Source organism: Gouania willdenowi, chromosome 22 (assembly GCF_900634775.1).
Source record: "Gouania willdenowi chromosome 22, fGouWil2.1, whole genome shotgun sequence".
NCBI lineage: Eukaryota > Metazoa > Chordata > Actinopteri > Blenniiformes > Gobiesocidae > Gouania > Gouania willdenowi.
Genome location: NC_041065.1, coordinates 27770625 through 27828166, shown reverse-complemented (window position 1 = coordinate 27828166; position 57542 = coordinate 27770625). Strand labels below are relative to the sequence as shown.

At 38.5% G+C, this 57542-nt stretch overlaps 4 protein-coding genes across 6 annotated transcripts; 2 read left to right on the top strand and 2 right to left on the bottom strand.

Moving 5' to 3' along the window:
* Positions 1–4839: 4839 nt before the first annotated feature.
* On the bottom strand, positions 4840–31863 carry prima1 (proline rich membrane anchor 1). Its single transcript, XM_028437166.1, has 4 exons — positions 31037–31863; positions 28898–29039; positions 24696–24828; positions 4840–5619 (listed from the first exon to the last, which is right to left on the bottom strand). The coding sequence occupies exons 1-4, from the start codon at positions 31301–31303 to the stop codon at positions 5520–5522; spliced, it is 642 nt and encodes a 213-aa protein (XP_028292967.1). The 5' UTR covers positions 31304–31863; the 3' UTR covers positions 4840–5519.
* Positions 31864–39025: 7162 nt separating this feature from the next.
* LOC114456210 (protein FAM181A-like) lies at positions 39026–40149 on the top strand. The gene is made up of 2 exons (XM_028437839.1): positions 39026–39122; positions 39206–40149. The coding sequence occupies exon 2, from the start codon at positions 39265–39267 to the stop codon at positions 40024–40026; it is 762 nt and encodes a 253-aa protein (XP_028293640.1). The 5' UTR covers positions 39026–39122; positions 39206–39264; the 3' UTR covers positions 40027–40149.
* LOC114456209 (ankyrin repeat and SOCS box protein 2-like) lies at positions 40122–49719 on the bottom strand. Of its 3 annotated transcripts, none has more exons than XM_028437838.1 (8): positions 49589–49719; positions 45853–46028; positions 43893–44048; positions 42924–43169; positions 42684–42855; positions 41086–41677; positions 40846–40999; positions 40122–40737 (listed from the first exon to the last, which is right to left on the bottom strand). In XM_028437838.1, exons 1-8 carry the CDS (start codon positions 49708–49710, stop codon positions 40607–40609), a joined length of 1749 nt encoding a protein of 582 aa, XP_028293639.1. In that variant the 5' UTR covers positions 49711–49719; the 3' UTR covers positions 40122–40606. The 3 variants fall into 3 exon arrangements, with proteins under 3 accessions (XP_028293639.1, XP_028293637.1, XP_028293638.1); XM_028437836.1 differs by lacking the exon at positions 49589–49719 and adding an exon at positions 47308–47561; XM_028437837.1 differs by lacking the exon at positions 49589–49719 and adding an exon at positions 47308–47561 and having other exon boundaries at positions 42684–42849.
* A 1753-nt stretch (positions 49720–51472) lies between these two features.
* ccdc197 (coiled-coil domain containing 197) lies at positions 51473–55666 on the top strand. Its single transcript, XM_028437182.1, has 9 exons — positions 51473–51576; positions 51672–51717; positions 52832–53008; positions 53111–53268; positions 53701–53783; positions 53872–54044; positions 55086–55196; positions 55280–55396; positions 55478–55666. The coding sequence occupies exons 1-9, from the start codon at positions 51473–51475 to the stop codon at positions 55664–55666; spliced, it is 1158 nt and encodes a 385-aa protein (XP_028292983.1).
* The last annotated feature ends 1876 nt before the right edge of the window (positions 55667–57542 follow it).

The window sequence follows — 57542 nt, the reverse complement described above, 5'->3', positions numbered from 1 at the left end:
GTGGCCTTCTCCCTCTTTGAAGGAAGCCTCCGAGAGTCTGTGATATTTTGTTGCGACAGTTACAATCCCTGGTACCCCCGCCTCGTGCTGTCACATTGACTTTATTACAGTGAAATCCACAGCGCTCTGGCAGGACAATGCATGAATGTTTAAATTGCTCCGAGTGTCCATTGGCGTTAGCGTCAAGTGGCACATTTTTTTAGCAGTGAAAGCACAGTTCTCGATGGTCGCTCATTCACATGATAATTCATTGATATTCCTCTTCAGTGGCTTTTTACAGCATAGCCTGCATTGTATATACACTGGGTTTACCGCCCACAGCCCGTGTGTCAGTGCATCATTTTTTTAGCTGTGAGATGATGTAGAAAAATTCAAAACAAAAATGGTAACATGTGTGCTTTAATATAAGCAGAATGCCTCCTACAGAGGTGTTTAGAATCCATTATGCTGCTTTGTGTTCCTTAAAAGGCTAAAATCTGTGACTTCGCTTCCTGCTGCTTCTGCAGAAATTCTTCACACACACACACACACACAGAGAGAGTTTTGGCTGCATTGTCATTGATCAATCCTTGAGCAAACACAATATGCAACCTCTTGTTTGCCTCATTAAGCCCCATAATGTGGAAAATGCAATATAATCGCAGTTTATTAAAGATGCATTGTGTGAGACGGAGCCAGCAGATTTCTGCAGCAGCCGGGTTAATACCATCTTCAAATAACCTTCATTAAAGCCAGGCCCGCTCTAGATGCTTAGATCGTATAATATATAATACGCTATAAGTCAGTTGTTATGTACAGTTTTATTTACAACTGAAAAACTCAGCAATGGAATCAACTTATGCACATCATTTCATCTGTTTTGGTCTAATGCATAAATTGTCTATTTACTATTGATTGCCATATATACATTAATGGCTTGCTCCATCAACATGACAACATTGACATTATTCTAAATGGTAGCACATTGCTTAGATTCAATTATGTATAAACATATGTTCTGTTACACTGTACATGAATTAACAGTCCAGAAGGCATATTTTTTAAATACCAATATTTACATTCATGCATTCATCATTTTCTCTCATATAGGTACATGGTAGGGTATACTGTAAGCCAGGGTGTCAAACTCTTTTTAGTTCAATGGCCAAATACGGACCAGTGTGATCACAAGTGGGCCACAGGTTTTAGGCGGGAAAACGGACAATTTCAACATACTGTAAATGTGGTCAAGTTTGCACTTCCAATCATAAATCCGACATAAAGTATGGAAGGCATCAACAATAGTCAAGCAATAAGTGACAGATACTTAAATGTCCTTTGATGTATTTATTTTTTGACCATTTATTTAATTTGGGGATATTTTGTGGAATAATTTGAGAAGAACAGTCCTTTCCTCAACAATTCAAAATTGAATCATTTGTTAATTTACACAACAGTCATTTTCACTTTATCCTGAGGGCCGAATTGTATGCCTTGAAAGAGCCGGATTTGGCTCCTGGGTCTAGAGTTTGACACATGAGCTGTAAGCCTACACCTATGCATTACTAACCCCTCCCCCCCCATACGCCCCAAACCCGCCCCAGCGTCCACATTTAAATTTTAGCCAGCACCACATTTTAAATGACAGTTAACTGACAGTCACAGAGTCCAGCCCAGTCCCCACAAAGTACAGGCAACCGCATGCAGACAGACAGACAGACAGACAGACAGACAGACAGACAGACAGACAGGTGGATCCATAACACAGGGAGATGAAGATACAGAAAGACAGACAGATGCACTGAAACACAAATCATAGCGTGGCATAACAGACCAATAAAAAAAATGACTCGACAGCCTAAGAGACAAAGCAAAAGTGGGACGGACGGACAGAAAGTGTTATTTCTGTTGACTAAAACTTTTCGTCATAGTTTTTGCCGACTACGTACTTTTAAGTGAGGATAGCGACACTTCGGCCAATTAAAATAACACATATGAATGAAAACTAAATGAAAATCTATCAACACTTTCATTCATCAACTAAAAATTCACTATATTGTGGAATGAATTCAGATCTAAGTTTCTTTTTTGGAAGGTATCCAATCAAAACTACGTTATTTGTTTTGAAGGCGGGACAAGCCAAAATGTTATCCAATAGGAAGTAAACTGATTGTGATCATTGATCCCATCCTGTCTGTGTGTATTTACAAACATGAATACCATCCCAAATCAGGTTGATCAATGGTAACTGAATACTTTGTTATGGTTTCATTTATTCAAACAACTGTTTTGCAGGGCATTTACTTTGATCTCCCGATCTCCTTTGATCTCTTTGCTTTCATTTTGCCTTGACTTCTGAGTAATAATTCCAGCAAGTTCCCTTTGTCTTTTTTTTTTCATTATTATTTTTTTTTAAATATGTTAAGATTTAATTTATTCAGACAACAGTTTTTCAGGATTTGTTTTTTTTAATGCTAACTGAATGTTTAAAAAAAAATGCATAAACTCTTATGCTTTATATTTTAGTCGACTACAATCTTAACGTCATTTAGTTGACTACAACTAGACTATCACTTAAATAGTGCTGATGACTACATTTTGGCTAAAACTAAGTAGAAGAGACTAAAACAAAATTAAAATTTGCTGTAAAAATGAACACTGCAGACGGACAGACAGAAAAGCAGACATAAATAAAGAGTCAGATCTGTGCCCAAAAGAAGACACGGACAGACAGACAGACAGACAGACTGTTGGCCAGCTCAGCGGACAGACAGACAGAAGGACAGACAGACGGACAACGAGACAGACAGGATGACTGACCTACTGACAGATGGAAAGGCCGAAGAAAGCCAGGGACTGACAGGTCGGATTAGAATGTAAGAGATTGGTCACAGTCAGTGGTGGGGTCAAATAATTGATCATTCATTTCAATTATTGTGTATTTATAATTCAAATTGTAAATGAAAAAGCATGTTGCTGTTGTAATCATAATTGAAATGAATTGAATTTCGATAATTGACTTTTTATTTTAATTCTATGGAAATTTTGATGGAATTTCATCGAAATTCGACAAAAATTATTCATTACAAATTAGTTTAACACAAACCTGAGGGACCATTTTACAGTTCTATGGCTTACACGTACGTAGTTAACAATTATTAAAATGTGTATCATAAAGTTTTCCCACTACCTGTCAGTTCTCTTCAGGATCATTTTACCTAAAAAAATAATAATAATAATAATTTGCAGGGTTGGTGTCAGTTACATTTTTCAATTATAATTATGTTTTCCATGTTCAATTACAATTAAATTCTGATTATGGTAACCGGCATTTTTTCCAATTATAAATAAATTGCAATTATTGTTTATCCCCAGAAGGTCAATTACAATTATGTTCTCAATTACTAAAGTTCATTTCAAATTTGACTAACTTTTATTCATATTGTGCTGTGATGATTGTAAGTGCTTTTGTATGGATGTATGGTGTTGTTTTAGCATCTTTTCATTTACATTTTAATGCATTGATTACAATATCTTATGTAAAAGTCCAACTCGGGACAAGAGTTGGAATTTAGCCATAGCTATAAACTGTTTGTACAAAACATCAGTGACATTCACAGTATTGTTACTTTTTGTATCGTCCCTATTAAAAAACTCTATTATTATATTATATCCTTACTGTAACTCACTATCCCTGAACTCTTCTAACCCTCGCCACCTGTATGGTTGTGAAGATTCACTAACAGGACGTGGGAAAACTTGATATGAAACATATATTAATCATTGTTAACAGACGTGTAAGCCATGGAACCGTTTAAATTGCAATTGACAATGGTACTAGAATTTCCATGGTAATTACAATTACTAAGTCAATTATCTGAACTCTATTACAGTTCAATCATAATTACAACGGCAACAGATTTTAAAAAATTACACTAATGATTATAATTACGCCACGATTGTGGTTAATTATCAATTACGCGATTGCAATTATATTGACCCCAACTCTGGCTGACACCTTGCACACACACACACACACACACACACACACACACACTGGATATAAAGAAAAGCAGAGCAGCATTGTGTGATGCTCAGCTCGGTTGTGTTTTCTTTGACGTGGTGAGTCGTGACAACACTGAGTCTCACACATTCCTCTGTGTAACCGTATCGCTGCCTATTGGTTACGTCTCCCATCCCTCACCAGCCACAAGGTCAGCACTGGGCTCATGCCCCCCCTGTTTCTACAGCGATGGGCTAAAGCCCCGTTGACACATAGAAATCTAAAGATTGTCACATTCAGACAATAAATGGCTGAAGGCATCAAGACTCTGGAACAAGATGAATTGACCAGATGATCACTTTTCAGGGGGTGCCCCAGCTTGCGCGTGAAAACAGAGAACGGCCGATGACATGGCACATTCACAAACCACATGATGACGGTGATGGTCCCTGACTTTACAGCTGAAGTCTTAGGGGGAAACAGAGCGAGTTTGAACAGAGAGAGAAAGAAAAAAATAAACAACGGATGTCAAAAGTTTTTGCTGCAGAAGCACATTTTCTGCATCAGCATCTCAACAAACCGACAGCAGGCTTCAAGCATCGCAGCATCGCAAATGATTCGTTTTTTTTTCTTTAATTAAATTATTTACTTAGAAAAGAAAGCTATAAAGAAATAAAGTGTATTCGTCAAGATGTTTGAGATTTGTGAGTCCCTTTCAAGACAGTTTGTCTTCAGTAGAAAAATAAATTAATAAGTAAATAATTAAATAAAACAAATAGATAAATTAATGAATATGTATAAATGTATGTATGTATGTACATTACATTGAGTCTTTAGTGGCTTTTTGGCATGGTAAAAATAACCAGAACGTCCAATGTTGATGCGTTTTTTTTTTTTTTTTTTTTTAAATAAAGGTTTCTTTAAATTGCATAGTCAGATGAATCCACATCCCAGTCTGCCAGTAACTGCACAACAGCACACATCTCCCGACGCATCTCAGATTAAATGGAGAACAAAAGTTGGACAGTGTGAGGGCTCGAATATAAAAATGCTGCATTCTCTGTAAAATCGGCATGCATGTTTGTGTGTGTGTGTTTGTATCTGTATGTGTGTGTGTGTGTTTGTATCTGTGTATGTGTGATGGGGCCAGAGACTGCTGGGCTGCCATATTGTCTGTAGCTCCATTGCAGATGTCAACAGTGTTTGAGGTCTGGATCTGCTGAAGACTGGCAGTTTGTCCCTTTCCAGCCATCAGCCAACCAGCCTGTCAGCAACACTCGCTGTTACTACAGAGCACAATGTTCAGCCTGCTGTGACGCTTTCAACACCACGGGGGAGGAGTTTGAGGATCTGTTCTGGGTTCCTTTTCCAACTTTGTTACTCCCTCTGGAGTCGAGTGCAGGCGTCTCCAGTCTGGGGCGAGATGTGAAGCAGAGAGGGAAGGTTTTTACCTTAACCTCTGGGATTCTTCTATTCAGGGTTATTTAGTGTGAGATGATGGCGTTGTTGGGGCCTGCGTGCTCCACCAGGTCACAGTCTATACCACAGTGTTGTTGGTTCCCATGGCCTTCTTGTTACGGATGCTCATGGCGTACTCCCCTCGGCTCGTCCCGTTCTCCTCCTTACGTAGAGGTTTCCTGTAGATGGATATTTACAGAAAGTGAGGAGGAAGTCTTAGATGAGAGTATATACGGTGTGTACATTTTAGGATATACTCAGGTCTCAGAGTGAGGTATCGGGTATCAGAAAAACTTCCGTCATTTATCAGACCTAATGGACTCAATGGTCTGTAACACTTTACTTGAAGTTTTATACATAAGGCTGACTTTACGCTGTCATTATCTGTCATTAACATGAATAAGGTGTCATGAAGGCTGTCATTAAGTGTCGTTGGCTGAATTATGACACCTTTCACAAAATTATGACACCTTTGAAGCTATGTTGGCATTTTTTGGGTTAGGTGAAGGGATCTAGTGGAGTTAGGTAGGGTTAGGGTAACGAAGGGTTAGGGTTCGGTGTTAAGGCAGGGGTCACCAACCTTTCTGAAACTGTGAGCTACTTCATAGGTACTGTATAGTCCAAAAGGCTACAAATTAGAAAAGCACTTCTTAATGAATACATTCTCATAGTTTCACTTTAACTAGATGGTAAGATGATAAGAAAGGCTAGTAGTAACATAAAATGGTAGGAAATGTTGAGGTTTCAACATAAAACACTTTATTTCTCCCAATTCCTAAAATTATTTCATTTTGATTACATTTTATTGAAAATTAACCTGCATTTATATCATATATATCACATTATATATAACATACTACTGACCATAGACTAGATTTGCAACACTTAAAAACATTTGTCACAATGTTTCTGTGCAATTAAATGTTTGAAGATTGTTAACTTTACTAATTACTGTTTACATCTCTCATATGCATACATCTTTGTTAGTTTGAATCCTGGAAAGTTAATCAAATGGGACATATTGATGACTAGAGCTCCTGAGGGCACCTCACATGGTGCCTGCACGCTACCTGGTGCCCACAGGCACCGGGTTAGTGACTTTTGTGTTAGGGTAACGAACGACACTTAATGACAGCCTTCATTACACTTATTCATGTTAATGACAGGTGCCATGTCACAATAATGACAGCATAATGTCAGCCTTATGTATAAAACTTCAAGTAAAGTTTTACCCAATTGTCAAACCAAAAGCCGTCAGATGAAACGGCCTCAGGCTTCAAAATAAAAGTAGTCAGACTCAACGACCTCATTTTGTTTTACGTTGTATTTTGAAGAAACCAGAAAGACACATGATGTCATCAGTATGTGCTGCTTCAAATACGAGAGTAAGTTTAAAGCTGTTATTTTCTATTCATTTTTAAAGGTTAAGATAAATCAATGTTTAATTGACCTATGTATTTATTATTAATCAAACAATAGGTTGATACATCTTAACTTTTAAAAAATAAAAGGAAAGAATAGCTATTCAACTTACTTCTTCATGTGTGCTTTCAGTTCCTTCAAAATAAAATACCCGTGATTTATGGACTGAGGCCGTTGAGTCCGATGACTTTTATTTTGAAGCCTGAGGCCGTTTCATTTGAGGTTTTGCTGAGACATGAGTCTGTTTAGCCAGATAAAAGCAATAATACCCAACTGCAGCCACGGGTACAATACAAGCAACGCCCCCTACAAACCACGCCCACGCAAGCAATTTTTCAATGCGCTGAGTCGTTAAAAAACGCCCACATGAGCGACGATGGAAACCACACCCCCTACAAACCACACCCATGCAAGCAATTTTTCAATGCGCTGAGTCGTTAAAAAACACCCACATGAGCGACGATGGAAACCACACCCCCTACAAACCACGCCCACGCAAGCAATTTTTTAATTTAAACAATGTGCTGCGCTGCTAAAAAAATGCCCACATGTTCGACGGTGTCCAGTGAAGCAACTTTTCAATGAAACCTTGAATTTACCCAGGGAGTGGAGACGGTAGCAGTTGAGGTTAGTGGAACGGTTCATGTCCAGGTATTGGATCAGGGGGATCGATAGATTTCCTCTATTACCTCACTCAGAGACCTGAGGATGTCCTAAAACGTAAACCGAGAGAGATTTTAACGTTTCATTCACCCTATGCCAAAGGGCCACGCCTTTAAACCGTGGGTTTCTGTTAACCTTCAAGCTGATTTAATTTCTCCTGCTGATCTGGCTGCATTTGCTGCTCTCAGCTATCCTTTATAATAAGCTCAATGTTCAAAGGTCAATTTTACAAGGAGACAGGAGGAAAAGATACATCGCAACGCAGGGGATAAGGCAATTACCTGCTTGGACTGGAAGATACCATCTCCCCCCCCCCTCCCCTAAGTAATGAGCATGTGTGGCTGTCAAAACAACTTGAGAATAACATCAATTCATGCGAAATATTCTGTCCAGCACTGCTTTAGAAAGCACCATCCTTTTCTTATTAGTAATTCCTAATGCAGAATAAAGCTGCAACCCTTGATCCCCTGGCTGCTGCCGGCCTATGAAGAGCAGTATCATTCAATGCAGCCCTTTTCATGCACTCCTTGATGCCTTTGTGAGTATTATGTTTGTCCAGTGTACTGTGGCTTTCTTCAGCGACCCCCCCCACCCCCCACCATCAGCTCAGCTGCTCTTCCCTGCTCGAGCTTATGTAAGTCAGAGACAGATCTGAATACAGTTAGTACAGTCATTGTCCCACTCAACACTGTACAGTGCCTTCACTGGCAAACGGAGGAAGGACCCTTGAGCGACATCTTAGTTCAGCATCTCCACTCCTCTAAAAGCCAGAGCTGGTCAGTCCGACTTTGATGGATGGCACAAATATTATTTCTCTTTCCAGGCACCAGGCAGCGTGCAGACACAAAGTCCTTACAGGGCCAAATGAGCATGTGTGGCATGATGTATTCCATCATAACAGCCAATAATATCAATCAATCAAATTTCATTCATAGAGCACTTTTCAAATATACAATATAATTCAAGGTGCTATAAAATAAACCAGTGTGAATTGTGATTATTACTCTGTTGAGAGCTGAGCATACACATTTACATTACTCTCATAGTGACCTAGTGGTGGAACATAAAGAATTGGGCTTTGAATTAAACAATATAGAAGTTTGTTCCCCTTATCATTGTTTGTTTATTTATTTCATTCAAGACAACATTACAACTAATTTCATTCTGCTCCATCCATATTGAAAAAAAAGAAGAAAAGATGAATGAAAAGGAGCAGAAAGTAGCACAACTTTTAACATCTGCCCCCTCCACAAAAAACAATTACATTAAACAAAGGCAAACTGCAACGCTCATTTGAAACCACAATACAGTTACACCGCTGTTTCACACATTTTACATTCTTTATGAACATATTAAGTAATCTTAATAATTTAATGTCATCATTTAGATTGTTCCATAGTGTGATAATTACTTTCTCTCTTAATGATTTATTTGTTGCAGATTTTCTGTTTGTTTGAATAAATAAATAAATGTTAGTGAACATGAAGATGCATTGTTCTAAAGTTCAGTACTAAGATGTGTATTTGTGCTTCTGTTCAATTTTGTATAAAACACGATGAAGTGTGGGAAGTGTTTAGTTGGAAAATACTGAAAAACCTGCATTTTTCTGCATCTTTGAAGGTATTCTACCAATATTTGCTTTTCCTTCCTGTGTATAAAATAAACAATGAATGAAATGAAGGATAAAACATTTTTTTAGGTATCTGTTCTTGTTTCAACAATAACTAAGTCATGATGTTGTTGCCTTGTAAAGTACGACCTAGTTTAAACCTTCATGTATTAGGGCCTTAACATACTTTAGTCTAAATTTATTATTTCCTTAATATTATTTGATGAATCCTTTATTTATTCCCTGTTTTTCAGCTTTTGCTTGCTGGCATTTCACTTTGTGAAGCAAAATTGTGATTTTGTCCATGATATGAGCTTTGTTTTCCTGTCATCTTTGTCACTGCAGCCCTTCTTCTGTTCTCTGTTTTCCAAGTGATTTAACCTTTCAGTCCATGGCTTTTTGCCTTTATTGTTTTTTAGGTTTTTTTTTTTTGTTTCTGACCCTGTTTTGGACTTTGTGTGTTTGCATGCCAATCTTGTTTTTTGCTTTTAATGCATTTCAGTCCTCACATAAACCCAACCCTGTTTACACATCTTGTTGTTGCCGGATCGTTACGCATGATATAAGTGTCGATAAAAATGTGCAAGCTCATCTGATGTGTTATTTTTTTCTGGCTCGCAAACAATTTATGTCTGACGCGAACTTTAATATGTCAATTCGATAAATCAATGAGAGCATCTTCATGGATGCGCTCCCTCAATTTTCATTCTATGTCTTATACCGTCTTCCCAATTTGTCAGCTGTCTTTTTCCGGTCGGCTGTGCTAACTCCAACCAATCAGATTATTCCACACCTGTTTAACAACTGTCTTGTCGCTGTCAGATTTGAAAACTCTTCCTGCCTCGGCTCTTTCCAGCTGTCACTTCAGCTGCAAGATCGCCCGTCATCCCTCAACCTCCTGCGCTCATCAGTGCTCCCCTGAGATCCCTCACTGCTTGACTCCGATCAGTTTTCTTAGATGAAGACACACACACTCACACACACAACAGAGATGCATGCACACAGTTTTTCTTTACCTTTTTAACCCCTTCTTTGATCTGTATATTTTTCTAAGATGTGGATAGAAATCTAAGTAAGTCCAGAAAGAAGAATTCACCGATTAGCATAAATAAGGTGTCATTAAGTGTCGGTCGTTACCCTAACCCCTAAACCTAACCTTTATCCTAGCCCTACCTAACCCTAACCCCTAACCCTACCTAATCCCTCTAGATCCCTCCACCTAACCCAAAAAATGTCAACATAGCTCCAAAGGTGTCATAATTTAGTGAACAACACTTAAAGACATAATGTCAGCCTTATGTATACCCCATCAAATAAAGTGTTAAAGACTATTTTTTTTCTAGAATTCGTTTTTGATCATGTTTCAGATATAATTTTGCTTTTACTGCATTTTAGTTTAACTGGATTTATATTTCGCAAAGTGAAATTTTAGAAATATAGTTTTCTAAGAATAATTAAAACATTTCTAAAATCTATTTTAATTTTTCAGAAATTTCAGGAAACTCCATTTAAACGCCAGGCGACCTCACATGGGGTCCCGACCCCGAGGTTGAAAAACACTGATTTACTGGCCCCTGAAATAATTTATTTCTATCGTTTTTATCATTTTATCTTCACCTAGCCAGAGCCAGGCTTTACTCCCCTCACTCCCAGTTCCCTATCCTAACCCTAACCCCACCTAACCTCACGAGATCCCTACACTTAAACAAAAAAATGCCAACATAGCTCCAAAGGTGTCATAATTTAGCGTACAATACTTAATGACAGCCTTCTTGACACCTTATTCATGCTAATGACAGATAATGTCAGCCTTATGTATAAAAGTTGAAGTAAAAGTGTATGAAACAAAACTGTAAATTTCATGAACAAACGTTAGCTAATAGCTACAGGACTCACGTTGGCCATCGCTGGGTGTTCTGGGGAAGAGTTAATAGGAGGCAAAGCCATTTATATCTTTGTGGGAGCCCTATGCAGGCCCTCAGTTTGAATATCCTAATGGAGAGATTCCTATACCATTAAATCACATACAGTAGGTTAAACTCAAGGCAAGGGGGCCAAATCCGGCCCTTTAGATAAGTGGTTCTCAAACCTTTTTGGCTGAAGTATCCCCTTTCTCTTATTTCTGAATCCAAGTACATCATCTACATTTTGCTCAGAATTCTGTGAAAAACAACAACAGAGCATAATGATGGAATGAGTGAACGATAACACACATTTTAAAGAATCTGATTTTGTAAATAAGTGGAAAGAAACAGTATTTAGTGCCTCCTGAATAGATTTATTTCTATACTTTTTATCATTCATCTCCCGCCTGATGAGGGACCAAGACTGATCTTTGATGTTCTAATCAAGATCATTTCTATCATCATGTGTGTTTGTGGTGTCATTTTGTTGCTGTTTGTCTGTTTTTTTCAATTATTCAGTATACAGTATTTCTCTCTTATTTTGTGTGTTTTTGTTGTAATTTTTGTATGTTGTTGGTGTTATTTAAATTATTCTATCTCACTGTGTGTGTTTTTGATGTCGTGTTGTAGGTTTCTATGTTATTTCTGTGTATCGTGAAGTGATCTTGTGTATTTATCTCTCATTTAGTGTGTGTTTGTTGTCGTTTTGTGTGCTCCTGCTAATGGTAAGTATTTTTCTCTCTTAGTGTGTGTTTATTTTGTTTATTTTGTTGTTGTCTTTTCTTTTTATTATTCAGTATATTTTTCTCTTATTTCGCGTGTTTTTGTTGTCGTTTTGTGAGTTGCTGGTAATAGTCAGTGTGATTATCATTTTTAACTTAAAATAAACCTAAAAATAAACTCCAAATTTGCTAATTTTCCTCTCTCTCTGTCTCAAGTACCCCCTGTAGTGCCATCGCATACCCCTAGAGGTACACATACCCCCATTCGAGAAACACTACTTAGACCATCCAATTTGGCCAGCAGGAGAAAGCAAAAAAAGACAAAAAAAAACATACATTATTGTGTAAATTACCAGATATTTAAATTGTAAATATCTCACCCCTTCTAAATACACTAATTCAGTGAAACTCTACAATATTTGGAGGATTGCAATGTTCCCATGCTTTTATTACATGACTTCAGTCATTTTACATCTCAAACTGTTCAAAGTACTTTATGTATCATTTATACGTGGAAGTGAAAACATGGGTACATTAACGTTGAAATAGCTTATTTTCCTGCCTAAAATCTGTGTCCAGCTTAAGATCAAACTACGTTATATTTGGCCCCTGAACTGAAATGAGTTCAACACCCCGGCATTAAATGGTCCACAAACTGCTGATTTATGTGTACTTATCAGTTATTTCCGTAATATCTTTTAGCTGACTTAATGACTTTGCATACACTTTATCCACACTGAGCAACTTTGGATACCAATGATTTTGACCTAATTACGCCTCAAAAACAGTCACCGCTTATTTTGTTCTTATGTACTACATTTAATTTCAAGCATATTAGAGATAATGTGCTTATTTTCACACAATCCGCCTATAGCCAGTAACACCTACGCTAGGAGTAATGCCTGAACCGTGAAGAGGGACTTCCTTGATGGACTGCTTACTTATCACTCGACACTTTTCTAAGTGTCATACTAAGCTGTCAACTGCCCACAATCGGGTGGTGAGATATAAACTAGGAGCTGGATAATGTGTCAGAGTGCGTTAGGACTATAGAGCTTAAATAGTCTCTGTCGAAAACCTACTTTGTGGAGAAAGCCAGGAGCAGTTTTAGCCTGAGGTTACCACTAGCTCTACCACGAGAAGCTGTGTGGTCGTCAAGATGAAGAAAGACTACAGAGCCTCTTGACTTAGCTGGTGAGAAATGGAATTCTATGAAAGGACACCACACCTACAATAAAGTATGTTAATGTGTAATAAAGATTTGGATGATTTGGATTTGGTGGAGATAAAGAAGCAATTTGGAAGCCTAGACTGCCTAGCTGTGGCCATCGACATATGTCGTTTATCTCCATTGGTGGAGAATCTGACTGAGAGTTAAACCTCACTGAACATATAGAACAACTGATCCTCATTCTTTACCTTGTGGGAATGTCAGTGTTCTGTCAAACAAATCAATATATGCCATATGTACCTAAAGCAATATGATGACGTTAATATGGGACATGCTCAGGGATTAGGGGTTACCAGAGCAATTATTTTGTGTGGACAGAACTGTGCTGGGGTTGGTTGGAAGGAATAGCAATCGGAAATACCATTTTGGAGATAGGCGTTTGCGTTTAGTAATGGGAGTGACAACAGGTGAAGTTCTCCATTTTCAAAGCAGTCTTCGGTTCTTGCGCCACGTTTGGACTTGAACTCTGGTCATGGTAAATATATTTGATTTATATAGTGATTTAAAACCACTGTAGTAGTCCCAAATGCTTCCAAATATCACCTCATTCACCAATTCACACACCAATAGGACTGACCTGCCATGCAAGGTGCTAATCAAACTTTGGGAGCAACTTAAGATTCAGTGTCTTGCCCAAGTGAGCCACGGTCGCTCATGATGGAAAGACACGACTGTGGTGGGTCTCATCAACAACAACGATGAGTCAATCTACAGGAGTGAGGTGAGCAGGCTGGCCTCGTGGTGCAAGGACAATAATCTCCATCTGAACGTTGAGAAGACGAAGGAGATTGTTGTGGACTTCAGGAGAACGCACACCCAGCATGCTCCTCTGACCATCGACGGTGCTGCAGTGGAGAGGGTGAGCAGCACCAAGTTCCTGGGTGTGCACATCTCCGAAGACCTGTCCTGGTGCCTCAACTCTGCATCACTGGCCAAAAAAGCTAATCAGCGCCTCTACTTCCTCCGCAAACTGAGGAGAGCAAGAGCCCCATCCTCCATCATGCACACATTCTACAGTGGCACCATTGAGAGCATCATGTCCAGCTGCATCACCGTGTGGTACGGCGCTTGCACCGTGTCCTGCCGTAAGTCTCTGCAGCGCATCGTGAGAATAGCTGAGAAGATCATTGGTGTCTCTCTTCCCCCCCTTCTGGACATTTACAATTCACGTCTCACCCGCAAAGCCACCAGGATTGCAGGTGACCCCACCCACCCGTCCTACAGCCTCTTCAGCCTGCTGCCATCTGGGAGGAGACTGCAGAGTCTCCGTGCTCGAACGAGCAGGCTCAAGAACAGTTCCCCCCTCCGCCTCCTTCCACCCTCTGCCCTCAGTTGTCTACCCTCCTTCACCCCTCTGCCCCCTCTGCCCTCCACCCCCCCCTTCATCCTGCCAGAGTCTGCCCCTACAGGACCTGGCATCACCCCCCTCCACCTCCACCCCCTGCGTGCTCCACTAATTCACGCACCCTAAACTCTGCACAGCCGTCATTGTATTGTTATGCTATTTGCACACTACCTCACTTTTTAACTTCATCTGCACTCTGTTTATATTATTAATACTGTAATTTATTTATATTCTACCTCATAGTAATTTATCCACATTCTACCTCATTGTTGTTCGTTATTTGTTATTTGTTGTCCGTATGTCTTTAGTTAAGTTATTTGTTGTATAGTATTGCTAGTTGTTTTTTTTTTTGTGTGTTTGTTGTGTGTTTTAAGTGCTCTTTTTATGCACTGCAGGTTTGCACTGGGGGTTGGGGGGGATTGCAATTTCATCTGTGCTGTATGTTTAACATGGGGCATATTTGACAATAAAGAACTTTGAATCCTTGAATCCTTGAACAAGATACCAGATACAGGTAGATGAACTAAGTGTTCCTTTGCAGCATACAGGGTAAGTTCAGTGGTCTAGGAAGAGCTCAATGTAGAGCTCCTCCTCCTCTAAGAGTAGACTGTTAAAATGGCTCAAGATTCTGGTCAGAACGACCTTGTTGGACTGGTGAGATTTTAGCTTTCTGCTGGTCTGGGAATGAGTCTGAATTCTTTGAGATGAACTGAAAGAAGTCACTGTTATAGAAGAGGACATCTGGACATGGTTGCTCCAAATACTGTACTTGTAACTGTACTGATGATGGATAAAATTATTACACCAGCCTTTATTCACTTGTTTGTTTGTCTGTTAGAAGGATTTGAAAGTACTTAACTTGACAAAATTATAACCAACAATAGACGTTATGACTTTGAAGATTCTGTTACGTTTTGGAAGGAATCCGGATCAATCTGGATCAGTTTTATCTCTCATCATTGGTGAAAGTTCAAACACTTGTGTGTCAGTTTTTAAATTTACCGACCTTTACAAAATTTGACTCAATTATGTTGGGTTGGTTCCTTAATTTCTCCACCAAGTTTCATCCTGATCGGATCGGGAATACATATTTCATCTCGATTTTTTTTAAAAATGGGGGTGTCCTTTCTTTTCGACCTACTGTTTCATTATTGATGGGGATAGAAATTTCTTCCAAGCCTTTAAAGTGTAAATGATCATGGTACCATGATCAGGATCACCGATCCACATAACTGCCAATACCTGGCAAAGAGGAGATTTGGCGCTTGGTCTTGGATAACCCTCAACACTTTATTCTCTTTTGTTTTACTACTACAATTAAGTCCATTTTTAAAATAATCTTGGCAACAAAAGTACCTTCCAATATAAATTCATCCCTGCAGCAGCTTCTTTTTTAGTTCATGCAGCACTTCAGTAGCAGCAGAACAAATGACTTTCCCATTTAGTGCTAATTAGCAAATGCTGTGCTGCTTACACGCAGGCCTTAGCTGATGAACACTGTAGATGTTGTACTTTGCATCAGCACATTAACAATGTCATTGTCAGCACGTTAACATGCTGATGTTACCCTTTATGTGCTAGGGCGAATGGAAGTGGATTCCTTATCTTAGCAGAATTAAAAAGGCACACGTAGAAAGCCTCTCTTTAAATTTAACTTGCGCACTTTAATCACACTTTTATGATCTGATATTGATTAGATGCCATTGTTTTAAACTGCCAATGAACTCTTAACAATTTGCTTGAACCTTTATGGTCTCAAAGTCATTACAAGTTGATATTTTTACTGCCACAATGACCACACCAGCCATTATCATCATCGCCAACACGTAATAGAAAATAAAAAAAAACGACAGGCTTTTAGGTGGTAATGGTACTCTGTGTACTTAATGGCATTATGAGCTCATTAGAGGTCATAAGAGCCAACCTAATGTCTCCAGACAAAAGCTATAAACAAGAAAGTGAGACAATGACGAAGACTTCCTTGGGGAGTCTGTCAGTCAGCTTAGGCGTCTCGTATCGTATGGCGTCACAGTTGGGAAACACAAGCATAAGATTCTGTCTCCCAATGGAACAAACACAAAAAAAAGGCCTGGAAGAAGGAACTGTCCAAAACATGCATGAAAAACCCTCTGCTGAAGGAATTTGGGATACACCCAGGGGTGGACTGGCCATCTGGCATATCAGGCTTTGTCTTGGTGGGCCGGTCCGGTCCGCTACGTTTTGTTTTTTGCATTTTTTTGACAAGCAAGTGAAGGCAGACGTGGTAACAGGATTTTGGTCTAAAAACGTGGCAAGAAAAGAAGGAATAGCGACTAAAATGGGCCAAAAGCAGTTAAAAATGGCCAAAAAATTGGCAAATAAAGATGAACCAGGTGGTAAGGACAGCTTAAATGGGCAAAATGAGGCAAACAATAGTAAAAAAAAGGGCAAAAATGGGGAACAAAAAAAGGCAAAATGTAGGGAAAAAAGGAAATAAGTGATATTTATTGGGCCAAAGGTTAGCTTATTTGGATGAAAAGTGGTCAAAAAAATTCAAGAAAGGACAAAAATTTGATAAAAGTGTCAAAATGAAATAGCAAAAATGGACAAAAAAAATAGTGAAAAAGTGGTATTTATTGGCAAAAGGAAGCTAAAATCTGAAAAGTGTCAGAACCTTTTGAAAAGGGGCAAAAACGGGACAAAGGAAGTTGCAAACTGGCTGAAAAAAAATTAGGAAAAATGGGTTAAAAAGTCTCCACCTTTTAAGGTTTTCTAGTGGAATAATAATTGAAGTTAAGACATAAAAAGCCACATGTTGAGCATTACTGACTTAATAACGGCTTCTATGTTGTGTCCTCTGATAATGTAGTGGACTGGTCTGGACAGAAAAGGCCAGGGATGCATTTTAGTCCCAGTACACCCCTGGATACGTCAACGTTTTCTCTGAGGAAAGCCAATGGTTACAGACGAACTGGGAACTCTACATCGAGAAAGTCTGTTCAATCTCTGCGTCTTTAAACCGATGCAGTAATGTTGCAGTTTGGGGATTACAATCAGTCCATTCCTCATTCTGTCTTTATTGGCCCCGAGGGGGCAATCTGGTTTTCAGCTTTGCGATGACACACACAAAGGAAAAATTCAAACAAGGATCCATTAGTGGACACTGCAAAGACAAGATAACAGACATAATAGATATATACTTCATGGGGGAAATGGGAAAACAATAACTCAGTATCTGTGACTCTAAAAGCCATTTAGGGTAAATGATGATAAGACTTAAAGAAGCCCACTGGCACCAGATTTAGTCTGTTCTTATTTTGTTACTGACCCAAGTAAAGACTGTGTGTGTGTGTGTGTGTGTGTACAACTTGCGTAATCTTGTCATTAGGAGATAAACCTGATAAACCTAAATACTTAAGCTTTTTTTAAATTGACAAGAAATGTTTTCTTCCTCTAATTGTTCTGCTATCGTTGTGTAAAAATCTCCATACAATTAACTGAATAAATAAAGCTGCAGGCTCAGGTTTGTCCATGACTCATCCAAGAAAACATATCAGTAACAAACCACTGTGAGATGCTTTTTAATAATTTACTATCAAACCAAAATGAACTCTTAAAACTTCACTCATGATGTGAAATTTTTAGAAGAAATTGCACTTGACGGCTTCATAGTGATTCTTAATGCAGTTTATCCAAATTGCAGAGTCTGACCAAATACTATAATCACCAGTGAAAATCTGCAGAATTACATTTAAAGCTGCTGGGGACAATAACTAACATTTTAAAAACTGTATTTCACCTGCATTTCATCCGAAACTTTTTTCATCCACTACTGATGCCAGAGTGTGCGTAAAAACACTGAAAAAGTGACATTTCTGGTGATATATACCTTTCAACAAAATGAAATTCATGGAAACACCCGAATACGACAGAAATGCATTGTTTCTCGGAATGACCTAAACACAACACAAGAAACAGAAGAAAAAGGCACGAAGAAAATCACTGTCTTCCTTATCTGGTTTAAAGAAACTTTTCTGCTTCTGTCGTCTTTTCGTTACTCTATGGTATTCCACATCCCACAATGCAAATGAGTGAAGCTTTTCCAAAGTTTAAGTCACATGACCATCTGTCTGTATTTCTGGTGGATTCAAAAACAATCTTGCGAGCGGCAATTACGACCTTCAACATTTGTTTTTGAGTAAATCCTCAAGTTTTTCAGATGAAATATCTTTGATTTTTTGATCTGGGGCCTACACTGTGTCTTTATCTGCAATATAATAAATGTTAGTCATTGTCTGCAGCTGCAAATATATTAATAAATATATTATAGAAAGTAAATATAAAATGGTAAATATATCCATCTATTAATTTGCTCCTGTTTTCAGGGTCAAGGGGGTCTGCTGGTGCCTATGTCCAGTTTTCATTGGGCGCTAAGTGGGGGTACACCCTGGACAGGGCACTAGTCTATCGCAGGACAACACACACACACACACACACACACACACACAGACAACAACTCACACTCACATTCACTCCTACGGGCAATTTAGAAAATCAATTAACTTAAAGTTCAAGTTATTGGATTGTAAGAGGAAGCCGAATAAAACCCACGCAACCAAGGGGAGAACATGCAAACTCCACACAGAAAAGATGGTAAATACATGAGGAAAGTTAAAAAGTACAAAAGCCAGATTGCTCTCCATAACCAGAGTAAAAGAAAGTGAAGGAAAATTACTAAATATGATCTGCTAATGTGTTGGTTTGGCAAAATAAAACTTCTGTCAGCCATCTCAGCCGTCTCTGTGGTCTTATATCTATGAGATGGTGAAGTGCTGTGTGACATTGTTCATGCACAGCTTGTTTGAAGGTGCTTTACTGTGTTTATTTCTCCAAGGATTTCACCTTGCGCTCGCACCGGCCCCATCGCTCTGGGCCACCGCGCAGGGCAGCACGCCGGGGCCTCGCACCGACCTCTGCCCAGGCCTTCAATAATAGATGCCACGCTGTTGACACATGGCAGGTGGCAACACAACACTTCACAGTTTCCATGAATATTTGATGTCAAAGCTGTTCAATCACAGCACATACTCCTTTTTGAAGTTTGGGCAATGGATGGCTGAGAAATTGGGACATGTGTCGAGCTGTTTACAATTACTCTAGCCATCTGGAAATTAGTGTAACCCTTAATGGTTCAAAGAACATTTATCAAAATACACACTGTACGTAGCTGTCAGGTTTATTTTAATCAGCGGTATAATATGATAACACTTTATTTGAAGTTTTATACATAAAGGCTGGTATTATGCTGTCATTATTATGACATGACACCTGTCATTAGCATGAATAAGGTGTGATGAAGGTTGTCATTAAGTGTAGTTCATTACCCAAACCCTTCTTTACCCTAACCCAAAAAATGCCAACATAGCTCCAAAGGTGTCATAATTTAGCGAATGGTGTCATAATTTAGCGAAAGGTGTCATAATTTAGCATACAACACTTAATGACAGCGTAATGTCAGCCTTCTGTATAAAACTTCAAGTTAAGTGTTACCAATAATAGATTAAAATGCCAACATTACACCAATAAAGTTTGTTTTTGAAGTAAGTGATGCACATTTCTCTCTTTTATTTTTTATACAAGTATTTTTTGTGAATATTCTGGTTTACCCATTGGATCGGCCCAGCTGGGATGTATTATCTGTCTTTGTATAAGATTCCCAGAGCGGTAAGAGCTTAAGAACAGCATCGAGCTCCATTATAGACGTTTTTTGGTTCTTTTTTCAGACATTAAGTGTAAGAGTAGATGTTGCTCTTTACCTTTTTTGCTTGACAGTTTCGGCGATGTCTCTCGCCGTCCTCAGAAGCGTCTCACTGACAGCGCGTGACGTGTCAGCCGGCAGGTTTTGACAGCCGGTACGTGCAGCACGCCCAGCAGAGCTGTCAGATCCACCGGGCCAGCCACGCCCACACCAAACCGGCATGTCGCGGCGAACCCAACAGACTTGACCGCCCCCCACCGACTACTTTTTCTGTAGTAGGGTGTCCCAGGTGTGTGAGAGCATGTAGCCCTCCCCCTCGTCTCTGTTCATGGCCTTCTTCGCATGCTTCCTGATTTCTATGGCCTCCTTGATCAAAAGTTTGTGTTTATTTTCTTCTACCCTTATGATCCTCGCCTCGTCCCAGTCCATAGTGTGTATGTTTCGCTTGCAGTGGTGTGTCGGCTAACATGGTTTCTATTTTCGGTGTCCGTGACCACTGTTGTTTTGTTTTTGTCTGCTGGTAAGATGTGATGGTTTTGTACTTCTTTAGAGAACTGTTGGCTGCTCTTTCTTCTTTTGTGATGTTGCTTTTTGGGAGTTTTGCTGTCTTCAGTGTGCCTGCTACAGTGTTGCGTATTTCAGCCTTGTTGCCTTGGTCCTGTATTTTTTGACTCATATATAATTTGCGTGCTTAGTCTGTCGATTTTGTTTACTGTTCCTCTTATCCTTTCTTTGAGTAAGTCCTTTTTGGTTCAGGTTATTATCTTTTCCGCATTTTTGGATCGGATTGGGTTGGTGGTATTCAATCCTCATCCTTGTATCGGTGGTTTAAAACTAAGTGGTTGTGGAAGTGTGCTTGTGCCTGTTCCAGTTTTTCTAGTCGGCGTCTCCATATCTTCCTCGCAATAGCTCAAAAATGTTCATCATGTCTTCTTCCTACTATAGACATTTTTGGTTCTTTTTTCAGACATTAAGTGTAAGAGTAGATGCTGCTCTTTACCTTTTTTGCTTGACAGTTTTGGCGATGTCCTCAGAAGCGTCTCACTGACAGCGTGACGTGTCAAGCAAAAAAAGGGAAAAAAGAGCAACACCTACTCTTACAATTAATGTCTGAAAAAAGATCCAAAAAACGTCTATAGTAGTAAGAAGACACGATGAACGTTTTTGAGCTACCGAGCTCCATTAGTCAGTTGGTCCAAGTTTTATTTGTTTTGCCTTGTTGTATGGCTGACAGCCTGGACTGCAGCATTATGTCTTTCTGCTTTGGATGGCACAGCAACACTGAAACGCAGCATGTGTCTGAATCCTCGTCTCTTCGCTTGCACACACCAGCCTTCCTGGCACCGTGGACTCTAAATAGAAGTGTATTTGTTTTCCTTTTAGCTCGCTTTTGCTTCTGACAGATGAGTGGCAGACAATGATTATAAGAAATAACGAAAAGGACAGGAGGGCTGGGACCTGCAGAGCTCCACAGTCTGTGGTGCTCAGGCTTTGGCCCTCGGCCAGCTGATTTTCATTGGGAAAGCCCGGAGCGTTGTGGGGCTAGAAGGGCTATATATAACCGACTGTTTTTTTTCTTATTGACAGATGCCTGCTCACAAGGTTATTGACTAAAAATCCTTCATTACTGTCTCTGTGTGCTTTAGTAGGCAACATTTCACCTGTCTGCTCCATTGGGCGGTTTCCTCTCCCTCCTTCTCAGAAGCGGAGGATGATTAGAGGATCCGTGACAAACAGTAAAGGGATCAGATTTTTCCTAGAACTACTCTCCTCCTGGCGTGAGTAATAAATGTATAATGAGGCCAGTTTGGACCTGCATGTTGTTTGCTTTTCAATCTGAATAAAGGGAAGGGGCAGCTTGGTGTGGCAAAAAGTCTGTATAGTCTAACAGGGGTGTAAAGAATAGTGATATATTCTACTCAAGTAGAAGTACTGCTAATTGACTGAAATTGTGCTCAAATACAAGTAAAAGTAAGTCATACATAAAATACTCAAGTACAAGTAAAAAGTAGCTCAAAAATAGTACTCAAAGTAAAAGTTACTAGTTACTCTCACCCCCCCCCCCCCCCCCCCCCCCCATGCTTATTGTTGGCAAAAAATCTTGCCACGGTTCTCTTGCATACAGTAAACATCTCATGAAGAGACCAAGTTTACCATGATTGGAACTTAATTTATTTTCCACAAAGGCATTTGTATAAAATAAAAAGTTTGCAAATTGAAAATTCTACTTTTTGTAACATTTTATAGTTAGATGTTGATGCCTGCTTTCAATGTGTGTTTGTTTGTGTGCATGTTGTGTGATCTACTTTATGTGGATAATTTTTATGTACATGTTGAACTTTTATTCTGAATTTGTATATTGTTTTTTTAATTTGTAAGTGATCGTTGAGATTACTTGTTTTTTTGCTGTGAAGCACATTATGTTGCCTTGTGCATGAAAAGTGCTATAATATAAAGTTTGATTTGATTTGATTTGATGTGGGTAACAACATAATAGGTAGAAACCACAAACTGAACCATAGAAAGTGGCTTTGATCAGAAATAGCTCGACTAAGAACATAGGATTATGTTCAATGTGACCATTAAACGGAAATAGAAAAATTATCACAAAAAATAATAATTTAATTAGTAACAGTTGGGTGTAGAAATGTAATGAATTACTTCATTCCTTTTAAATTGTACTTAAGTACAAGTAAAATTAGTGACTTAGAAATGTACTCAAAAAAGTACAACTGCCCATAAAAGCAACTCAATTACAGTAACATGAGTGCTTCACCTCTATAGTGTAGAACCCACCGAGCTTCAGGACACGACCTGCACCCATGTATAAAAGATGTGGCCTGTGACTGAATGACTGCGCAAATTAATTCATAAATAATGACTTGGGTTTAGGGCTGGAGCCTGTATTGCAACAACACTTTCTTACCACTGCTGCATTTAAAAATATAAAAAAATAAATTAAAAAAAACCTGCCCCTTGGCTACACAGGGGGCTGGAGAATTGCCATAATGAATTCCTGAGCCAACCACCCATTACTTCCACTGCCTGACTTTGCCTATTTGTTGTTAAAAGAAAAGAGAAATAGAATTCTGCCGAGGAAAGCCATATCTGGCATGCAGGCTTAATATAGCTACATAAATACAGTAAAGTATGATACTAAATCTATGTAAATACACATAAATAAAAGATGCAGGAGCCGCCTCATTTAACACACATGGCTGTTTCCACATGACTTAACATCTACGGTATATTTCATACAGTGTGTAAATATGCCAGAATGATGTATGTGTGAATGTAAAGATGCTATATGCTTACGGACGGCTGCACACAGGCTTACTTGGCACGCTCTGCACTGTGCAGACATGAGTGTGTGTTTGTTAAATGTCTGCCAACAGTTACGTGGATGTCAGAGTGCATGTGTGGCACCACGCAGCCTGAATGTCACAAAGAGAATTGGGTCTGGTTGTGCTGCAGGCTAAAAAACCTCACACAGCTCTTTTTCTAATAAGCCGAATGGGGGAAAAAAGGCTGCAACAGCGTCTCAACAGGATTCTCGGGATTCCTGCACTTCCCTCCTGCTTCCACATTCACAAATCTGGCTGCCAACCAGGACAGAGCCTGAGACTCTTATGGACATTAAAACCACCACAGGATACTGATGTCATTGAACACTTAAAAAAAGAAGAAAAAAAAGTTTAAAATTTGTTTACACGGCTCATTTTGGTGTGTATTAGTGACATCTGCAGCATTTGATCTAATCCTGACCTCAGCCTGTCCCAGAAGGGTGATTTCAGGGTCATCTTTTCTTACTACGGCGTATTAGGGCCACCCTAAAATGAAAAGAAATCTGAAATTAAAGTCGTAATGTTTTGACAATAAAGTCAGAATTTTATTAGATTAAAGTCATAATATTTCAAGAATAAAGTCATAATATTTCAAGAATAAAGTCATAATATTTCAAGAATAAAGTCATAATATTTTGAGTCATATCTTAAAAAACTCGTAATGGTATGAGCGCTCAGAATACCCTGTTGAAGTAAACGCAACATAACACCAATAGCCCTGAAGTCGACCACTTCCAGCCAGTTCCTCCTACACAAAAGAGGCTATTTGCTCCAAATCAGTCGGGTTCTTTTGTCGGAACAAACGCAAACGTCTGCAAATTGGCTTTAAAGTCCTTAAACTGATAACAGTGAGGTAATGATGAGGAAAACGGTTCAGTATTTCGTCGTGTGTGAAACCTAAAGAGAAGTATAATCTGACTAAATGCTTCATAATCTCCATAACGCACTTCATTTTTATTCTCATAAAATTATAACTTTATTCTTGAAATATTGTGACTTTAATCTCGAAATATTCCAACTTTAATCAAGGAATATTATGACTTTATTCTGAAATTACGATTCTATTAAGATACGACTTTATTCTCTTAATCTTGTAGTGCCCAGAGTTTTTATTTTATTTTAATATGGCCCTAATACACCGTCACACAATCGAATGGAAAGCTATGACAAGTAAACTACGCAAGATGGATTTGTTTTTTCCCTCTGGCCCTTCGTACACGCAGAGGTGTTCATCTTAGTAAATACGAGAACAGATTAAAAAAGAGAGTAACCACTGACCTCTTGATAGCCTTGTAGCAGATAATGATGGCTGAGAGGAGGAACACAACTGAGGCACACCCTACTGTCCCAAGCACTATAATGTCCATCTCCATCCACCAGGGCCTCAACAATGGCACCATGGGCTCTACCGCTGAGAAAGGAAGATATAGACAAGATACAGAAGGAAAGAGAAGCAGAAGAGGAAAAATTAACATTGGATACTCAGTTGATTAACCGGTTAACCACCAGCCATCTTTTCTCCGAAATTCACATACACATAACAAATAAAGTTTTTCAAAGCTTTTACATGGCTTACATGGCAATTTTTTTTTCCAGATTTATGTAGAACCCTTAGCAGTTACAAATGAAATATACGATACTGAGAGACAATAAGTAGAGTTTTAAATACAGAAGTATGTAGTCCATCTAAAACCCCCCAGAGATTTACTTCAAATATGAAGCCAATTCTCAATAGGGAAGGCTAGAAAAGCAAAAATAATTGAACTATTGTATGGGCATCATACAAAATGCTTTTCATACAAAATGCAACTCAAAGTGCTTTACATATTTAAAAACCACACACCACATCATCCACGCACAAACACACACAGACATATAGGTTCAAATACAGACAGTGACGTATCGTACATCGCTGGGTACAGAGGATCTAATAATAAACAACAGGCCAAAGATACTGTTGAACTAATATGAATGAAGATAATAATTACTGGAGTTACACTGGAAACACAACCTGAACTGGAGTTCTGCTACTGAATCTGCATTACAGTGAATAGTTCAATTCTTATGCAAGTCACCAAAGTGACATGTAGGTGATTTTTTCCCCCCAGCTCGCTGGGATGCGTCCTCGCCTGTTCTGTAGGTCTTAGGTTCAAAGATATCCAACCCGACACCATGAATCATTTACGGTCCCATCAGCCTTCCTTATACCAGCACTCTTGTCTACACCAATTACTGTTGCAGGAAACATCCTGCTCATTGCACACTAGTTCTCCAGAGTAAGACCACTCACCAGAAATATTGTATAAAGTCATCTGCATCAGCAACTTTGCATCTACAGTGCAAAACTTTGCTCCTCTCGCTTTGCAGCGATTGATCTCCACATCTAGATCAGTTTAGTCATGTGCAAAATCTATGCGTCCATCTAACTGTGAATGCATGTTTGTTCCAGTGTAATTCATCAGAAAAAAGCATCCCGTACTGAATATACAACAGCATAATCCTGCATGCAGTGATATTTTATTGTGAATGGGATGGACGGCGAGGCTGTAGACTATTTTCCAATGACAAACAAGAAGAGACATTGCTCCTCGGGTACAACACACCACTTCATAAGTCACTATGAATTTAAAAGCTCCTCTCAGCCAAACTTCAATTTTAATCCTTCGTTTTGTCAACGGCTGTAAGATTTAGTTCAGTCTGTGGTTAGGATCTTCTTCATCGTGATAAGGCAGGGGACCGTTTTAAGCACACAGAAATTTAGTGAGCACTGCCAATTTTTCTTCATTTGTAAGAATTTCAACAAACAGATAAGGTCTAAGACACTTTGCCAGATTTTTTTCTACTGTATATTAAAAGCATTTAAGACCACATTTGAATGCCTAAATCCAGCCACCACAGTATGAAAATTGGGATACTGAAGGAACAGTGGGATAATAAGGTGTCTCAGTGGATTAAATTGAGGAATGTTTGAGGGGAAAACTGCTTTATAATAAATTATTCATTGTACCTTCACACTCTGAACAGATTTATGTGTAAAGTAAGTAAGTTGAAATTACCCCAACAATCATTTTTATCGAGAAAAGGGCAGTTTATGAAGTGATCATATCATTCTTGATCAAAAAAAGAAAAAGTAAAAGAAGATGGAAAAAAGACAAAATGGCAAAAATACACAAATTAGCATACAAAATGATCAAAAATTGCACAAAAGAACCACATTTAGCAATTTCCCTGGATCCTAATGGAATGGGATTAGGATGGGTGATTCCTCGGAGTCACCAAATGGCTGCATCATCAGCAACAGCTGCCCATTTCAGTTCACTGCTCATGTCGCTGCTTGAGATGACACAAATCTTCCTTCATTCAGTCGTTTGAAATACATTTTCTAAACCGTCAAAGCATTTACCATTCACGAGGAGTAAAACTGCCACAACAAGCATCGGATTAGCACATATTTACACACATACACCCTGTTTTTTCCTGCCAACTCAACATCAAAACAAACTTGAAACGGGTTGGTTTATTAGCCTCTTATCTCTATAAAATTATAGCTAATTTAATTAACACATCCGTGTTTTAATCAGGGCTCCTCCGGGGGAAACCCTACCACTGAGCCACTGAGCTTGGCAGCCCAGCGGGCATGGATTTCACAGGCAGCTGGGTACTCCCCAAGGTCAGACCCCAGCATAAATTATCCCTGTGTTCAGCTGTCAACATCCTGCTGGCTCCATCACACACACACACACAGACCCACACGTGGAAAACTGCACCAATCAGTCATACAGTAATCCCAGGGGGTCACTGATACTTTTTTTTTTTTTCCTCACTGCATAAATGGAAACACTTCACGTCAAAACACTTTCTTCTGCCAGCTGCTTGACATCTGGCTCGGAGCGAGATCCAAACTGTGGGGTGGGAGCTGACAGAGTGACAAAGACAGACTTAGAGAGGCAGACAGGTGCCACACCTGGGAGTTAAAAGGCAGAGGTGTAAAGACTACTGATATATCTATACTCAAGTAGAAGTGCTGTTAATTGATTGAAATTGTACTCAAGGACAAGTAAAAAGTAGCTCAATTAAATAGTACCAAAGTCAAAGTTACTAGTAACGTTCACCCCCCACATTTATTTTTGGTAATAAATCTTGCCACGATTCCCTTGCATACAGTAACCATCCCGTGTATAAACTTAAAAAGGAAGAGACGAAATCTTGTCCAATTAAAAATTGGATTTGTTTTTCCACAAAGGCATCTAAATAAAATAAAAGGTTTGTCAAATGTACAATTTTAAAAAATAAACTAAAACTGCAAGCAGCTATGAAAGGGGGCCAAGCCTTCCCGCGCGACTCGGCCCCCTGGTTTTGCGGAGCCCATGGAAGTACGTCACGAAGGATGACGAGCTTGTGGTGAGCGTCGGGACAAAGGCCAACGTGCCGTTTGCAGTGAACACGTAGATATACATTTTATGAAGATGTGATTTAACATTTGAAAGTTACAGGCCAAAATGCGTTTGCACCCATTATAGCGCCATATTGTGGTGCACTTTTTGGTATGGGTGGTCTTAGTGCTCTTCTATACGTACCCTGTAAATTTCACAGCCCTCAACATAATACTTGAGCTGAAATACAGTAAGCGTTTGTTGTGTTTTATTCTCTAACAAGTCAGATCCTACAATACTGAGTCCCCCACACCAAGGAAAGTCTCTCCTCACATTTTGGTCCTTTGAGCTGGATTGAGGTTTGTTTTTTGGGTTTTTTTCAGTCGCAAATCCTACACAGATTTTTATTGTTACAGGAAACATGCCAACTTGGACTTAAAACGTAGACAAAAATGGTATAATCAATTTCAAATCTGCCTAACTTTAAATTAAAAAATCTATGTAATGGTGAAACCAAAACTGGAAATCACAACGGATCAAGTCAGTTTCAACGTGTTTGAGCTTAATCAGATGATATCTTGGTTCATACAACAGTTCTCCGTATTTAATAATAAAAATAAGTTTTTAAAAAGCTACATTTATTAACTATAAAACTGAGAAAATAATTGGCATTCAATGCTGTTTTGGCCCCCCAAGCATTATGTTTAATCTGGTTGGTCGGCTATGATGTGATGAATTTGATTGTTGTCTGGTCATTTAATTTTTACTAGTTACACAATGTCCACTGCTCATTTTAAAACAAAAAATACTAATTTACTCAGTAATAGCTGGGTGTAGAAATGCAACAAATTATTTTACTTCTTTTAAAAAAACTTACTTAAGTATGTGCCATGTTGCTTAGCTGTAAGTTAAATGTTATCGTTCAACTGTATGTTATTATAATGTTTACCTGCCTTAGGTCAGGATGAAATTTAGCTAGTGTGCTAACTCCTGCACATTAATGTTGACACTGTTTGCTGACACATTGACTCATATTTTATGTCCGAATTCCAAAATAAAAAGATTAAATTAAATTAATTACAGTAACTGCTTGCTTAAAGGCCTCACCTGTGGTGTCCAGGAGCCGTGGGGGAGGTGGAGGAGGAGGTGGAGGAGGAAGGGGTGGGTATCTTCTACAGTGACATGCCAACTGGCACTGTTCACTAACTTTCTCCGCCACAGTCCGTGAGCATGACCTCTGAAGCTCTCCCTTATGAAGAGGGAGAGGGGGAAAAAAGGGAGAGAGAGATTGAAATGAGTGAGCCTATCTGTCCTTCGGTGCATTTACTCTGAAGTACCATCAGCAGCACAACGCTGTGCAGCACAAATAGAGATGCTTGAACACTCAGCAGCGCCTCTTTAGCTGGCAGGTTCTGTGGAATATCCTCTCAGCATCCTTTTCATATACCACGGCTCCAGTGTTGTTGTCACTGGAGCTGCTGTGCTGAGTGTGTAGGACATAGACATAGCAGAATAGTATCACATCCATGGCTCCCTGTAAGAAACCACCCACCAACAGAGTGGGCAGCAGGCTGCCCCGAGGAGTGTGTGTGTGTGTGTGTGTGTGTGTGTGTGGGTGGACTTGGAAACTCAAGCAGATCACATTACACATGAACCCTGGCAACACTGTGTGTGTGTGTGTGTGTGTGTGTGTGTGTGTGTGTGTGTGTGTGTGTGTGTGTGTGTGTGTGTGTGTGTGTGTGTGTGTGTGTGTGTGTGTGTGTGTGTGTGTGTGTGTGTGTAACAACTCACCACTATCTGTAGGCAGCTGCACAGGGCAGAGGTTAGAATACTCATCACTATCATATGCCTGCTACAGGGATCCTGATGGGATAACTGTGTTGTTTTCCTCAAATCACATTTGAGCCACTTCATCATGTTCATGTGCTGTGTGTATGTGATTTTTCATGCATGTGCTGAAATAAGGGTGTAAGAAAAGAAAAAAATCTATTCGGCAATATATCGCAATATTTCACTGTGCAAAGCATGTCAAAATTTATTTATTTATTTTTTTCTAAAAAATCATACTTTTGAATGAAAAACCAATTTAATTGCGCTAACATATGCAGGAGCACGTAAACGCCCAGTCACTAGGTGTCAGTAAAACACATCAGACCTTGTTAAACTACCTCACTCCTCAATGCATTTTAGCGTGGAAGTTGATTGCACTTCATTTTCATAAAAATACTGGGCACTTTTATAGATATATGTGGTTAATTTAAAATAATAATAATAATAATAATAATAATAATAATAAATTAAGAACTTAACAGAATCAGAATCCGTTGTAGAAGCAAAAGGTTTTTTTGAAAAATATAATATGACAGTTTGATAAACATACCACTCGTTTTTGATATCGGTACTTGAATTACAGTTAGTTACCATTGACTTGTTCGTGCAAGTTTTAAAAAAATGTAATTAATTGTATTTCATACCATTTTGTACCTGTAAAAATAAAATTTGTAATTGATTTCGGGATGTGTATCGTATTGTTAAGTATCAGGATGTACTGGGATATCGTCAATCATATTGTATCGTCAGATTCATGGCAATGCACACTAGGGCTGGGTGATATATTGAGATTCAAGACATATCAAGTTTTCTATTTTGGTGATATAGAAAAGTACAATATCGCCTAATTTGATATACCTATCTTTTATAGCTTATTTTGTATCAAAATACTAGTTTCAGGAGTTGCTACGACACAGTTAGATGGATTTCTGAGGTCATCCTAACCCAGACCTTCCCCTAAACAGCCACGCTACAGAACTCACTCATACATGCTGTCCACCTTTTAGGCAAAAAAAAAAGACTGAAGTGGCACACATTGTGCAACTGCTTGTTAATAAATGTATCTGTTTGCCATATTGCATCAGCAAATTTAAACCAGAATTGTCTTTCTGGTAGGACTTTATTTGAATTAAAATGATCAAGATGTGTATCGTATATCGCCTTTTTTAGAGAAAATATCGAGATATGAGTTTTGGTCCATATTGCCCAGCACTAGTGCACAACCTTGTTCTGCAGGTGAGCCCATGGAGAGGCACTGGCCCCGAACATCTGGTGTAAACACGTAAACAAAGGCATGGTGTATATTAATCACAGCCTAATGAGTAAATAAGTTAGTTGGGATAGACATCCAGTGGTGGGAGAGATTCTCATGCGTAAACGGACCAGTGGCGCGCGCCTGCCGTGCGTGATGCTTACCTGGCATGAGAGTAAAAACAGTGAGAGAAGGCAGTGAGCGAAGAAAAAAGGCCAAAAACTTAAAGTAAATGGCATCAGATCTTGGACTAGCATTCCTTTTGCGCTGTTCTCGAAGACACTAGGTAGAATGCAGTGGTAGACATATAAGACTGTTTGTGAGAGAACCATCCACCCTATCCAGTTCAGCGGCGATATCTGTGACAGGCGTCTCCAGAAATAGTTTATGCCACAATCATTTTCCTGCAGAAATCCCGTTGTCGGTAGCATAGGACAAGGCGAGTACAGCAGATCTCGATTCAATTCACATCTCGAAAGTAGTTTCTTGTTCTCTCACTTGGCGCTCCTCAGACAGAGGACCTGAATCACACGCCCGCTATACTCCGTGCAATGTGAGGGCGGTGGATTGGCCCCTACCTTTACATCCCTCCTCGGCTGCAAGCATGAGTGCAAATAGGCCACTCAAGCCATCGAAGTTGAAGGAGAAAAAAAGCGATCAGGCAGAGATCCTGGGGATGATCGTGTGGTGGTGGTGGTGGTGGTGGTAGGATTCCTCGCAATGGCATCACACATCCCCTCAACTTATCTAAGACTGAAGACTGAAGAGCCGAGGGTTAAAGTGATGATGCATCCCCCTCCGAGACAAAATACAGGAGCATCACCGCCGCGCACTTGATGCTCACACTCACTCACAGATTCTCCAAAAGTCCCCCTAAAAGCCCCCCTGCGATGACACTTGCTCAATGTGCTTGTTAGATTTTCCTTTTTATATTTTATAGTGGTCCCCTCAAAGTGTAGCCCACAATACGTGGAGGCGAGTCCGTTTGGATGACGCGTAAAGTCAAGTGGAGAGAGAGAGTGAGGGGGAGAGAGTTAGGGAGAGAGAGTGAGGGAGGGAGAGCGTGAAGGATGCCTACCGAGTCCGACCAAAACAAAAATGTTTGCTATGTGCTGCCAGAACACGCTCTGGTCCTCCACTGTCCCAAAGTGAGCTGCGTTAAAAAAAAAAAAAAAAAAACAATACTGATGTAAGCGGCATTTACTGGCAGCCCAGGCCTAATAATGCTCAGCAGCATCAAACACAGCTCTAGCAGCTCTATGGGACAACTACTGAGTGCTTTCAAAGCACCAACTCAGACTATAGTGCAGACACAGGCAACTGGCTGCCTCAGTCTAATTTTGTGTTGCCCCAATGTATAGGTCAGACATGGGGCAACTTCTATCAGAGCGGGGGTCAAAAAAATGTGATTGTCTGATCCAAGGGCCACATTATCAACATTCATGTTAGCATTTAGAATAATGACCAATTTGTGCTTTAAAACAGGTAAAAACAGAGGGTTTTTGGTCTTCTTAGTCCTTTTGTTTGTGGGTTTCTTGGTGTTTTAGTTTTTAGACATTTTGTGTGTTTGAATGATTTTCTCGTCAATATGCAATTTTTTGTTGCCTTTTTGTGTATTTTGCAGTCATTTTGGGCAATTCCTTTGGGATTTTGTGTCTTTGAACTCCTTTTGTATATGTTGTTGTTTTTGTAGTCATTTTGTGTTAAAGTGGTTGTTGAGTGTGTCCTTGTTATCATTTTTGAGTACTTTTGTTGACATTTTGCGCATTTTTTGTGTTCCTGAAGTTTTGTGTTTTGTTTTGTGGGCCGCACAAAATTAGACCTAGCGCCGCATGCGCCCCCCGGGCCGCCACTTGACTATGCCTGGTATAGGCTATGCAACCAACCATATTTAGTTTTTCAAAAATTGCTGTTGTAAACACACATATATAATCTTTTTTTAAAATATATACATCGATACATTTTCCTGTGTAACATGCATTTCACAACATGCCTGTCAAAACAAAAGTTTCTTCCAAAATAAAAGACAAGTCCAACATGAGATACATTAGGTGTTTATCTATTTTTGACCAGCTGTCTGCAGCCCACCCAGTATAGATTCGTGACCCACTTTTGGGTATCAACCCACCTGTTGAGAATCGCACAAATACACAAAACGACAAATAAAACAGACAAATTTAGAGAAGAATACACAAAATGGCACTAAAAACACACAAAATGAGAGAAAAACACACACTATGTCTTTAAAAAGACACAACACCCCCCCAAACATGTTTTGCTAGATTCTTAATGCTGGCATGAATCCTCTTATCGTGGCCCTCCAATCAAACAATCACATTTTTGTGGCCTCCACTATGATCAAAGTTGCCCGTCTCTGCCATAGTGCATGCCACCTACTCTCATCTGATGCGGTTCATGAAAGGTGATGCTGGAGGGCAGAGTGCAAAGAATCAGACAACAACAGTATAAGAGCACAGTTGCATAATGTTGTTGATGGTCTTTACATGGCTTATAAAAGTCCTTGTAAGACCCCTAAAAAAGTCAACGTGACATCCACTGGTGATGGAGAACACTGTGAAAATATACTCAATGAATGAATGAATAAATTAATGTCTCCATGATGTAGTCAAATTTGGGTTTATACTCCAAAGTAGCCTATATGCACCTTATTCCTGAAGGTGCTACTTTAGCATTCTATGGCCACAAAAAGGAGTGGCACATTTATGTTTGATTATAGCGTATATCAAGGGATCTTGTTGTGAAAGACCAGAAGTGGAAGTTGTTACATGGCGACACATAATAAAAAATCACTTTTTCATTTACAAACACAAGTCAAATGTTGTTATATTGACTTTTATTGATTACATGGCAGCTGTTCAAACCTTTTCTTTTTGCTTTTCCTTGTCTATAAATGTTACTGATCTAATCAAGAAATAGCAGCCCCAGTAATACGCTCAATAAATATACATAAAAATATCCCCTGCACCGTACAGTGGAGCAAAAAGTATTTGGCAGCCAATGATTGTGCAAGTTGTCCCACTGTAAAAAAATGAGAGGTCTGTAATTTTCATCATAGCTACACTTTAACAGTGAGAGGCAAAATGTAGGAAATCCCATTGTATGATTTTTAAAGAATATATTTGTAAATTCTTACATAACATAAATATTTTGTACCTACAAACAAACGAATTCTGGCTCTCACTGACCTGTTACTTCTTCTTCCTCCACTCGTTGCCTGTATTAATGGCACCTGTGTGAACCAGTTATCTGTATGAAAGACACCTGTCCACACGTTAAAGCAATGAAACTCCAACCATGTGCTGCTCAATGGGTTATTTATAATATCGCTAATTCTTCATTCTGACATGCTTTTCAAACACAATTAGAGGTTACTCTGCTTTTAATAATGGGGTTATTTCACAGCATTGATCATAAATGAGCTAATCTACAGTAGCTGTGTAGACATTGTGTTGGCTCCACCCACTGATCCAAAGTTGACAGATGGCGAGCAGAGTCAGGTGGACATTTTCCATATGCTTTAGGCTGACAGTAGCTCAGAACAGGTGGTGCTCAAGGTGAGTCGTGGTAGTTGGTGCTTTGACTCCTGAGCGTCTCCGTTTGGTTCAAATGTGATTTGAAAGAAGTTCTTCTGCAAAGATCAGTAGCTGTATTTTTATCTCTAAAGAGCGGATGCTGTAGATGTAGCTTTTCTTCTGAATAAAAAATGAAAAAACAGTTTTTGGTTGAAATCACAGGAGAGAAAACTGTGTTCCAAATAACAAAAAAATCCACATTTATTTCATTGTATTAATAATGTTTTGACTGTCAACTGTCGATCTTCCTCAGAGGCGCCTGCTGAGTGCTTTGATGTGTCCTCAGTTGACAGTCGAAACATGTCGGGAGATCTAATTTCCTGAAAAAAGTTATCTGAATAAATGATACATGACATATTATTTCCAAAAAAGAAGACAAAATGAACTTGCTGGAGTTATCCCCCTTAAACAGTGTGCTGACACGCTCTGGTAGCTAAAGTTAGTGAGTAATCACTGACTGTTGAAGACCCACAAACCCTGAGGATAAAAGGACTCCCACCCAAAAGGAGACCAATGAACAAATAAATAAATTCATATGGACACATCAAAGCTATCAGCAGACGCCTCTGGGGAAGACTGGCAGTTGACAGTCGAAACATGTCAGAAGATCTAATTTCTTGAAAAAAGATGTCTGAATAAATGATAGCTTACACATTTTTTTCAAAAAGAAGACAAAATGAACTTGCTGGAATTATCCCCCTTAAACAGTGTGCTGACACGCTCTGGTAGCTAAAGTTAGTGAGTAATCACTGACTGTTGAAGACCCACAAACCCTGAGGATAAAAGGACTCCCACCCAAAAGGAGACCAATGAACAAATAAATAAATTCATATGGACACATCAAAGCTATCAGCAGACGCCTCTGGGGAAGACTGGCAGTTGACAGTCGAAACATGTCAGGAGATCTAATTTCTTGAAAAAAGATGTCTGAATAAATGATAGCTTACACATTTTTTTCAAAAAGAAGACAAAATGAACTTGCTGGAATTATCCCCCTTAAACAGTGCGCTGACACGCTCTGGTAGCTAAAGTTAGTGAGCAATCACACAGACAGTCGAAACATGTCAAGATATCTAATTTCCTGAAAAAAAGTTGTCTGAATAAATAAAACCGTACATGTTATTTCTAAACACAAGACAAAATGAACTTGCTGAAGTTAAGCTTTAGAGCTGTTGTTGGCCTTTATTATTATAAAAAAAAAAAACCCATTGCTGATGCTTGATTGCATTCCTCCTTTGTGCACAGATGTTTTTGATCCTGAGTGTCTAGTTTTTCAGGATACTCTGAGGCTGTTTGACACATAGCCTGTCCAGTGGCTGAGCTCGTCCATCCTCTCCCACAGTCTGTCCCACTATTGATTATCTGACAAGAGAAAAGCACTACATCCTCTTGTTTCCTTCCTGCCCCGTCACCTCATTCTAACATCCAGCTATCTTCCACAACATACATCACAGCCCCCTTTATTTAAAAAAAAGTCAGATAAGGAAACCTCTTAATATAATTACTGAGGTCTTTCAGTGACATTATTCCTGCCAAGATACTAAACCTGCATCTCAGTGGACAAACGCTGCACTAAAATAGTATTTGCACAGAGATGGAAATAGATTTCAAAACCCTTGGTCATTAAAGGGATATTGATGTACGGATAAAATTAGTTCAATAGATTTATCCTTACTGTCTGAGTGTCTTTAATTCTATTAGTGTGCTTTTCTTTTACGTACTGAATATTGATGGCAGCTGGGATATACAGTAGAAGAGTGGAGATAGGTTGCCCTCTAGTGGGAATGAGTATCAATACATTTAAAAATAACAATTTATATACAATGGTTAAAATCATTTGTAAAAACTAAATGATTTAAGCGTGTTTTAAGAGAGATACCTTAGTGGATTATTAATTTTCCATCATTGGTTTTTCACCTTGCTGTGCAATTGTTTACATCTGTAAAGGACTTTTATTTTGAAAATGGCTGCAAAAGGTTTCTACCTTAATTTCTTTGGATTTTGATCTTTGTGCTGCATTAATAGGCTTACACACATTCTTATAACTCCCCTCCCTTATTGAAGGAACTTTCTACTTCATATTTTTTTGTCTTCACTCTTTACCATGTCCCACTTTCCATTGTAATCTGTGCTATAGCCTTTCTTTATTTTCCTTTTTTCTGCAGGTATTTTAAGCTTTAGAGCCAGGAGTTTCTTGATCTCTGACTCTCTCTATGCAATCAACTTGGAATACATTGACTGATCTCAAGATGTCACACATTTTTAGCGCCACAAGATGGTTTGGTGCTATATGAATGAAAGCAAATTTAATATCAACTGTTTATTTAAATTACCATGTGTTTTGTGTAATCTTTTAAACCAAATCGTTTCTTAAGTCTATAAATTGTGACGCAGTTAAGCATTTTATTCATTTTAAGTAAATGTTAGCTCTCTTCACCATCACATTGTCTCCATTGCTTTGTTTTGACCTTTTGGTATTGGCTCTGTTTATTGTGTACCAGTATACCCAGTTTGGGAATTCATTGACTTTAGAAGAAGTAATAAAAAGGACAAGAAAACTAAAAATCCACATATGGGATTTTTAGTTTTAAAAAAAAAGTCTCACAGCAACCAAAAAAAGATGAAGGTGGTGAAAGAAGACATTTAGCTCATAGGAGAGCTTTGATTTCCCTCAAGACTCACAAGTTTCTTTAAATAACCAGCTTACATTTTTTGCCAAAACTCTGCTACATCTAATGTGTGATAATACAAAGCACATGTGTCAAACTCAAGGCACGGTGGTCAAATCTGGGCCTTAGGATAAAGTCAAAAATACAGAAAAAATGAATAATTGTGTAAAAAGATATCGCGGCTGTTCCAAATGAATACATTCAATGAATATTCACAACATTTGCCTTTTATCACATGATGACAGTCATTTTTAATCACAAATTGTTGAAAAAGAAATCTTAATAAAAAAAATTATTAATTTTATTATAGTTTTTCCAAATTTAATAAAAATTGGTCACAAACTCAAGGAAATTTAAAGATTGGATATTGTCTGTAACGTGATATTGAATCTATCAAGTTTGAAATTGCTCGTTTTCTCACCTAAAGTTTGCGGCCCACTTCAAATCAAACTGGACCATATTTGGTCCCCTGAACTAAAGTATGTTTAACACCCTTTGATGTAAAGCCTTTTCAGAAATTGGAAAGTGGCATTTTTGAGGTCTGAAAACTAAATCAGATTTAGCAAAAACATTAAAAATATTCAACAGACATTGAGCGTCAACCACCGTTTGGTGATGCTGCTTCGCTTCCTCTCTGTCTCATTCTTCCACACTTCAAAAGCCCAGGAGAGGGGTGACAGGCCTGGGGAGGAGGGCCCCTATTGTTAATTGGCCTTTTCAGTTGAACAGAGAGGTGCAGGGGAGAAGAAGAGATGAGGACAATAGGGTCCCATTGCCTCTCGAGCGCAAGAGGGATGCACTGTCTAATAAAAGGATAGACCAGCCACAGCACACAGACCTGCAGGGGTTGTCCTCAAACAACCCCAAACTAAAGTGAGCGAGGCGATCAATCATGGAGTCCGCAGTTCGCTGCAAATAAATGGCCTGTATCCTTGAAACAGACAGCAGATCATTTAAAAAAATATCTCCCCTCCCTGTGTAATACTAGTTTTCAGGCTGTGAAGGATGAGGGCAGACAAACTGCTTCCCCACATCTCACTCCACTGGTGCTATGGATCAGTGGAACGATAGGTGCTCTTTTTTCCACTTCAATGAGGAGATGAAGCTCAATTAGCATTTCACAAGTCCCGTTCCCCCCCCTCTCTATTGCAGCCTTCCCTGCAGAGCCCACAGTTTCAACTGGGATTGTCCTGTTTTGGGCCCTTGTTGCCGTTGGCAGGGTGACAGTATTGGAGTGTGCAAACTTGTGCTATTGTCCACGAGCCAGAAGCAGCCATGGAGACCCCATAATATGACACAAGAAAATGTTTGCTGATGGCAATTCTATGGGCTTTGTCCGACTCTTTCTCCTTCATGACGACTCGATTTAAGTCTCTAAATGTTTGACTACAAATGCAGGAGTGCTATCCAGCTCCTTCGCTTTTGTCCCACGAGGTTTGAATGAGTAATTCAGCCTTTGTGTTGCTCGATTGAGGGGGCAAACAGAAAGACAAGATTCTTGAGCGTCCAAGACCCTTTCCATGGTTATGGACTCCTTGGATCTCCCCCCCACCGCACCCCCAGCCCCAACCTTCACCAAATCCTCCAGCTAACATCATTTAGATGGAGAGTATTTATGGGGAATTTCCAGCTTCAACCATATGATGCAAAGTTTAAATGCATGATTCCATTTATTCCACATTCTGTATTTATTTTCTTTTATTTTTTCCAGATTAAGTTGGTGAAATGTAACATCCCTTTACACCCCCCCACCCCCCACCCCTCAGCACCACCACATCTCCAGGACAACAATTTGCAATGGTGAAGAATTTGATACCGGGGTGCTTGGAGGCTGATTGGGGTCCATTGTGAGGGGTCTGGGGTCGCTGATTGGTTCAAGGAAAGCACCGTAACTACAAGGAGTTTATATTCATTCAACTTGTTGAAGAGCTGGAAAGAAGTCCGCATTCGGACCGTGACTGGGACTGAATTTAAACCGCAGCGGGAAGGTAAGTAAAGACAATTTTACAAATTTCTTTCTGATGGATATTGAAACTCCAGATTGAGTCTAAATGTGCTGCTGTCTTTTCAGATCTTCTTTGGGGATTTTCTTGTTGATCATGAACTGATTCTTAAAATATTCTGGCAAACATGGCACATGCAGACAGTGAGGTCAAAACATTGCTCAACTTTGTAAATTTGGCATCCAGTGACATCAAGGCAGCCCTGGATAAGTCGGCTCCGTGTAGACGCTCAGTGGATCACAGGAAATATCTACAGAAACAACTGAAGCGCTTTTCTCAGAAGTACTCGAGGGTAACCAGGTACCACAGATCTGCCGAGTACAGGTGCACCAAGCCGGTGGTAACAACGGTGCCAAGCATGACGGGCAGCTCTGGAGCACAGGAGGCTGAGACTGTGGGTGGAGCAGCAGTGGAGCAGGTGCCCATGAGGAAACGCCAGCTTCCAGCCTCATTTTGGGAAGAACCCAGGCTTATAGAGAACAAGAAGGATAACTCAGTTCCAGGGCTTAAAGGCAGACCCGAGGCTCCACCTGAGGCCACTGAAACTACAAAGAGGAGAGGGAATTTTAATGACCCAAAGGCACCCATAGGTGCACCCACACGCAGGAGCCCTGAGGCTAAAGAGACCCTAAAACTGGACCTGAGCTCTCACCACTGCCTGAGCATGTATGGCTGCTGCCCCTGCCAATACCACGGACACCAGGTCCTCCACAGTCACATCATTGTCCCCCATCTGCCCGTGGGACTGTGGAGCAAGGCAGTAGAGACTGAGACAGAGCGAGCCGAGCATATTTACGGACCCAAGTTTCACACTCACGTGGTGGTGAAACCTATACCCACCAAGCCCAGCTCTCATTCTTCAATCTACAGCGTGTTTGGATTCATTTAACTCTCCCACCAGGGAAGCCACACAGAAGTGTAAATAGCACTGATGATCTTCATTCTGTGCCTCTCCCTTTTTGGCTTTTTTTAAAAAAAAAATAATAATAATAAGACCCTTCTTCGAGCACTTATTGGGATGCTTCACTTGTTTCTGGACTAAGTTGCACTTGCAGAATAATTTCATCAGCTTCACTTGTTATGCCAGTCTCATTCCTCCTGCCTGAGAAATTAACAGTAAGTTCAAGAGTTTCTACTTTAAGGTGAGAGTAACTGCTTTGTTTTTTAAGTCAAGCACATGAATCAAGCCCTTTCATCCTTTGATGTCCAAGATCAATGTTGGAAAATTTTTCTAATTTTTTCTAAATAAATCAATTTCTTCAAGCACATTTTGGACACTGGATTATTTCCCTGCGGCACAAACTCTTGATACAATATTGAAGAGAACCAGCTGTCACATTACATTTACCATAAATAGATAAATATAGTGGATTAGTCTGAGATGAAAATTACGTATTGAAGATGGACTAAAAACAGCAACACAATAAGCTAAGTTTAGTCACGTCTTTGAGGACATTATCGTCTTAAAATCACTCCTCCACACTCAGGTATTTGATCAGCCTCTTTGGAAGATCTAAACCTGCGATAAATCTCAATCTGTCTCTTCCCATCTGCACTCGAATCCTTAACCGGCAGAGGTGCAAAAGGGGACGTGGTGACACTGTGGACACAATAAACACGGTGCACAAAAGAAATAAGCGTAAAAAAATCAGTGAATGTCATATTTAAAAGGATGTTGGGTAAGTGTAAGCATTCATTTCATACTTACTTGACTTCTTCTTTACATAATGCCATTCTTCTTGTCTGTCCAGCTGTTCAATAAGTTTGTGGCAAAGTTGAACTTGGCCAACATGCTCCAACAATAAGTCAACAATAGGCCCCACACTTAAATTCATGGCTGGTGTCGAGATCCACTCACAAAACTAGATGAGAAAACAAATGGAAATGACGCACCCACTGCATAGAAACATTTAAGGGAACTGTGAGGATGTGTTATGCTCTTTATCACCTGGATTGCTGTCACTGGTGGTTCAGCACAGTTTATAAAAGATAAACTGTCACGCTGGAAAACATGACCATCACTAGGAATTCTTAATTGGGCTTGTGGGTGAGGGGCACTGCCATAGGTACAGCTGAAACAGGACCTGGCATCACAGCCATTGGCTAAAAGGCATTTCAGCAGAGAAAGATTATTTAAAGAAAGTGCAATCAATGCTGAGAACGATGTCGCAAAGGACGGAATGGTGACATCGACATTGGCCCCTTTTTCCAGCAGTAAAGCCACGGTGCTGACGCAGCCCCGATGTACAGCCATCAGCAGAGGACTGACGGGATCCAGGCTCAGACTTGCACCCGCGTTCAGTAACACCTCTGCAGTTTCAGCGCTGCCATTCGCTGCTGCAAAGTAGAGCGCTGTGGCACGTCGATCTGGATACCGGTTGGAATGACTGAGGGCCAGTCTGGCATTTACATCTGCACCTGTCTTCAGCAACACAGTTGCTACAGTGTGTCTGTTGTGCTCTGCTGCCAAGTGAAGGGGGCTGATCCAACTGTGTCGCAGTCTGGCTCGACTCGTCACTGAGACCAGCAGGGACACGATCCTGAGCACAGAGTGAGGAAGGTGAATTAAAACAAGAGCAATCAGAGAGTGCAAACCTCCGCCAAGCGTCAAATCTCCTTTTTACCAGATATTGGCAGTTATCTGGATCAGTGATCCCGTTCATGGTACAATGACTATTCCCACTTCACCTTGAGCGCATCAAATTTGGCCCGACCGAGAAAGTAAAAATGAAACATGAAGTTGTAGATATTTCAGCCCCTCCAAAAACTATACACAATCCACAATATTTGCAGGACTCAGCTTTCCAGTTTTTACATCACGACGACAGTCATTTTGTTGAAAGAACTCTCAATTTTTCCAAAATCTGCCAAATTTTCCTCAAATTATTCCACAAAATTTCCCCTTAATTCCCAAAATCTAGGTGAAGATTGTGCAGGGACGAATATACTCACATACTTAATAATTTATATATCATTTATACGTGGAAGTGCAAACCAGGGCAAATTAATGTTGAATTTGCACCTAAAATCCGTGGCCCACTTAAGCTCAAACTGGTCCATATTTGGCACCTGAACTAAAATGAGTTTGACACCCTGGCAGTAGGGCCAAATGTATGGACCCCCCCATTTTATTTCAGAAAACTAGTGATGAAATGCGCAACTGGATCTGATCTGGATGAAACTCTATGGGGTCATTGAGGAGCCAACCCGACATAATTTAATCAAATTTGATAAAGATCGGTAAATTACGAACCAAGATATGAATATTTGAAATTTCATCAATGATGAGAGATGGGGAATTTTCTATTTTTATGAATCAGAATCAGTATATTGATCTGGGTCCACTCAAAAATTGTATGGAATCTTTCATGGCGTAAGGTCAATCTTTGGTTCAAATGTAATTGAAATCCATGAAGTACTTTTGATGTAATCCTGCTAACAGACAAGCACATGTTGGTGAAAAATATTAACTCTTTGGTGGAGGTGAAAAACATGTAAATCTATGAATTGAATCAAAAACCAAAAGCATGAAAGAGCCTCACTTACTCGTGGTGGCCATATTGAGCAGCCAAATGTAAAGGTAGCAATCCCGAGCTGCTGGGTTTGTTGGCATCTGCATTTTTACTCATCAGTAGTGACACAATGTCCCTGTGGCCTTTTCTGCTGGCTTCGTGTAGCGCCGTAAAACCATCACATGTCTGTATGTTCACATCTGCACCTATGAAGAAGCGTCATCTGTGTTAGAGTCACAACTGTAACATGAGAAGTGCATAGCATAGGCCATACCTTTTTTAATGAGATAACACAGGGCCTTCATGTGTCCTTGCTGAGCTGCTACAATAAGTGGTGTAATGCTGTAAGTGTTTGCTGGATTGATTGTGGCTCGTGCTTGTACTAGTAAGTCACAGATCTCTGTGTTGTTCCTGGATACGGCCTCATGGAGCGCCGTCCAGCCCAGACCACACCTCTGGTTCACAGTGGCCCCATAAGAGAGAATAAGGCTCACCATTTCCACATTCTCCAGTTCACATGCTGCAGGACACATAAATCAGAGACAGAGAGTCATTATGACAGCAAGAATGTTGTGCAGGGCTGGGGTCAATTACATTTTAATATTACAATTAAGTCTATAATTCTCCATGTTCATTTGCAACTCAATTTATGAGTTTATACAGTGACTGGCATTTTTTCCCAATATACAATTAATTACATAATAATTACAATTATTATTTTCCACCTGAAAGTCAATTACGATTATGTTCTTAATTACTAAAGTTCAATTACAATTAATCACAATTTTTGAGCTTTTAATAAATAAGCATATAAAGGTTAACCTTCCTATTGTGTTAGCTTGATGTTAGCATCTCTAATGAAAATGGGCCAGTTTTGACCCATGTCTTAAATCAGCTATGAAATACACTAAAACAGTTATCTGTTGTCTAATTTGTTTTTCATCTATTGGTTACCTTGTTAGGGTTCCTTATCAATGAAAATATTGGTATTGATATTTTTGGTGTGGGCGTCTGAGCCTTTTTTCTGTCAGGACAGCCGCAAATTTCATTTTTTTTTTTTAAATGGTAAAATTATCTTCAAGAGAATGGAACTGTAACATTGTTCCCCAGTTTTGCGCGTATTTAGATTGTAATTGTCAGTTTTTATAGAATTACAATTAAATATGTATATATATGTATAGAGAGAGAGAGAGAGAGAGAGAGAGAGCGAGAGAGCCGTAAACATGAGATTTCACAGCTGTACCTTTATACAAAGGGGTTACTTTGTTATTGCTGCTGATGTCAGGGTCAGCTCCAGCTTCCAGGAGGCATCGCACACATGACAAGTGTTCACGAGACACAGCAAGCAGCAAAGCTGTCTGCTCTCCTAATGTACGTTTGTCTACGGAACCGGGATGAGCTGGAGCAGAAAACACACATCTGTCAGATGATTCCTTTAACAAGCCTCAGTGGGTTATTTTAGTTATTTCTTCATCCTGGTGATGGAATCAGTGAAAATATAAACCAGGGTAACAATTGGGCTAAATAATAGTCACAAATTTGTTTATTTATCATTACATATAAAATACATTTTACATCAAAGCATTCAGTCGCAAACATGTTAAAGGGATACTCCACAGTTTTTACAAATGTGGCCTAAAACCTTCAATCAATGTCAAACAAAATCCATTATTACGCACCATATTTATTTAATTGCCTTTTAAAAATGGGGTCACGTGAATTCACGAGACTGATGATGTCACACGGCCCCACTGCCTGTAAACATCCCATTGTTTTCTATTGGAGTGAAGCATTCAGCCAGATTTTTACATCATTTAGCAGCTTTTTCAGTCAAAATTACAACTTGTGCTGCTTTTCATTGCTCTAAATAATCAGAAAAAGTTAAAGATGTCGATGTAACCCTCTTTTGTTTACAAAAAGAGGGTATAAACAGTTAGTAAATCATGGACTGCTGAAGGATTCCTGCCCAAGTCAGTGCACTGTTTAAAGGGCCCATGTTATGCTAAATCAACTTTTCTCTGCTTTTAACATTATAAAAGTGTTATATGGGCTTCATACACATGCCCAAAGTGTTTTTTCATTGATTCCCTCAATCCTTAGTTAGAGGGTGATTTGCTCCTTTCTTACTGCAGGGTGAGCCCAAACACCTCGCTCCAATTTGATGATGCGTTTCCACTTTGATGATGAATTTGACGTGGCACTGAGCTGGAGAAGCCGCGCCTCCAGGAAGCTCTCTGCCGTGATTGACATGTAAACAGACACGCCCACAAAAGTGAGCATTTCAGCATCTTTCGGGCAGTGCTATGTATGTATTTTCTACAGTCTATGTATGTACGAACATACATAGACAGAGCCTCCACGCTCTGTCTGTGTTTATAAAGCAGCATGAGCTTGGCTACGGAGTGGGTGGGAGGAGGGTGGGCCGTCCACTGGCCCTACGTCACCGTGCGGGGAGGAGAAAGTCAGTGCCCTGTCTATAGACACACCCACTCATGAATATTCATAAGTAGGCCGCAAATCAGCCTGTTTGTGTAGAGTTGCTCAGAAAGTGAATTTTCAGAGCCTAAAACTCTGGAAAACATGCGATTTTGGGAAAATAAACCTCAAATACAATGTTTTTGTGGTTCTTAAAACAAATAAAGATGGGTGAAAAATAGCGTGACATGGGACCTTGAAGGGAGAGTAAAGGTACCGTAAGGAGAGCTCTACTAGCAAACCTCAGAGTTGGAACTTTTTTTCGGGCCCCAGCTGTTTTTATCCTCTTTCGGTAAACAAGAGGTTTCATCTTTAACTTTTCCTGATTATTCAGAGCAACCCAAAGCAGCACAAATTGGCATTTTCACTGAAAATGCTGCTAAATAATCTAAAAATCAGGCTGAATGCTTCACTCCAATAGAAAACAATGGGATGTCTACAGGCAGTGGGGCCGTGTGACATCATCGGTCACGGGATTTCAAGATGGCGGAAAACAGGCTTTAAAACTATAAAGTAGTCTCATTTTAAAAGGCAATAAAATGATTGAATATGGTGCATAATAATGTGTTTTGTTAGGCATAGATCTTCTAGTACATATATTTAAAACGTTATAGGCCACATTTGTAAAAACAGTGGAGGATCCCTTTAAACGTAACTATATGATGTAGATGTAAACGTACGTCATCATGTAGAGGACCAGGTCTAATAGGCGTACTATGCTGGCTTACCCCTCAACAGGATCTTCAAACAGTCAGTCTGTCCACAATAAGCAGCATCATGCAAAGGTATCCATCCGTCTTTGCTCTCCTTCAGCAGGCTGGAAGAAGATGAAGATGATGCCAGATCATTAAGAACCTCCACATCTCCTCTCCTGATGGCATCGTAGACCATGGGGTCAACATCCCTTTAGAAAAAACAGAACAAATTATTGGATAACGACACAGTGAAAAAGCTTGCTCTTCCTTACACTATGAAGTGAAGGGAAACCGACAGATTTATGATCATATTTAGGTGAATAATGACAGGTTGTATGATTAACTATTTAAACTCATCATCTGGCCACTTTATATAAAGTTTTCTTTTAAATAAAAACAACACCAAATTAGATTCATTGCATTGCCTGAAGAAAATGCAAGTAATGGTGTAGGTGAGACAGGTAGGATATAGTTAACCTTCACAGAATCAGCTTTTATTCTGAAATTATTTTCTATTTGGCTTCTTCTGAGCACAACCTATGACGTGATCAGCTTTTATTTTGAAGGGGCCATCTGCAACCCAAGTATAACCCATCGGAGTCAGAATTATCCCTCAGATTCAGTGTAACAGTGGTTCACAACCTTTTTCTTATCATGACCCCATTTTTACGTTACAAATTTCTGGCGATCCCCAGAGACTTTTTTTTCTCTAAAATTAGTTTTTTGATCATGTTTGTAATACTGTGTTACAAATACAGCTCAGATATTTTCATATTGCAATTTATTTTAAATGGATTTATATTTGATAAATTGAAAGTAATGTAAGATTGTGTGTGGCGTTTATTTTGAAAAAGAATAATTGTTAATTTTTTTAATTGTGCAAAATAGATACTATAATACTTTTATTTTATTTTATTATTACTTGACATTTCAGATAACTGTATTTTTTATTTTATTTCCAGGGTCATGACCCCAAGGTTGGAAAACCCTGCTCTAAGGACAGGGCTGCAGTAATTTTTATGAAGAAAAAAGTATTTTATTACTAAACTTTTCAGGTGACCCCATTTTATTTCCAGACCCAAGGTTGAAAAATCCAGCAGTATAACCTTCGATATACCCTTCGTAATCAGTTTGATGTCACTGTTCTAATAGGTTTGAATGGGAACATTTTATTTAATTTTGGTAATTAATCAATATCCTTAAACGAAAATAACAGAACATACAATTATTGTCCTTGTTGATGTTACACATCCTCATTAATTATTTAGGGAGGGGCTTAACAGTAAGCTTCAGCCCCTATAATAGATCTAATGACGTCACTACAAATCAACATCTGATTCCTACAATGATTTTAATGCAAATATGTGTGTGTGTATGATACATATTTCCCATATTATGCATTATAATAAAAACATATATTATAATATTATAAACATGGCGACCTTTAAACCACGCGAGGGTTCACATGCACCACAACAAAGGACTCACTCCGGCCCGGACGCACCGCCGCACTCCCCGGCTTCACTCCTCCTCCTCCTCCCGCCCGGTCCACACACCACACGGCCTACATCAGCAGGTTTACGTCCGGCGTTACGGAACTGAGACAGATACTCTGAGTATCTGAATGTGGTCATGTCTGAGGACAGACTGAGCTGTCCTCTGTTCGTCCGCTGTAGCTTCAGTGAGACGCGGCTCAGCTGCTCTCAGGGTATTTTGGGACGTTTTGTGAGGCGGAGGAATGACTGCTGTGGGCTCCATATATGTCAGAACACTCACACATACACAGATAAGTCAAAATAACAGTGAAGATAACAAGTCAGTCAGTTTTAGGACCCACCCTGTCCTTTAGCCTAGTAACTTGTTAGGTTTAAAGATGATGCATCAGGCTGCATGTAAAAACTAGAGCTGTACATCGCCAGGAATCTGACGATACGATTCACGATTTGCATGTCACAATGCGATATATCACGATACTTAACAATATGATATACATCACGATATACTTGCAATATCAATACAAGTACAAAATGGTATGAAAAACAATTTATTTTTTTAAACTTGTGAGAACAAGTAAATGGTAACTGCAATTCAAGTACAAATATCAAAAACAAGTGGTATGTTTATCAAACTGTCAAATTACTTTTTTTTCTCTCTCTCTTTCTCTTATTTATTTATTTATTTATTTATTTTTGAAGATTAACTTCTGCTTCAACAAAAAGATTCTGATTCTGTTAAGTTCTCAAGTTCTTGAACAAAAATGACCAACACAGAGTCGGCGCTTGTTGGTATTAAATGGGGGGGCGTTAAGAAAACTGCAGGTGGCACAAACCCAAAATCCACTCTTTACGGCGTTGTTCTGTGAGCTTTTTACATTTCTCACCTTTGTGAACGACAATTTTCAGTACAGTAGGTCAGCTGAAGGGGGCACTGCCTGCGAATGCCCCCCCACGACGCCGACACTGCACATACATCTATAAAAGTGTCCATGTTTTATGAAAATAAAGTGCATTCAACTTCCAAGCTACAATGCATTGAGGCGTGAGATAGTTTAACAAGGTCTGACGTGGTTCACTGACACCTAGTGACTGGACGTGCTATGCATTTGTCAGCACAATTAAATGTGTTGGGGTTTTTTTTTGTGTGTGTTAAAAAACAGGATTAAAAAATCGATTTAGACATTTTTTGGATCGATACGATAATCTCACAGTCAAATATTGTGATATTACACCAAATTTTTTTTTTTTCCTTATACCCTTATGTAAAACCTAGTACAAGAATCAATAAAACACCGGATTTGTATAGGATCACATGATGTACACTATATTTAATTATTTATCCTGTTCATTTTAACACCCCCATATACCAGGAGTGTTGGATGCTGTGGCTCATCTTGGCCTACAGGGGACACCCCACAGCCTTGGAATTGTCAACAGTAGAGGTGGAACTTTGACAAAAGTTCACGATACGATATGTACAATACGATAAACCAGAGATGGGCAACTTTTATCACAGTGATCGTCTTTTTCAAGGGCCACTTTATGTTTTGTCAGCATTTAAAATCATGTTTTTTTTTGTCATTTTGTGTGTTTTCTTTTAAATTCATTTTGTGTATTTTCTTTTAAATTCATTTTGTGTATTTTTGTTGTCGTTTTGTGAGTATTTTGATCATCATTTTATGTATTTACTTTTAGGCGTTGAACAAAATTAAATCGAGGGTCGCATGTGGCCCCAGGGCCTCCAGTTGCCTATTGTCTGTGATGGACAATAATGGGCTCACGATAATTGCACAATATGATAATAAGACACACAAAGAATGCAGACGCTGACAATATATGCCAGTCTGAAATTAAAACCAAATCATTACATCATCATGACTTCCTATCTATGCATCAACATTGCATGACAAGTTTTAAAAACATTGCGATGCCACTTATACCATGCACAATTGTGTTGTTTTAATATTGTAATATGATTTTAAAGTGATAATTTATCAACAACATAACAGACCTTTCTTGTTTTGTCATTAGTAAAAAAGAAAAAAATGCATTATTGTTGCCAGTGGTTGTCATATATATATATATATATATATATATATATATATATATATATATATATTATGTGGGGTTTTTTTTGTTTATTTATTTCATTTAAGACATTAAAACAAATGTGTTTCTCCTCCATATTGAAAAAGAAAAGAAAAACCTGAATGAAAAGGTGCATAAAGGAGTTAAACTTATACTATGTGTAGTGGGTGATGCTCTCGTCTCACCTGAGCTCATTTGTGGAGTTGTTTCCTGATGAGTTTAGAGCCAGGGAGAGGTCAGATAACCTGCTTTTAAAATCACCATTTAGTCTCAGGGAAGGAGATCTGCATCTGCTGACTGCGTTCATCACAGGAACAGAGGCTATTGTTGTCCACTCAGGAAAAAAAAAAAACTAAAATCTATGTTGCTGCACTCTTCTTTATTCAGGAAAAAAAAAAGAGAATAAACAAAGTAGAACACGGGGAGCAACATGAGACAAAAAGCTATACCCAAACCCAGAATTAGAGTGAAGCTCATATAAAAGAGCTGAAATGTGTTATGGCAGACATCAGAGAGAGCAGCAGCTCAGGCTCTGAGACTAGATTCCTTTTAAGGGCATAATCTGTGTTTGGTTCCCCTCCATTGTGCTGCACACACAAGAGTGAAGAAGAGAGTTCTGCATTTGCCTGCATCTGACCTCAAAACATGCAAAGCTGTGCATGGGTCGACTTCATTTGTAATGTAGTTTGTTTATGAACGGAAAATACTGCACACACTGATAACCTGGATTTCTGTTTTAATATATATTGTAACTTTAAAAATACACTTACCATTAAATGGTGATCTTTAATTATTAGTTTTCATGCATTATTATTAGCTCGTCAGAGGTTTTACTTCCTGTGTTGATGGGTATTCTGTCGTTTTATTGCTGGGGGAACTGGACTATTAGCTGGGAGGCAAATTTCAGAGGAGCGCTGCATATTTGCACAACGAAAACACACTTGTAGTGTTAACGCAACAAAGACCACATGTGAGAATATCAGACTACCTGCAACTAATATGCAAACCTAAAAAAAAAATTAAAAAAAAATACAAATAGCTGTTCTAATGTTGACATTATCAAACATTGCAAAGACAATAAGATGTAGTTAAGAGAATAATTGTAAGATACTTGTTTGTGACACTTTTTTTTGTTTGCATTTTTAAAATGTATTTTTTTATATTTATGCATTTACATTTATTTTTTCAATATTTTACCGTCACCACTCTGATACCCCCAACCATATTCCTTCAATTGCCATTTGCACATGTGTTTTTTTAAATGCCTTTTTTTAATTTTTTTTTTTTTTTTTATGTATATAGTGTATGTCTGTCCCACAGTGGTATATTTGCACTGTTATCCTATGTTGGTATTTATTTTGTTCTTACAGTCTGTTATACTATTGTGTTGCTGCAACATGTTGGATCAATAAAGGTCTATTCTGTTCTATTTTATATTTATCTTTTTATTGAAATTTATTTTTTGATATATTTCATATATATTTATTTTAATTTATTCTAAAATATTTAATATTCATTGATTTATTTATTCATTTATTCATATTTTCACCATATTAATAATTCATTATATTGAATAAATCACATCTGAGTGTCTTGTGTTTTCTTATGTCATCTTTTCTTTTGAGAATTGAGGATTTATTAAGCTTGTATATGTAACCCCTTGTCCTGCTTTGTGTATTACTTTTCTTTTAATGTACACTTTTATTGAATATGAAATTATGAACATTCATTTCTAAATATGTACATTTGACTTTGTAGAATATTATTATTTTTCCTTTTTTTATTTTTTTATTTTTTATTTATTTATTTTTTTCCACTGAACATTATAATAAATTCGTTAACATGACGCTATAACTTGATTAAATGCTTGTAGAAGTTTTTTTTTTTGGTCTTAAAATGAACCGCCTAAAAACGAGCCCGGCGCATTCTCCGTAGTGTGGTCCGTGGTTGCCAGGCAACCGCGACTCAAACCCAGGGTAACATCCGGAAAAGCCTCTTGATCTTCGGAACGTGAAAGAAGTGTTTAATGATCAGATCGTCAGAGTGATACTAGAGCAATAACAACAACCATGAGCACCGATTCTCTTCCATTCATAGAAAACTCTCTGTGTCCTACAGAGAAGCAGGAAAACCCAAAAACAAACATATTTGTAACGCAGTCAGAGGAAACCAGGTAGGTGGGACTAAATTGCAGAAAAAAAACATAGTTAATTTCATTTTTAACTCTATTAACACCTATTTATAACTGACTATCACGTTTTTGTTTAGAAATAAACATGCAGAAGAAAATGTCATCATACCTGAACCAACAGAGGTGAGATATGCTGAGTATAAACTAATTTTAGTAACAAAATTCACTATTTTATTGTAATCTAATCTACCTATATGACTGTATTTCATTTGTTTAGAGTAGCCTATACTTTTTATTTTTCACTATACTTTTTATTTTCAGATTTATTTATTTTTTTCATAAAGGAAGAAAAAACAATTTTATATAGTTTTTGCAATGTGTATGAACAATGTATTTATACGTAAGCATAGAACTGCCACGTGGAAAACATATATGTTTGATCACTATATTGTACAAACATGATATTGTATACAAACATATAATATTGTTTGTGCATATAAGTACATTGTTTATTCAATATATTATGTTTGTACAATATGATATATTGTTTGTACAATATGATATGTTTGTACAATATACTGTATTGTTTGTACAATATACTGTATCGTTTGTACAATATTATATCATGTTTGTACAATATTATATCATGTTTGTACAATATTATATATTGTTTGTGCATATAAGTATTGTTTGTACAATAAAATATCATGTTTGTACAATATACTGTATTGTTTGTACAATATTATAATAATAATAATGCATCAATTTTATATAGTGCTTTTTTGGACACTCAAAGTCACTTTACAGAATTAAAGGATTATTCTTTCACTCCACACTTAGTGGTGGTAAACTACTGTTGTAGCCACAGCTGCCCTGGGGCAGACTGACGGAGGCGAGGCTGCAAAAGTGCGCCATCGGCCCCTCCGACCACCACCAACACTCACGCACACACTACATTCATACTAGGCAATGTAGGTAAAGTGTCTTGCCCAAGGACACAATGACAGATACCACTGAGGTAGAATTCTCAGTGGTCTCCCATCTACTTACTAACCAATGGCAGGCTGGGATGGCCACTCCGTAGTTTTTTGCTTAGAACCAAAATATTTGGTTGTATTTGTCATTTTGGGAATTTTTGGGTGACAATTTGTGTATTTTTGTTATCATTTTGTACGTTTTAGAGTTATTTTGTATATTTTTCTGTCATTTTCACAATTGTTGTGTGTTTTTAGAGTCATTATGCGTGTTTTTTTTTATCATTTTGTGTGGGTAGTGAGCTTCTGTATCTTGCGTGTAGACTCCAAGCAACTTCCTCGATCAAAGTTTGAGCGATTTGCAAAAGACTCAGGTATTAAAGAAACAAGCTGAGTTGGACGACGTGGACAAGCAACTCTTACTTAAACAACAAGAGTTCAAAAGTTATGTGGAGATTCTGGCCCAGAGAAGATCGGAACTGGAGTCCAAACACCTGGAGGCAAGTGTGAAGAAGATTTGCAAACGTTGCAGAACTTTCATACGACAAGATCCTACTGTACATTTATTATTATTATGGTTGTCTATTTGTCTCTGTTCCCAGACGAAGGAGAGCATCCTGAAATTTGAGAAGTTTGTAGCTGAAAATGAAGCGAAGCGGCGGCAAGCACAAAAGAAATGGGAAGTCTCCAGGGAGCAGAACATTTTGAAACAGAGAGAAATTCAACACTTGACAGAGCGATTAAAACAACTTAAAGCCAAGTGAGAATCAAAAGGAAAATAAATGCTTGAAAACATAATTCCAGCAAGTTCATTTTGTCTTCTTTTTGAATAATTATATGTGAAGGTTTCTTTTATTCAGACAACTTTTTTATAGAAATTTACTTACTCCCTAACTTTAGCTACCAGAGCGTGTCAACACACTGTTTAAGGGAGATCATTCCAGCAAGTTCATCTTGTCTTCTTTTTGGAAATAATATGTAAGGTATCATTTATTCAGACAACTTTTTTTTTTTTCAGGAATCTAGATTTCCTCATATGTTTTGACTGTCTCTGCCATTCTTCCTCAGAGGCATCTGCTGATCGTTTTGATGTGTCCTTATGAGTCTGAATAAAAGAAAACCTTCACATATTATGCTTGACTGTAGTTGACATCACATTCCAACCTTTGCCATTACGCATCTCTTTTCACAGAAATCGTTTTTTAAAGGAAAAAACCGAACGGTTCAAAATCTTTGAGGATTTTTTGATCAAAACACAACAGCTTCTTCCTGGCAGTAAGTTGACAAATCACTTTTGGATCGTGATGCTGTGTAAAAGAACACTGAGAGCCCAATTTTATTTATTTTTTATTATTATTTTCAGATCACCTCGATTCCGGGTCAGAATCGTTGGTGATGCCCATCATTCGGCGCCACGAGACTCTCTCCATTACCCACAAGGAGTTGCTGCAGTGTTTGGAACGATTGGAGGAGGACGTAGAGCAGGGCCACCGCCAACTACAGAACATGAAGCAAGACCACAACATCAAAAAACTGGTCAAATATAAATTTATACTTATAGGCTAACCCAGAACACTATCGGTGGGTGATTTTCACCCGAGCAAACATATTTACATTATTTTCACAAAGTTGTGTTTGTCAGTGTGTCTTGGGTTCCAGGCATTGGGGTGGGGGTGGGGGGGTTGAGATACTTGCCATGGAGGCCAAAGAAAAAATAGAATTAAATATATAGACTGTCTCTAGATTTGCGTCAACCACAATGTGTGTGTAACATATACAGTAATGTAAAAATGATTCGTAACATAACGGATAATGTTGACTACAAAAATGTGCGTTGATGCGTTGTTTTAATGTAAATTCATGATCAAATCAGGCCGGCGGCTGCTTTCTGCTTCATTTCACTACAGTACTTTAACACGAGTACTGCTTCACCATTTTACATTGTGAAGAAGAATTGCACAACAGAAGAAGAACCAACCTAAACATTCAAAAGTTTGGGACTATTTCACTGAAAACATATTCTACTCTCCTGAGGTAGAACTAAGAACTAAGAAAATATCATGTGACATGAAACTAACAGTAATAAGTTAGAATCAAAGCAGCAGGAAAGTATAATAATAGTATAAAAAATAATCTCAATAACATTTCAATTAACATGGCTTCAAAACTGTAATGATAACTTTTGACCACTAGGTGGTTGGGTGGGGGGAGGGGCCAATGTTATATATATATATATATATATATATGCTATTGCCCAAGTTTCCAATTTCATCATTTTTTTTCTACAAATTTTTTGTTCTTAAATTCCGAATTTTTCTGTAATTTTGGGAAATATTTTTAGAGACCATCCATGCTAGTTTTTTTTTTGCTTTTGCAAGACATGGCATTGTTGGAAGTATAAGAACATCTCTAACTTTCATGCAGTGTCGTATTTTGAAATATTTGATTATAATTGCTTTTCATTGGATAGATATATTGATGATGTTCCTAATTTTAGTGGTAGTGTTCTTGGGTTAAATGCGACTACTATTCAATCAACTCAGTTGGTGAATTATTTTTTTAATATTTGTGTTACAGATGACCAACAAAAAGCTCTCTGAACTCCAGAGTGAGTTGGATGCCCTGAAAGAGAAGAACAAACAGGTTGAAGTTAACGTGGAGATGGTGCAAGGTCTCTCCAGAGAGAATGTACGTTTCTTTTTAGGAGGAATTTAACCTTTTGTAATTGGAAAATATGAATCTCAACCATTTGACATGCTATTAACTCGTAGGTTGAAGAGGTGGGAAGATTGCTCATGGCTATCAACAACCTGGCAGATCTATGTTATATTCCAGAATACGGCCCACTGGACGGTTTAAATGTGTTGACAAAGATGGACATGGTGAAGGTATGAGTAATCGCTCCAGGAGAAAAAAAAACAACAGCATTAATCACGAAACACCTCTGCTGCTTTCTCTTTCCTTTTCAGGAGTACATTTTGGACAAGGCCGACACTGAGAGGAGAGTGAGGAGGTTGAGAACGTCGGGCTCTGCAATAACTAGTACAACAGCTGTGACTGAGAAGAAAGACACGGTGTCAATGAAAAGCATCAGAAGCAAAACTCTTCATAAAAGTTCAAGCAAAGTCAGTAAAAGTAGTGAAATGTTTAGTAGATGATCAAGCTTCATTTCTGATTGGACGTATTTTAGGATTAATCTATTAATCAGGACTGTGACATGGAAAATGTGCAAAGGTGAGATGTATATGATCATTATTATATATTATACTAGGATTTAAGGTGTGGTGAAATTAGTAGATTAATTGTTATTTTGCTGTAATTTGCTCTTCCATGTATAAATTATTATTCTAAAATATCTAAGGCACTGATAATATCAAAGCAATAAGTGACAGATTTCACTTCAATCCCTGCAGAATCTTCACTTTCAATTTATTTGATTTTGAGGCCAATTTTTTTTTTTTGTCATTTGGGGAAATTTTGTGGAACAATTTCAAGAAAATTGCAGGATTTTGAAAAAAAATTCAGAGTTCTTTTAACCATTTCAGATTAAAAATGATTTCCATTAGGTGATGTAAGCGTGGTGAAAATGTGTTAATATTGTGGAGTTTCACTGAATTTGTCTATTAATTTTGGAGATATCTACAATTGAATCAGTTGGTAATTTACACAATGATTATTGGTTTCTTCGACTGTTTTTACATTCTCCTGCCGGCCAAATTAAATTATCTAAAGGGCTGGATTTGGCCCCCGGGCCTTGAGTTTGACACAGTATTTGAAGTCGGAGCTGTTTAATTATAAAGAAAAACAATTTTTTTTAGCCCTGCGATGGACTGGCGCCCTGTCCAGGGTGTACCCCCCGCCCAGTGCCCAATGAGAGCCGGAAATTGGCACTGGCAGACCCCCGCGACCCTGATAAAATGGGAATAAGCGGGTATGAAGATGGATGGATGGCTGGAAATGAAGTAAAACAATAACTGACCAATCTCAAGGTTTTTCTCAGAACATCATCATATTTTTTAATTTCACTTGCAAAAGTGCACATTTTTAAAAAAAAAAAGAAAAAGAAAAAAAGCTTTGTTTTTGTACTCGATTATCCAAATGTTTAACACAAGCGAGTGATATGAGAACTAATACTGTTTTATTCTTGTGAAATGTGGCTCAAATGTTCCTTTTTCCTCTCTGTTTCTGTTGCCTTCCTTCTTCTTCGAAGTCATGCTTTTTACTGTAAACATTACGTGTGTTTTTATTGGTTGTAGATTTTAAGTTCCCTGTTACTTCTGTTTTAAATCTGGAAACCTAACCAGGGACAGCAAATTAACAAAGGCTAGAAACCTGTGTGCATAACGACTAATTTGTATGTTCTTTGAAGCAATGCAACATGCATTTGTCCTTGTCAAAAAATTATTTAAAAAAAAAATCTGCAAAAATGAATACAACAATAAAGCATTTCCATTGATGTCTATTTTACTGGTAAAGCTTTTTAGGTTTTTTTTTTTTTTTTTTTTTTTACATTTGTGCACTTTTTCTTTTAATTTTATGTTGTAGATTTTAGGCCCACAATAGTCCTCAGACCGCAGTTTGAGATCCTTTGGCGTTTGGATTATTTGGGAGTCTTTTACTATGTTTCATCTTCATCAGGGTGAAAAAGGGATTTAAAAAAAAAAAAAACATTTAAAAATCGGTTGATTTTTAATTTTTGTTTCTAAAACCAAAAAACACAAATACCAAAGGACAGAGACACACAAAGAAAAGTTTGTTTTTCATTATGGTGAGACCGGAAGTTTTTCTTTTCAAAATAAGTGCACATATGAGGACGCTGCTGTTTTTCTGGTGCCCCCCTCACCCCCTTCTAAATAGAAGTTGGTTTTATGCGTAGAAGTTGTATAACTATTAGTATCTCAATAAACATTAGGATGTGATTGCTATTTATACCATGCAAGTTTAACATTAAAGAAAATTCAAAGCAATACATCCTGTATACAATACATATCACTGCACTACTGCATTATTATTATTATTATTATTATTATTATT

Bases quoted from the DNA above. Each gene is read 5' to 3' on its own strand.
- LOC114456210 (XM_028437839.1), top strand. From the start codon at position 39,265: ATGGCACATGCAGACAGTGAGGTCAAAACATTGCTCAACTTTGTAAAT.
- ccdc197 (XM_028437182.1), top strand. From the start codon at position 51,473: ATGAGCACCGATTCTCTTCCATTCATAGAAAACTCTCTGTGTCCTACA. The intron at 53,009-53,110 runs GCAAGTGTGAAG...CTCTGTTCCCAG, and splicing joins TGGAGTCCAAACACCTGGAG to ACGAAGGAGAGCATCCTGAA. The intron at 53,784-53,871 runs GTAAGTTGACAA...TATTATTTTCAG, and splicing joins ACAACAGCTTCTTCCTGGCA to ATCACCTCGATTCCGGGTCA.
- LOC114456209 (XM_028437836.1), bottom strand. From the start codon at position 47,453: ATGACCACATTCAGATACTCAGAGTATCTGTCTCAGTTCCGTAACGCC. The intron at 42,856-42,923 runs GTATGGCCTATG...GCTTCTTCATAG, and splicing joins GTGTTATCTCATTAAAAAAG to GTGCAGATGTGAACATACAG. The intron at 41,678-42,683 runs GTAAGTGAGGCT...CTCTGTGCTCAG, and splicing joins GCTCAATATGGCCACCACGA to GATCGTGTCCCTGCTGGTCT.
- prima1 (XM_028437166.1), bottom strand. From the start codon at position 31,303: ATGCTACCGACAACGGGATTTCTGCAGGAAAATGATTGTGGCATAAAC. The intron at 29,040-31,036 runs GTAAGCATCACG...CCTCTTCATAAG, and splicing joins TGTTTTTACTCTCATGCCAG to GGAGAGCTTCAGAGGTCATG. The intron at 24,829-28,897 runs GTGAGGCCTTTA...TTCCTTTCTCAG, and splicing joins ACGGCTCCTGGACACCACAG to CGGTAGAGCCCATGGTGCCA.